The following is a 53,317-nucleotide window of genomic DNA, read 5'->3' as shown; positions in this document are numbered from 1 at the left end:
ACTTACCTAGGGACATCTTTCACACGACCAATTTTCATGATGATTCATGCAGCTAGCATGTGGATTACGAGAGGCCAGGGAGGTTTGGATCAACTAGAGCAACAATGCTTTCAAGCACATTTCACATTTGGGGAGTCATCTCTCAAGACCAAGTGGATGAGATTTGAGAGGCTATAGGTGATTATGGGATCTTGGAAGATTTGGAGTAAGTAGTCCTTAGTCCCTCATCACATAGTATGGGTAGAGTTTGCCACGATACCACTACATATCAATGGCATTTTTCAGACGGTGACATGCCTTCATTGAATTCGGGCCTTGCCTAGTTGGATACTATTGAGATTCGCACTAGAGTCATTTAGATGATAATAGTAGATAGAGGGTTAGCATGACTTAGCATGACAATATATTCAAATGGTTTGCTAATCAAGGTATTCAAATGGATTTGTCTCCTACCTTTTGGGAATAGAAAAATCACAATTTTATTTTGGCTTTCTATTCATGGAGGAATTGCAATAAACTATTGGAGGTCCAAATTTAGAGCTTCCACCTCATGCTCAGGATGCTTCTTAGATGTGGAATCCATTCAGTGTTTCCTTTAGGAATGCAGATAGGCTAGGGTTTTTTGGAAAGGAATTGTGGGACTTCTAGGTATCTTTGTTCTCTTCCCTTTTTCATCACTTGGGGTTCAATGGTTTGTATTTCTTTGATAGGACCTCAAGTAATTTTTGAGAGGCATATCTACTTTGAAATTTCTCAACTTGATGACATTTAGTTGAGGTACGCTCTTTGAATAATGTTTAATCTACACACATGCACATACATCGGTGGATAGTTATTGGAAGACCATAGTGAGCATATAAGTCTAGCAAATCTAGCATCTAGATGTACATAGTCACTTGATGGACTCTAGCAATCTCATACCAAGGGTAGTATATGGATGGATAGATTTTCCAAGGTGGGCAGTTTTCTGCTCTATTGAAATATCAATACCCAGTTGGAAGCCAAGGTATCTCACTATCTAACCTCGTAGAATCCACCCTCAATCATGAACCTCCTAGACCTCCTTTTTGCCCATTAAGAAGCTAATAGATTTGGGCTAGGTGATATGAGGCCTCCCCGCCTGTCTCAAGGCTCGTTGTTGATCCCTCCAACATACAAGGCCATATCATCTACAAACTCTACGTACATTAGCTCCTATCGAATTGAGAGCCACATCCTTATGAAGGCTATTACTTGAGCGCACATAAAATAGCCTAGCATCTTAGCTATGAAAGGAAGAGGAAGGGGGCATCGAACAAAGAGAGAGAGAGAGAGAGAGAGAGAGAGAGAGAGAGAGGGAGAGAGAGAAACACAGAGAGAGAGAGAGAGAGGGATGTGTTAACATCCACAGGGCCTCATGGCCTATGGGACAAAGTACCCAAAGGAGAAACTCATACAAGCCTTAATGGGCTGCAACAAAGGGAGCACTAAGGCCCGCATTGAGTATTAATCTATACTGATCTAATGAGCTCAACAAAAGCAAATAGAGAGTTGGGACTCAGAAGCTAAAGCCCAGCACCATGGCGGCTCTCTAATAAGCTGTGAAACTAGCTCAAAACAACATCTGTTGGGCTATCTCCCTCCATTGGGCAGGGGGCACCGTCTCCTCGATCTCTGAACCCACTCAAGTATGTCTAGAGTGACTCCTCTTCTTAGGCAATCCCAACCGAGAAAAGTTGTGATAGGATGGACCTCAATAGAGTGTGCTTTAGCTACTCTCGGTGTTGCAAGTGGTCTCTGCAACCCTTTTTTGACGGCATTGTGACAATTTCCTCTGTTGATCTAGATTGATGTCATATCAACTAAATCCTCCTTCTCTATCCTAATGTGCCCTAGAGCTCACTCAAATGCATAGAATTCTGTGATGTATCACTATGCTTGGTCAGCCTCTATGCTCTATGGCTACTGCTCTCTGATATGCTGTAGTAGTGTCTCCCTATGTTGGTGCATCTCCACGTTCCCCTCTAGATAGAGACTATGGTATCATCCTCAAATCTCATCATGGGTTGGGCAAACACAAACCAAATGCTCCTCAATCTCAACTGCCCCCAGAGTGCATAAGATATAGATCCACTGCCCTCTAGGTATACCTACAACTCTCTTGGCCTCAATCCTTAGCTGATGGGACAAACTCGCATATGTTCAATGGTGGTCCTTAATGCATGTGAGACTACTCTATCCTTGAGATATTGGGGTTTGATGATGAAACCCTTCTCTAATACTCTTAAGAAGTGGTCGGCGATAAATTTGGACCTTGGTAGGGCACTCATGTTGCCCCCTCCAAGTTTGAGATGTATGGAGCTGGAAGAAATCTAATCGTATGATACAGTTAACCTCATCTTGTGGGGTGGTGCATCCATGTTGTATTGGAATGGGGGAAGCCTATCCATCTGAATATTCTACTTGGCAAACCATGTGGATATACGTGCATCCCATGTAGCTGCTATACTCTCTATTGGTCGTCTGGATGGCTCTAAGGCTAGCCTCAATAGTATCCAATGAGGTAAGTTCCAAACTCTATGGATGAATGTCACTATCTGAAAGAGGGCATCAACCTGGAGAGGTGTCACTTTGCTTATACTATCTCATGTGGGATTAAGGGCTTACTCCAAATCATCCTAGACACCATAGTCACATGTAGTCACTCAAAACTCTTCTACTCTGCTAACGGGAGATCACTCCCCCAAAAGGGTGTTGCATACATGATTGTCAACTGCACACTAGTGTCAAAAAGCCAGCCCTTCATTGGTGGATGTTGAAAGTGCACCTGGAAGCATTGTTTCTCTAGTCAAGCCAGAGCACACTTCCCATGTTCACCCCTATCGTGTTCTTGATTTAATCTGATAAACCTCCCTAGGCATGAACTCTCCCTATGATGAACTCATATAGGCTCATCATGCCCCAAATCAGTGTCTCTAGGATTTGTATCTCTTGTAATCTCTTGATCATGCGAGACCGTTGGATAGTGTTAAAGGCCTTTCGAAAGTCTCCAAAGCAGGCATAGACTTTTTGGTGTCTAGAACTTGCCTCCTCAATAATAGCCCTCAAAGTGAAGATGTAATCTAGAGTGGAACATTGCCTTTAGAATCTTGCCTGTCCTAGTGTCTGCTGCCCCTGAGCATCTATATGACTGTTGAGCTCCCTCTCTCTAATAGATCTTGGCCAATGTGTGGCCAATCATGAGGGTTCAGTAGTTGTGGGGGTTAAAGGCCATTATGCCTTAACCCCGGTTATGTACAATACTCAAACCGCTAAGTGGGTAGACTCTTCATTAAACCTTGACAAGTTCTATGCGCTTGTCCTCAAGTACCTCCCTGATGAAATGGTACCTAACCTCAATGTGACTGGTCTTTCCATGAAAGATCAGATTTTGTGCTACCTAAATAGCACACTCATATAATCACTATGCAATGTCAGTACTCCTGTATGAATCCCCAAATCTCCCACTAGCTGATCAAGCCATATAGCCTCCTTGCAACCCTGAGTGGCTACAACATACTTGGCCTTTGTGTGTGGTAGACAATGCAACACACTTTTGTGTGCCAGTAGACATCCACAACACTACACCACCTGCAAAGGTGAACACATAACCAGATGTGGGTTTCTTGCTATCCACATGCCCTGCAAAGTCTGAATCTATGTACCCATGCATCTCTCCTCTACCAAAGTAGATGCGCATCTTCTTGGTGCCCTTCATGTACCTCATGATGCACTTAACTTCCTCCCAATGCCTCTTTCTTGGATTAGCCATATACCGGCTAACAAATCCCACTGTAAATGCAATGTCCGATCTAGCAGGCTATCATAGCATAGATAAGACTCCCAATCTTGATACATAAGGAACCTTGGTCATCATGGCCCTCTCCTCATCTGATTTGGGACTATCTACCTGACTCAATTTCACATATGATGGCAATGGATTACTTACTACCTTCCCCCCCTCCATATTGAAATGTTGCAACACTTTTGTAACATACTCCTTCTGTGAAAGCCAAGGGAGTTTCCTACTCCGATCACGTGTGATGCGCATACCAAGAATATGACATGCAGGTCCCAAATCCTTCATGTCAAAGGTCTCATGCAACTTGGCCTTCAATGCATCCAGCTCATAAGTGTTCTTGCTAGCCAATAGCATATCATCCATGTAAAGTGCCAGGAGTATCAAGCTATTATCCTTAGCCCTTTTAATGTAGAGGCAGTGATCAATCTCAATTCTTCTGAAACCGTGGGATCAAATGAAAGTATCAAACTTATAATACCATTCTCTAGGCACTTGCTTAAGGCCATTGAGACTCTTTTTCAGCTTGCAAACCAAATGCTCTTTGCCCTTTTCTTCAAAGCCTTCTGGCTATACCATGTAAATTTCCTCATGTAGATCCCCATGCAAGACATTTGTCTTGACATCCATCTACATACGCTCCATATCCTCTGTTGCCACAAGTCTAAGTACGCATCTAAATGTGGTCATCTTCACAACCGGAGAGAAGATCTCACCAAAGTCCACATCCTTCTCTTGCTTGAACCCTTTAGCAACCAAATGTGCCTTATACTTGGGCACATTATCACCTGTGACCTTCATCTTGTAGACCCATCTACATGGCAATGCTTTCTTTCCATGTGGTAAAGAAACCAAGTCCCAAGTCTTATTCTTCATGAGTGAACTCATCTCTAATTGCACAACATACTCCCACTTGCACTGATCCTCGCGCATCATAGCCTCTCTATAGCAAGAAGTCTCCCCGCAATCAATAAGCATCACATAGTTTGTCCCCAGAACAAATCTCTCAGGTAGTCTAGACACTCTAGCTAATCTTCTTAAGGGATTTCAGCTTGTTGTCCCACCTGCATATCAACCTCATTTAGCTCATTATTCCCACCAATAAATGATCCATCATCTACCCTTGATTGTGTACCTATAAGAGTACCTAATGGCACCATTTCCTGCACATTTGGTGCATGGACAGCTTGCTGTCTATCAACATATGCATGTGGATTAACATCCTGGAAAGTGATTCTCCTCATTTCCACATCCCTCCTGGGTGTCTTATGCATCTTCTTTTCATTGAAGACCACATCATGGCTTTATATGATATTCTTTACTTCTGGATCCCACAGACAATAGCCCATCTCTCCACTTTCACCATAACCCAAAAAGAAGCATTGCCTAGACGTAGCATCTAGCTTCTTCGAAAGCTCTTTTGGCACATGTGCATATGCCTGACACCCAAATATACACAAATGAGAGTAAGAGGGCTTCTTGCCACTCCATGTCTCTTCAGGAATACCACCATCCAAACTCTTAGTAGGTGATCTATTGATCACATGCACTGTAGTCTTCATTGCCTCAACCCAAAAACCACAAGAAAGACTTACGTAGGAAGGCATACATTGCAACCTTTTTTGAATGCTGTGGCTAATTTGTTCAGCAATTGGATTTTGCTTTGAAGTACGAGGGGACATGAGCTCCCTCTTAATACCACGTGTATCACAAAAATGTTGAAAGTCATGAGAGGGATACTCTCCACCATTGTCACTCCATAAGCATTTAAACGTTCTACCTGACTGATTTTCAACCAAAGCTAGTCATTTCTGAAATACCTAGAACACAGTGCTCTTCCGATCTATAGCATAATCCCACACTTTCCTAGTTGCATCATCAATGAATGTCACATAGTATTCAGTTCTGCCTAATAACCGTCTAGTCATGGGACCACATACGTTTGAATGCACCAAATCAAGCCTTTCAAGCTCTTTCTTTCCCCTTCTTTTATGGGCTGATTGAGGCTGCTTCCCATAGAAACAATGCTCACAAAATTCAAAATCGAAAAAACTCAAATGCGGTACATAAGCCCACAAAAATCCAATGCAATCCACGAATGAGTGCACATGGCTCAAACTGCAACTAGAGTGATCTGCATAAGGTATGCTCAAAATCACGGCCTCAAGGCAATGGCTGATATTGCAAAGCAAATCTGAGATGCCTCATAAACATGAAGGTTATTGCATTTTCGGACTCAGTGATGCAATCTGCACATTTTTCCTTTCTGTCGCAACTCCAAAATATTATCAAGTGAGAGAGTAAAAGCCAGTCAACCCTTGCAGTTGACTTGAAATTGAACCTTTGAATGATTTTCTAACACAGAGAAAAAAAGGAGACAATTCGACATCTCAGAGAGACAAAGCTTCTCCAAATCTCCATGGGATCGCACAAGTCCCAGTATCCATGGGGTCACTTGCTTTGTGTGTCGGTACAATAGTGGTAGTGTTCTAGGCAGGTGGAAGGCTGTGTCATACAGCATGGTTGAACATATGTACTAGGACTAGAGCTAATAGCTCGTACCCATGCTCAGTCCATAGGCCCTCATAATCCTACACTTTTTGATCGTGAAGCCGACGAAGGGCAACCCATATGTTCAGTGCTGTGAACAAGTGACAGCAGGTATTGGGCCTAGGCATAGAGGACATATTTAGTGGTGCTTGCTTTAGGACATCATAGAGAGAGCATTCATAAGCATGCCATACATTTGGCGATGGGAATAGGTAACTTCCCCTCTAATAGAAGAACCCATCCAATAATTGGATCTCCTCCTGAGGAATGATCTGATGATCTCATCCATCCTATGCGAGAAAGTCGTGCCTCTTATGGCGTGTCAATCGTGTCAGAAGATCCATTGTGACTCAAGTGATATCAAATGGCCCAAGGAGGAGCTCCCCCTATGGTAGCTAGCATAATAGCAGAGATACGGAAGGCCAGGTATGAGTGGTCAGCTTTGAGTGGGGAGGGTATCTCTACGAGGCAAATGCTAAAGGGCCCAAAAGGGAGTCCATTGTACTTGTCCCACTACCATGTGGGAAGCAAGCGAGTCCCCGAGATGATGGCCATCTCCGGAGACCATTATAGATGATCAAGTCATGGACTGCCCCCAACTCAAGTAGAAGTCGCTTGTGTCCTATTACACATAAGGCATTTGTGGAGTGTCTCAATATCTCAAGCTTTGCTGAATCTAGCTCTGGGACTATGTAGGGATCTCTCTCATATGCAAATTCTAGGGGGCCCACCTATCTATCCCATGTTCGTGCATTGAAGTCCCCTAAAAGGAGGGTGTCTACCTGCCTAGAAAACTCAACGATGTCATCATTTACCGTCTCATATGGGCTGTGTCCCTATATAGTGACCTTATATGCATAAGATGACGTGTTTGGGGGGAAGTAGCACACTGCAATGAAGATCAATCAGGCATCTAGTAGCTAGACTGGTATCCTAATATTTCATGCATGCTCCTCTCTATACATGTTGGACTTGTATCCCCATAAGTCATGCATGTCCTCTCTCTGTATCACATATATGAGTGGTCTCAAAGTGTGATTTGAAGAGGACAACCACTCCCCTAGAGCCTTGTACCCCACTGTCTCTCCTCACTTCCCTACTATGAGCTAACTCCCATGTGTATCTTGTTGTTGTGGGCAGGCCTCTCTCTGGGCTCTCATGTGTCTCTATGTAGATCATGTCTCTGTCAGCGTATGTTTGCAGGAGCCCTCTTGAATTGGACGAGAGAGTGCCATCACAATTCCACACTACCATTTTCAATCCACTATGTGCACTCATCCTGTGGGCGCGACACCATCATAGCTCCCCTTCTTCCTTCTCCTCCTTGTCCTCGCTCTTTCGAATGATCATTATCCCATCCCTGTATGCAACCCATTTCCCTGGACACGCGCGAGAGAGAGACAGACAGACAGACAAACACAAAGAGAGAGAGAGAGAGAGAGAGAGAGAGAGAGAGAGAGAGAGAGAGAGAGAGAGAGAGAGAGAGAGAGAGAGAGAGAGAGAGAGAGAGGGGGGGGAGGGGGAGGGAGGGCCTCACCCATGTGTCCACCAATGATCACATGAATGAAGCTTCCTGCATAAAGAGTTGACACCCCTTTGATTCACCTCTCCAAGAAGCCCAATCTCTACATAGTGCCCTCTAAGAAGGACCACTCCACCCTATCATGAGGCTTCTCAAAATCCAAGAGAAGGATAGCAAGAGGCTGCAACTCCTCTCTGGCCCAATCTATTGCCTCCCAAAAGGTGAAGATGTTGTCTAGGGTGTTGTGTTTCTGAATAAAACCTATCTGCATGTCATGAATGATTCATGAAGGTTGGGCCTCAACTGCAAGCTTAAGATCCTATAAAGCAATATCTAGTCAAGTGATCGGTTTCCATTGGCAAATGTTTGATCTATTCCCCCCCTTTGGGGTCAAGCAAATTTAACCTTAACTCAAAGATCGAGGAATTGAGTTTATCTGATGGCAAGCCAACCTAAGTGAGGTGAGAATATGCTTCCAAAAACACCAAAAAACTTGAGGCTAGACCATCCTCCCCGCACTTTTGAGGAGGGGGAGCCTTGAGGGCCTCCCATAGCTCCTCGTCCGTGAATGGGGCCTCTAGCCACCTGCTCAAGCTTTGCAAGACTACTGATGGAACCTGCTCCCAAGCTACCTCATGGGCTACTACAAGAGTCAAGGCTGACTTCTCCTTGGATTGAAACAATTACTAATGTAAGTCCATAGTCAACTCATGAGAGTCATGTGCATTAGCCTCTGTGCATCCTGCATTGCTACAGTTGAGCCCTGGTTGATTGTGGCCTGGTGGTTTGGAAGAATAGTCTAGTCATCTTGTCCCCTTGCTACACCCATTTGGCCCGTGAGGAGTGGTATGAGAACTCTGCTTGACAAACCTTTGTGGCCTACAATTCAAAGCCTTGCATTCTCATAGCAGTCCTTGAGCAATCGAAAGCTTGGATCTTGTTGTGTAAGTCTCTCTATGGATGTTAAGGCCCATCCCAATGCTCTCTCCCACTCCTAAAGAGCATGCCTTTGTCTAAGGGCCTGTGATTGTAGCTCATGGCTGCTCTATTGGATCACACCTGCTACCCAAGATGCCCAACCAACTATGGGCCCTCCCTTTGGCTACCGCTAGATCTCAGCTACTACCTGTTGCACCTCTGCCTCCTGGAGTAGATTATCTAGGATTTGGGCCCCCTTTTTGGAAAAGTTTGAGGCGGGCTGCTCTAGGTGGAGTATGCTAGGGGACTGATTTGACATCGTAGTGCCTACAAAAATGCCAGTGGAGCCACCCCTATGTAGTGCCCAAGGATCCCCCACGTAAAATCTATTGAGGCACTACATCAATCCATCAGAGGACAAAGGAGAAGTGAAGGCTATCGGAGAGCCGCATGAACTTTTCCTCCCTCCAGGGGTCTCCGCCACTAACCACAAAAACGTACTGCTCCCAAATGTTCCTCCTCGACTGTCAGCATCACATAGAAAGAAGCACCTCCCCGCTTGCAGTCATCTTAGAGAAATAAGCACCTCCCTGCTTAGCCTCGCCAAAATCTAGGTTCTTGAAGTTGCCTCCAACAATCCAAGAGTCAATGTCTAGAAGGCACTCCATTAGCCACCTCCAAAATGCCAGGCGGTGCTATCTACAAGTGAGTGCATACATGGTTAGGATCCCAATCCTAGACTTACCCACTCGAGGACCCATCCAAACTACTTGACCTATGATGAGCTCACCCTAATCAAAGACCTCCAGGGCCACTACCTAGGAGATTGAGATGCAAACCCTCCACTCCGTCTTGCTAGGGACCAAACCTCCCGGCCCCTTCCTAGAGGAAAGTGGTGATGACGTCCAATGTTCGCTACTGAAAACATGTGCTCCTGAATCAAAAAAAAATTTACTCTCTATCTCAAAACTACTCTCTGCAACTCTTGTTAAAGTAGTAGATCCTGTGGCTTCAATGTGTGCACAAGCGGGTAGTCCATGCAGGTTCCAACTCATGGGGAGGTGGAGAGAGGAAAAAAGACTCACCTATGAGTGGAAGCCTATGCTAAAAACTATGACTTTTGTGAATTTGAAGTGGATTTGGAAGGAGAGTAGCCTACATCTATGCGATGGCGAGGCAGGGTCACAATAGGCTTAATGCCTAGCCTCCCTACCCATTGCGACATCTACCCCAAACACATGTGTAGTGCGGGTGAGTGTGATCTTCATCTCCTGCAGCAAGACGGATCACCCCAATTGCCGAACCTACGCTTGATCTAAAACCAAGCTAGAAGTGAGTTGAGGCACCATAGGTAAAACATAAATCCAACCCCCTGTGGGCCCATCCGCTCATCCATCAGGCAATACACCTGATCGCCCATCATGGCATCAAACATAGAAGGTGTCCACTGCTCCTCATTTATGAAGGCAAACTAGAAACCCCCAGAAAGAGAAGGAGCAGGCGCCAACCACACTAATTGAACCCCCTTTTCAGGCGCAATATCAAAACTATTACCTTTAGAGCCATAGAACTTGAGTCTCGGATCTTGAGGTAGTTCGGTAGTCCTAGCCTCTAGGACTCCCTTGGCAAGGGATGCCCAGGGCAGAGCCTCGAAGCTGGAATCTTGGGGGCCTTTCGCCTCCCCTTGGTGCCCGCCACGAGACAAGGCAAATTCCTACTGAAGGGAGGCTAGACTACTGAAGCAAAGAAGAGGCAAAAGCTTGAGGGCGGGGGGAGGAACGGCCTTACCTTGCTCGAAGGCTAGGGGTCAAGACCATAGACCCAAGGGAAGCCCGAGAGGTAGAAGAAGCAGACAAGCCTGCTGAGGTGGGGGAAGGAGGCAAAAGGGGCAGAGGATGGGTGGTGAGGGTTATGGCAGTCAGGGGACGAGCGGAGGGGGGGGAAGAATAAGAGAGCTAGGGCGGGGGGGGGAGGGGAGTAGGCATACGAACGGAAGGGGTGTCGACCATTAGTGAGGTAAGAGCTCGGTGTTGAGCGTACACCGACGAAGAGCTATGAGCCCCTTTCTTTGCAACCATAACAAGGCGAATGGGAGGGGCATCACCCACTGAATCAATGGGAGCTACTATGTCTTGTTGCTATTGCAAGGGTGCCTAGGCACTCTAGACCCCTACCTCGTGTGGTGATCTACAAGGAGGTCAAAGAAGGTCTCGTCCTTTGGTAGAGTTTGTGGACGTCTTGAAAGCGGGTCCATTGACTGATCTCCTTGGGTATGGAATGTTGTCTTACGTACTGTGCTTACCCTCTCTCTAAGTCTAGCATGACACCTTTGGTTCTTTATGGCCCACTTTGGTCAACTTTCCTTTGGAGGGGTCCAACCAAGGGCTTTGGGACTCCTACTCTACAACTATCTACAAGGAGCCCTATCCACCTAAGGCTCCTTCTGCTATCTCTAATGGATTTGTGGTGGGGAGAGGAGGGGACCCAACTCTGACTTGTGGAGCAATTTTGAGCTAAATGGCCCGACTGCCTACAATGGAGGCACTCACCTAGTAATGGAAAAAGTTGCGCAATGACACAAGTACATCGTGTGAAGCAATGCAATGTGATCCTTTGACAGAGCTCCCCTCCATTGAGGGTCCCTTGGAGGATCATCTTTAGAAGGGCATTTGGGCTCTCAACAACCAACATAAGGCAAGGCACTTCATCATCCACCACAAGTGAGGCTACCGAATCCAAGAGAGGCTCTAACATTCTGTAAAATGCTCGTCTAATGGCGGAAAAAATGGCCAAATACTCCCTCGGGAGCCTCGAGAAGCAGTGCGTCACCTTGATGTGATGTACCGGATTCATGTCCTCCACTGTGAAACCACGGTACTAGGGAAAAAGGTAGACCAAGTGTGGGCCCAAAAAAATGGGACTTTGCTCCCCCAGAGTGAGGGTGGTGTCTGAGGAGCATAGCAAGACCCCCTTCCAATAGATGGTGACCTCCTAAATGTGCTCACCTTCCAATGCTAGGCTTGCCTAGACCCTGCCTAGACCTAGTCATGCACCTTGGCATCTCGTGGCAGTGAGATCAACCATCCTGCCTATCACTGCCTTGTCTTGAAGAGATTGGACTACTTTCTTAACCTAATAGCTTGTCTGCAGAAGAGAGAAGGAACTTGTTAATTTTGGGAGTTGAGGGTGGTGCCATGAGAGCCCCTTTGGCCAGATCAAGGTTCACCATAAAGAAGCTTTCTCTTTGAGTTAATGCAAAAACCACTACTACCAAGAGGGAACATGGCGACGAAGAGGGAAAGGAGGATTGATAGCCTTTCTTAGAGCATTTGTGGTGAGCTTCGTACCTCAAAAAGGATTTAATAACCCTAGAGAGTATATATATATATTGATTCTTTGAAAAGCCAAATGGGCATTCCCTTCAATATGAAGAAACATTTTGTGAACCCCATTTGGTTCACATCAAGTTCCGATTTGGATCTCGCTTTCTTGGTACTTATATAGTAGGCTATTCCACAATCTTATATAGATTTTTGGGTACCTATATAGCATGCTGTTCATGATCTTGCTGTGTATTGTATAATGGGGTTGCTCTTGCCTCTTGACATTTGTATAGTGGGTTGCTTTTGCTCTTTTATAATTTTATGGTGAGACACATTTGCACTTGATATTTGTACAAGACACCCTTGCTATTGATATTTATATAGTGAGACACTCCTACTCTTGATTTTTATATATTAGGCCACTCCCCACTCTTCGATGTGTGTATGGTAGGTTGCTCTTGCCATTTGATATCTTCATCCAAGTGGCTCTCTTCCTTCTTTAGGAGTTCACTTAGTAAATCATCTAGCTTCTTTTCTTGGTCATGCTAGTTCCATCAAGAAGCAACGTTACTTGGATGAGTATACTATGCTCAACAGTACTAGAGACATCCCTTGCAATAATAGCTGAGATCTATGGCTTGGTGTTTGCCAGTTTGTACAAAATCAATGCATTAATATAAATATCGTGTTAAGTAATTCTTACTTATACTAGAGTTTTTAAATCAAAGCACAAATCAAGTGCATGATGATGAGCCTTGTGCCATCAATAGCTAGGAATCCAAATACCATCTTCACTAGTATTTAGCTATAGTTCTTGGCTTGCTTTTCTATTCTGGCGGTGTCTACCTATATGAGCCAAAGCACCAATGTATCCTCTTGGTTTTTTGAGGAGATAGCTTCTCAAAATGCCCATATAGATCTCAAATATAATCAGCTAAGAGTAGCCATGATCTCTTGAATCTGACAGGTCATCCCCTTCTAGCATATGGATAGGCATAAGGCAAAGACGTGTTGGTCTTGCCTTTTCTAACTATTGAACTAGGCTATGGCGATAATGGGATCCCTAGAAGGTTAGCATTTTGTTAGTCATCAGCCTGTCTTGCATTAACCAATGTCCATTCTAGCATTCTTAATGGTCACGATCTTAAGCATTGGCTAGATTCTTAGGACTTTTATAGTGTCTCTTGGTTACACATTCCCTTTGGCATTCTTGTGCTAGGCTTTGTCTTGCTCCTTAGGAACTCAATCAATGTCTCTCGATCATTTATGCCTTGCACTTGTACCATGGCACGACTATAAGACATAGCATCATTGGGATGCTTTACTCAACCATGGCTTTACTTCTAGAATCTCGAGTAGGATTTTTATTTCTTGCAACTCCCCATCACAATTTTTTAGGTTTCCATTTTAAGCATCTCCTCAACCTACTATTTAAGAATCTCTCAAACTACTTAGCACTACTTTCCAAATGAAAGTTTGCATAGACATTGAAGTAATTGGACTTAGCGAGAAATTAGTGCCCTATCGATTGGTGTTTGCATGCATTACCAAGTCCATGTGAGATAGTGGAGCTCCCATAGAAGCTTCGACAATTGTAGGAGTCATGAGAGCACAAACCTAAACCCATTTGGGATCCCTAAATCTATTTCTCTAACTTTGCAAGACAAACACAACATTTTGGACACTTCTTAGGGGATTGTAGCATGCATTATTGCTTGGCATGTTTGGAGATCTAGATGCACAAGGCTATTGATGGCAGCCAGATCCTTGGCTTCGGGATGTATCACCTCGTTGGTATACTCGAATGTCTTTGTGGCTTTCCTCCTCATATCGAAAGAGAGTCCTATCCTCTTTGCCCTCTCTGAGATCTCACCTTGCTCATACCTTGGCCAACATTTGGACACATACTATACACACTTTGATGGCCATTTCATCTAGGATGCAAGGATCTTCTACGTCTGCCTCAGTTAGGGGAGAGGGACCATTACAAGCATGACATGGCATTCTCAACCACATTTTTGGCTTTTTTGTAGATTTTCATACATAAAAGTCTGAGGTCGGCGGAGGATAAATCTCCACTGTTTGATCGATAGAAGTAACTACCATCTGCCGGACCTAACTCAACTACTATTTGCCATGGTCAAAAAGTCCAACCCATCCCTTAGATAGGATTGTGGGGCTCACCTTGTCCAAGTATCAGGCGTGCAGCTAGATGCAGGTGAGTTTGGCAGTAGAAGGAGATCACATTCAGGATGTCTTCTGTCTCTAGTTGAGAACCAGGAGAATGTCGGAAAGTGCTCCTCGAGGCTACCTATTCACCTATGCGTAAGGAGTGTGGATTTTTCGCTTGGTAAGAGGTTGGTAGAAGTCTAATTGGGGGGGGGGAGGGGGGCACAAAATGAAGGGGGGAATGGAAGCTTGAGCCCTAAATCTGAGGACGACGGACTTTATTTTACAGATACTCTGTTTGAGGAGCACAGCGCAGGACCATCTTTCAGCTCATAGCTCATCTTTTACCTCCCCACACCCTCCCCTCCCCTCCCCTCCCCTCCATAGCTCCTGCCTCGCACTTCCACCCGATCCCCTCCTCCTTCCGCCCTCCTGGCGCTTCCGATTTCTGATCCTGCTTCTCCCACCGGTTTCTGACTCCACGTCGATCGCTGCGACTTCCTTTTCTCTGCGCATTCCGCCGCCTCCAGCTCGTAAGCATGGAGGACGATTGGGGTACTATCCACTCTCCACCGACCTTTTGTCGCTGTGTCATCTGTCTGTATTCCGTTTGGGTTGTGCCGTGTCAAGTCGCTCATATCACCTGAAGCCTTCTACTTCACAGCATCTCTCTCAATCTAAATCCTTTATTGCATGTGTCCCGAAAGTAATGAACCTTGCATTTTATGCATTCTTTTGTTTTCACGTAGCCGTCCTTTAGCCCGATCATGCTTTTGTCATACGGGCTAGAAACAATGGGCAAGTGTGGTGCTTAAACTGTCATTTCAAAGTTTTTGGTTGCTTGTATGGACGATAAAGTTTCAATGAGAAGCAAAGACAGGTATTGACCTATTTATTCAATACATTCGAATTGGAAAAGTACCTTTTTCGCTGCCAAGCTTAGTGTCATATACTATGTCCTTTCCCATAGTTTCTAAACGATTCTCTCCTTCATTTTGCAGAGGCCGAAGACTTTGTGCCAGCCCCTCCTAGTATCGCCAGGGAGCAACCAAAGAGTCAATGGGACGATGAAGATGCAGCTGAAGAAGATGACGTCAAGGAATCTTGGGAAGACGAAGAGAAACCAAAACCTGTATGTTTGTTGATTTCTGAATGCAAATTTTAGTTTTGCAACCAGCTTTTATACTTCTGTTTCGGTCAGATCTGTTGAGAAGCCTTCTATATATTCGAACCTTCCTATTATCGGTTTAAACCGACTTATGAATTACTTGAATACTATATATATACAGAGCAGAAGGCCTCCACTGTTCTGCGAAAGTGACTCGTATACCCCATCATTATCACACTTCAGAATCGATTTTATTTTCTGAATGTCTTTTAGGTTCCTATTTTCAAAACTTAGTACAAGCGATCGGTAATACATATGTTGAGATTTTCAGACGTTCGTTTAATTTCTTCTACTAGTTTTAATTGAGCGGATTCACTTGATTCGCATACACTATTGTTCAAAAACATTGGGCTGATAAAGACGTTGTTAATTCATCAATGTCTACCTCAGTTCTAGTTCTAGCACTTGTAGCTCCTCACTTTGTATGGTGTCGAAGAAAGTAGGCTGCATCGAACTAAGCAGCAGCTTTACTCCCTCCAAGGCCCGACAAGAATAGGCACATAACTTGGCCTTTGAGAGAGGAAGTGGAAATAGGTTCTAGCATGTGTGCACTCATTGGGCTCAAATTTAATCAAAAAATTCAAAGGAGTATCATAATCATGTGGCATGAGAGTGGATGCATCTCTCTCTCTCTCTCCTCCCCCCCCCCCCGTTCCCCCTCTCCCTCACTCCCTTCCTGCAAGACAACTTCTTGATGCACGATGTAGTAGTGCGATTCCAACATTTGATTGCCTTGTCATTAAGCTTCAACTTATGCATTTATAAAACCATGGTTGCCTTTCCTCTTATTGTTAGGGCCGTTTGTGGACACCCCCTTCAGTAAAGGCTTTGCAAACAAAATAAAAAATGTTTCGCTATGATTAGGATAGACATTGTTGTCTTTGAAAAGGGGGATGGGATCTCATTTACATTTTGCTTAGCAGGTAATCATGCCTTTATTTGTTTCAAAGGGCACACCACCCCAAAACAAAAGAACATTGAATAATATTAAGATCTTATATCACTATCTTATATGTGACAATTGGATCAATGCTCCTTGTGAGCAATCCTTAGGTTCAGTCTTGAGGCTTCCAAGCTCCTATTTGTACTCTCCAATTGTGGTTCTCTCATCTTCAAAAGGAGTTGTTGATAGAGACTGCTTTGTATCTCCAAGTTTGTGCAATTGAAATGTCTTGGAAAGCTTTATTTGACAACCAAGCTTGTGTTAGCTCCGTGGCCTCCAAGTCGTCCATGTCACCAACTCTCAGTCATCATGCATAAGGTGTTGCATGCCTATGCTCTGACAATGCCCCTTTTGGCTATTTGGCTGGTCTTTCCGTGTTGAAGAGGATACGTACCTTGGATGAATAGCCTAATGATGCTACTTGTAACTTGCTTTTGTAGCAAGTCTAGCACACGTTATGAGTGCCATCCTCGAGTGTTTTTGGAGCCATGCAACAATCTTAGATATTTTGCTTATAGTTTGCATTCAATATCTACACTTTATGTGGCCTCATCCTCGGTTTTGAATCTGGGCGATTGTTGTTGTCCTCCACACGAGAATCTGAATTGGTGTACAAATGTCAAACACATACGGTCTTGGAGACGCTTGGGGCAACCATGTAAAACAGCTCCTCTTTCACCAAACGAATATGTAATATTTTGCTATGTGTCTAGGCTTGTCACACTAGAAGCGTTTTCTTCGTTCTTCTTGCTCCTACCCTTGAAGGCCCCTTGTTTCGTTTGAAGAGTCACCACTAGTATTTGGGGTTACCTTTCTCCACCTTTGTTGTTGTTCACCTTTCCTTTACTTGACAAAAGAAAGGCTATGTCTTGCGCTGCTGTCCTCACGCTTCTCCCTATGTTCCTCTTGCATGAGCATCACCCTACTTCTCAAAAGCGAGTTGTTTAAATTGCTATCATGGCCAAACCTCTGAGGCTCTTGTGAAGCATATTCACCACTAACAACGTTGCTTTGTGTTGACCGTTTGACAATTGACAACTTCAACTTTATACGTACTAGATCTCCTTTCATTGGATCTTGAAAGAGAAACTTGAGAGTAAGTTGATAGAAAGCACACTTAGCTCACCTTTTCCTTTCTTCAAACATCCCCTCAAAGTTGACCTTCTTATCCACTCCTGTGCTGATTTGTGGGTCCTTGGGGCTCGATCACCTTTTTTGCTTGTAAACCTCTAAATTGTGAATTGGCTTTGATATCATGTTGAAAAATATCTGAGCATCTATGAAACTTGCCGCTAGATAACTAAAGGGCAATGATCCACAACTAATCTGTTATCCACATTTATTAGAACCATAGTGCATCCTATTTGGCCACTTTCTTTTGGTTAAAACCATTGAGAAATAAACTCTAAAACTTTGGAAGGGAGGCTAGAATGCCCTTGCTCAAGATACCTTGGACCAAGGACACAGATTAGCCCCAAATGCCTTGGCGTCCTTTTCGGTATTTCTTTATTACTTTTGTTAATGGAATGTGCTCTTTACAACAAGGGCTCTCCCTCGTACTTTGCTTCACCAACACTTCCACTGTTCTAGCCAATTCTCAGCTTCAACAAGCATCCAAATCAAAGTACAAACTAGTACCCAAATGCTAAGGCAAGGCTAAGGCATTCCAAAGCTTCTGTGACCAAATGAAAGCTGTCTAATGCATTCCACAGGGCATCCAGCTTACAAAAGAGTGTTTGGCAGTCCCGAAACCAAGTGTTCAGCCTCTCAGGGCAACAGAACAGCAGCACAAATTTAAAAAATGCACAAGCAGCCTTAAGGCAAGAGGAAAATCACAGAACTAACCCTCTGGCACCAACTTCGACACACCCTTTATGTGTGGGTATCGATTTGCAGCTTGAATTTGCCAGGGGAGAAATTCGAATATCAAAGAAGAATTTAATAGCTTCAAACATGATCAAAAGCAGTCAAAGGGAGGTCACGCTGTCCATGAGAGAGGGGCGACCTCTGACCTCGCACCTATCCTTTGTCTAGGCCCTCATTGAAGCACAGTTGACCTTCAGCCACAAGGGAGTCAAGAAGCAGCAGCAAATGAATTTGAACCAGCTTAGCTCCTTGGAATTCGATTCCTGGCTGGAGCACCCCAACACGGTAGCAGATCCACATAGCAAGAAGGCAGCAGAAGAAATTGACAACTTGGAAGAGAGAGGAGCAGAAATGGGCGTGGAAAATGATCGAGGGGCAGGTGAAAGATGCCGCTCAGCCAAGCGAGACCTTGAAATGCGTGCTAGAGAGAGAAAATTATGCATGCAAGAACATGCACAGCCTGGATGCCATGTGACAAATTACCTTGCCACTTCGGTAATGCCTCTAACCCACTCTTTTTGGTCACACTTATTCCTTGCCTTGGGCCTAACATTTGGTCACATTTATTCCTTGCCTTGGCCTTAGTAAATTATGCATGCAAGAACATGCACAGCCTGGATGCCATGTGACAAATTACCTTGCCACTTCGGTAATGCCTCTAACCCACTCTTTTTGGTCACACTTATTCCTTGCCTTGGGCCTAACATTTGGTCACATTTATTCCTTGCCTTGGCCTTAGTAAATGTACCTAGAACGAGACCCTACTTTTATATTGATTCCTAGGGACTTCTAGGAGTTTTCAATTTCCCTAGGCTAGTCCCCCAAAGCCAAAGTAGTCACGGTTTGTTTGCCTTACAAAATCACGTCCCCGTGAAAATGTAAGTCTACCATGTTAGAATACGCAATGGAAACTGATCATCCACGAGATCACACTTGAGAACTTTATAGATTCTATTCAGGATGTGCACACATATATGTAAAATGTTAAACTGCTCTCAGATTTGGAATTCACAGCAAGATTTGGCAACCGAAAATTGAATTATATTGTCCAAGAGATGAGACCAAAACAACTACAAAAGGCACAATCACAAACCACTCTTCATGGACAGCGGGGTGCGGCCCACAAGTGCTGGAACTGAGGCCACAAACTGTTGCCGTATCAGAATACATGGTTCTGTAGGAGTGGTGACAGTACTCGAGAGTCAGGGGTCGAGAACGAAGAACAAGGCATATAACGAGATACGAGATCCACACAATGCTTGCAAATCTTCTCATAACTTCATTTGCATCAAATGGTTACAGATGTAGGCCTCAGCCTTATTCTCAAGCCACCAGATATTGACAGTTGGAGGACATGCATACTGCCACAGAACTTGACCATAGCGACACACGTATTGACCATTGCACTCACCAAGAGGCATGACCCTTCTACTCACCAAGGCTAATTACCCTCCACCCACACACACGCACGCACGGACACATGCCCAGAGCTTAAGGTAGTGTGACCCAACAAGCAAGAAAGATGCTATCCCGTAGCTTATCAGACATAGGAGTGACGCAGCCATGAGCACCTCTTGTGCCATGGTAGCCCTCCAACCAGACAAGTAATCAAAGCACCAAGGTTAACACACACCCCCTGGCGACAGACAGGGTTTGTCATGGGACCCCTTATATGATCAAGGCCCTTTTTAGAAAGATGAAATACTCATATGGGAAAGCACAGAATAGATTATTTAACTGAGATTTTGAGGAGGGCAGAGAATCCATGACACACATGGGATTTTAGAGAACCTTCTTGCTGTTTCCACCTTCTCTAGTGCTCTGATGTACTTCTGGAGACTGGAACAGATGCTGGATCCACTGCCGCTTTCACTTCCACGGACTCTTGAGTGCCCTCGGTGCACTTCTGAGGGCCATGGGCTCTTTTGAATGCTCCTTCTGTCCCCCAATGGGGCTTTATATAGAGGCAGGAAGCTCCATGTTCAAGCCTACTGGCTCTGAACCAGGCGGACTCAATCAGGGTCTGCCGACATCGTCTATAGAACTGGCCGACCATGCAACAAGACTGCTCCTAACTATCAGTAAACACTACTAAGTTTAGTAGAATTTGCAGGAGAGTTAAGTAGTGTAGTACCTTATGTTTAGGAAAAGGGTAGGAGAGGAAGATCATGGGCTGGATCTTCAACAGAGACTTGTGAGGGGCTGCACAAGGACAGGAGGAAGTCAATCCTTTTTAGAATTCAGCTGAGTATTGAACTCTTGCTGTACATTCTATTTCAGTAATGAAGTACAAGTCATGAATGTATTGCCAAGTACAACTAGAGTCCTTATATAGGTATGGCCCAAGGTAGTACAAAGCAGTATTGCTTATGGGATTACCTCCTAGGATGCCACGTGGCAACTTAAGGTATCCCCTAAAAAGAGAAGAAAATACTTACAAGCCAATAAAGGCCTTTCTACTAACTTTTAGCCTAAGTAAAAAGTAACCCTATGTTACAATCCTCCCTCCTCAAATAGAAATTTGTCCTCAAATTTGAAAAGGCTGTAACCTGGACATACAATGCTCCTTGTAAACCTGAACAGCTCAATTCTGGTCATATCAGCTGAACAATGAAGTTTCTCAGTCAAATACCTCCCTGTAGGCCTGCTGATCTGTAAATGGATCATATAATATTCCCAAGAAATCAAGCAATCGGGTGGAAGAGCTATGCTGTCCAATATAACAGATCTGATCATATAATCCAGTGAGAGACATGCTGATCTGAGAAAGGATAGTGAATGCTGGCTGCAGCATGTCCATATATGCTATATAGCAAGAGAATCAAATCTGCTCCTAAAGACTTAATTTTGGCCATAGAATTCAGCTAAGCAATTGAGGGTACTGCTCCACAATTGTAGATGGCTGCCAAGAAGACTCTTCATCAGGTAGACCTCTCCATTTGATAAGATATTGCATGTAGGACTTGTTCCTCAACACATGATCTCTAGATCCAAGGATCTTCTCAGGTATATACTCAATTTGGCCCTCTTCATCCATAGGAGGTAGCTCTTCCATAACTTGCTCCTTAGGCCCCAAATACTTCTTGAGCAGTGATACATGGAATACTTTGTGTATTCTAGAGGATGGTGGGAGCTCCAACTCATAAGCCACTTCCCCAACTTTCCTCAAAACCTTGTAAGGTCCATAATACCTATGAGCAAGTTTAACATTGGTATTACCTTTCAAAGAAGCATGCCTAGACTTATGTAATCTGAGAAATACATAATCCCCTTCTTCAAAATGAAGATCTCTCCTATGCTCATCAGCATAATCCTTCATCCTTGCTTGGGCCCTTACCATATTATCTTTACATTGCTGTAATAGAGCAGTCATGTGAGCCAAATCATCCTTGGCTTGCTGGCTTGTCAATGCTTGATCAATAATGATTGATGGGACATGAGCTTTACAGCCAAACATGGCTTCAAAAGGGCTCATACCCGTTGAAGTATGCTTGGTGGTATTATAACAAAATTCAGCTAGATGCAACCATTGATCCCACGATGCTTGGGTCTCAAAGCAAAAATGCCTTAGATACTCTTCCAACCAGCGGTTAACCCTCTCTGTTTGCCCATCAGTTTGAGGGTGATCTGCTGTACTTGGGGTAAGAAGTGTTCCCATGGAACTGAAAAGCTCTTGCCAAAAATGCCCCATGAACTTAGCATCACGATCACTCACAATCTCCTGAGGAAGTCCATGTAATTTAAACACATTCTCCATGAATTGCTTAGCCAGCCACCTTGGAAGCTGTAAATTGGGTCTTAGTAGGAATGAAGTGGGCAGCTTTAGTAAGTCTATCAACAACCACAAAGATATTGTTCCAACCCTTAGAGGTCACTGGTAGACTTGTAATAAAGTCCATGCTGATATGTGTCCATTTACCTTGAGGTATAGGTAGAGGTTGTTGTAGACCAGCTGGCCTCAAATTCAACTCCCTGTTTTGTTGACACGGCTTACAGCTTTGAACATAGGCAAGAACATCCTTCCAAAGCCCCTTCCAGTAAAAACTCTGTTTTACCTTATCATACGTCTTGTCGAGGTCTATATGCCCAGCCATAGGAGATGAGTGAAATTCCTGCAAGATTAGCAGCTTATAGGAGGAATTTTCAGTAAGAAATATTCTATCATTATACCACAAGAGCCCATTGTGCAACTTGAAATTGGGATATTGCTGACAGTCAGGATCTTGCAAGTCTTGGAACATAGCAGCTGCTTGAGGATCATTGAGATACTCTTCTTGAATGCCATGGATCCAATCTTTATAAACCTCGGTAATAGATGATAAATTACAAGCCCATATCCTGGAAAGAGAATCTGCCACAATATTTTCTTTGCCCATCTTGTAATCTATGTCAAAGTCATAGTTTTGCACAATGGATAGCCATCTCCTTTGCTTGGGTGATAGAGAAGACTGAGATAGAAAATATCTGAGAGTCTTATGATCAGTCTTGACCTTGAAATGGCTGCCATAAATGTAGTGGTGCCTCTTTTTGATTGCATGAAGTATTGCCAACATCTTTTGGTCATAAATGTGGAAACTTGACTCCTTGTCATCCAATTTCCGACTTTCAAAGGCAATAACTCCATGACTCTGCTTTAGGACAGCTCCAATGCCCCTTCCACTAGCATCAGCCTCAATTATAAAAGGTTGAGAGAAATCAGGACATACCAAGATAGGCGCTGAAGTTAATGCCTCCTTTAATGCTTCAAAGCTCTTATTGGCACTGTCAGACCATTGGAAAGCATTCTTTTTGAGAAGATCAGTGAGAGGAGCTGCCAATTTGGCAAAATGCCTTATAAACCTTCTATAAAATGATGCTAGACCAAGGAACCCTCTCAGTTGGGTGATATTCTGAGGTATAGGCCAATCCTTTACACACTTTACCTTGCTGGGATCCACCTTAATGCCACTACTGCTGACAATATGGCCCAAATATTCCACTTCTTCAGCCATGAAAGTGCATTTACTTGATTTGGCATACAACTGGTGTGTCCTCAATACTTTCAATACTTGCTGGACATGCAATAAATACTCTTTTTTCGTTTTGCTGTAGATCAATATATCATCAAAGAATACCAACACAAATTTATAGAGGAAAGGCTGCAATACCTTGTTCATTAGGGCCTGGAAAGTTGCAGGTGCATTGGTTAGGCCAAATGCCATCACTTTGAATTGATAAAGCCCACGTTCTGTCCTGAAGGCAGTTTTATGTTCATCTCCCTCCTTCATTCTTATTTGATGATAGCCTGACCTTAAGTCAATCTTTGTGAAGTCTTTGCCCCTCTAAGCTCATCCAGTAGATCATCAATTCTAGGGATAGGAAACCTATTCTTAACTGTCATTTTGTTCAAATCCCTGTAATCAATACACATTCTAAATGAGCCATCGTTCTTCTTAACCAATAACACAGGAGAGGCAAAGGGTGATTGACTGTGTGTAATAAATTCCTTGTCAAGGAGTTCCTTTATTTGCCTTGCCACCTCTTCCCTTTCAGCTCTAGAAAGTTTGTATGGAGCTTTGTTGATTGGCTTAGATCTTGGCTCCAACACAATTGCATGATCCACATCTCTCATGGGAGGGAGATGGTTGGGAAGATCAGCACATACATCAGAGTATTGCTGTAATAGGGACTGCATGTCTTTATCCTCCACCAACAACCCATTACCCTCTTGAGACTTGGTCAAGTGAATAGCATAGACTCCACAAACACTTTTGAGGTCTCTGGCCATTCTTCTTGCAGAAATTAAGGATAATTTAGGAGATTGGTGACCCATCAAAGTGATTTGCTTACCTTCATGCATAAACTTCATATACAGCCTGTTAAGGTCCACCGTCCATAGAGAATTCTCCCAAGGTTCTCAACCATTCACAACCAAGGACAATGTCAATAGGTCCCATTTCCAAGACAAATAGTTTTCCATGAAAAATATAGTCTTGAGAAAGTTGCACTTGAGCAGCTTGACAATATTGCTTACTGTGGGAATGCTGACCATTAGCCACCTCAACTTTGATCCCATGATCCAAAGTGGATGGGCATAACCTCACTGTTTGAAGTGTCTTAGCATTAATGAAGTTATGAGTGCTCCCACTGTCAACCAAAATGTGGATTGGTCTGCTATTGATTGTTCCTTTTAACCTAAGGGTTTGAGAGCCCTTGCAGCCCATAAAAACATGAGGAGATATGCTGTACACAACTGATTGTGTATCCCAATACACTTCATCATCATCAACAGCATCATTTCCATCAAAATTTCTGATCTCATCCTCATAACCTTCAACAACTTCAATGTTCCATTGTCTAGATCTATTTGAGCACCTTGGTAAACTATCATCCATAAGCATGGTGTCAAACGTGGATAACCCACTTGGATCAAAGGGAAAGGTGGTCCCCTTTTTGGAACTATGATCCTCCTAATCATCAAGGCCTTCATTCACACAGTCCTGATATTTATGAAATTCAGATTCTGTTGCAGAAGTATTAGGAGATAAATCCTCATCAATCTCTAGAATCAAGCTCAACTTTGCTCTTGTTTTTGCTTTGCACACATTCCTATGTTCAGGGGTCCACTTCTCACCACAAAGGTAGCACAAATTCTTCTTCTTCCTGTTATTAATAATTGTTTGAGATAACTGCTTAACCAACTTGTTTCTTTTATCACTTAGATCATCCTTTGGAGTGGGTTTAAAGCATGACTTTACATCTGTAGCCTTGTAAGCCTTAGGTTGTCCCATGCCACTGCCATACACTGTGGGGAACCTAGAAATAGAAGAAGTTGTAGCAGGGGTGGGAAGTTTGCTTTCATCATTGGAAACCCCTTTGACCATAGGTTTACTTCCAAAGTGACCAATACCCAAAGTCTTCTCCTTCCCATTGTCTTTGGGTTCATAAAGCTCTGCCAATTGCATGGCCTCTTTAAGAGAATTGGGCTTTTGAGCTGCAACATCTGAAGCAATACTAGGGTTCAGACCATGGATGAACTTGAGCATTCTAACTCTTTCATCAATACCATGAACAAACAGAGCCAATTTTCAAAACTGTTTGATATAAATTTTCACTGATCCTTGCTGAGTAAGATCATACCACTTACAAATATATTGATCCCTAGTAAAAGGAGATATAAAAGTTTTAAGCATTTCAGCCTTGAATTCATCCCAAGCATTAAAAGTTAACCCTTCGTTAACCCTTCTTGCTGTAGATGCCTCCACCAAGAGTGGGCATAATCTTCCAGATGAAGAACAACAAATCTGATTTTACCTTGATCACCCTTGGGATATAGAAGGAAGTAGTCATCCATCTTGTTGAGCCATTCCTCCAATTCCTCAGGAGAGGTAGAATCACCTTTGAATCTAGGAAGTATAATCTTGTCTTTCATATCTGTCTTGATGAACAGGTCCTTTTGGTTCAATAGATTTAACTGTTTGTATATATTGCTGGAATGTCATTGTTGCCCTAAGGTCTGCTGGTAGCAACTTATATTCATGGAATTTTTGACACAATTCTTCAGCTGCTGAACTATTATTAGGAGTCTTACCATTTGCTGAATCCTTATCCATATGAGCTGTAACTCCACTAGAGTGATAGGTCCTTCGGGCAGAAGCCATAAAACCAACTGGTTCAGTTACATGTATAGGATGGTCATCATCATCATCTGAACTTGAGTCTCCATCAATTTGGGGATCCACAGGTCTCTTCCCATCATAAATTTGGCTTCTCTTGAACTGGTCCAACCTTTTATTAAAAGTGGCAGACATGTTCTGCATCCTTTGGTCAATCCTCTGATTATTGGTCTTAATCTCATTAGTTAGCTCCTTGAATATCTGTAGCATTGGGTCCATACAACTCTTTATGATCTGCTCTTGGTTAAGGGATGTTTGTACTTGAGGAGTTGCTGCCAAATCCCCTTGAACATTGTCAACATGAGGATCATTGGGTTCAGAAACTATAGTCTGATCATCAATTGCTTCCTTCTCTGAGATCGAATCAAGGATACCCATTGTCTGCTTACTAGCTTGACCCGTAGACCTCTTTACAGGCATCTTTAATGACTCGAATCAAGAGTAAATGCACTGTCTTAAGCCCTAATCAAGAATAGCTCAATTTTCAAGGAGTAGCAGACTGCTGCAATCCTTTTGCACACTGTGTAAACCAATCTGTATAGAGACCTATGTAGGACTAAGCTATGGACAGAAGTGCCGTTCGACAATATACTACTGTACCAAGCTGCGAGTGAACAGTCAGGTCACTGTCCACGTTGCTGAACTCCAGTGTAATCCTTCTTCATTTGACACGAAGCTTTGTGGAGTGGTTCCAGCATTTAGAACGACACCTTAGCAACATACACGAATAATTTTGAAGAGATATGTAGACAGATCGTTTACTAGGCAGCGTATGCGTCAATTCCAAACAAGAAAATCGGGGAAGATCCCATGCAACAGACCTGTATCTTGCTGGGACTAGGTGTGGGAGTTCCAAAAGCAGAGGCGACTCCTTGGAGGAAGGCAAATCAGAAACCGGGATTGTCAGCTCCTAGATCGTCGCAGATCTTCTTAGCCAGCAGTCGAATTCCTTCATAACTCCTCCATCGAAGCTTGGATCTCCACCAAACTTTGAGGGCAGACATTGGAGCTTAGTGCGATCAGTTCAAGCCATATCTGACTTAATTGGTGCAGCGAAGCATCAGATCGTTAATTTCTTCACATTCTTGCGCTAGAGAGAAAAAACCCTCAATGTTGAATCAATCCTCCATCCTTTTAGGAATCTCACACATAGAAATGATCAGGGAAGCAAGGGATTTCCAACGATGTAAGAAGCCCCAATTCTGAGCACTTCGAAAATCAGGGTTTCTCAAAGCCTGCCATGTGGCAGCTCACAACAGAGCACTTCTGGTGCTGAATTTTTGCAAAGAGGTAGGCTCAAGAGTAGATGCTCCAAATTTCAAAGTGATTGGACAAAGAATTTCCCACAAATTCCCACAAAAAGTGCTCTGATACCAATGCAACAAGACTGCTCCTAACTAACAGTAAACACTACTAAGTTTAGTAGAATTTGCAGGAGAGTTAAAAAGTGTAGTACCTTATGTTTAGGAAAAGGGTAGGAGAGGAAGATCATGGGCTGGATCTTCAACAGAGACTTGTGAGGGGCTGCACAAGGACAGGAGGAAGTCAATCCTTTTTAGAATTCAGCTGAGTATTGAACTCTTGCTGTATATTCTATTTCGGTAATGAAGTACAAGTCATGAATGTATTGCCAAGTACAACTAGAGCCCTTATATAGGTATGGCCCAGGGTAGTACAAAGCAGTATTGCTTATGGGATTACCTCCTAGGATGCCACGTGGCAACTTATGGTTTCCCCCTAAAAAAAGAAGAAAATACTTACAAGCCAATAAAGGCCTTTCTACTAACTTTTAGCCTAAGTAAAAAGTAACCCTCTGTTACAGACCAGCCCTGCTGTACTGCCGAACAGGCCAGGTTCTGTAGGCCTATAAATTCCCTTTGTGCCTGTACCTGTTTGCTGGTCTGAGCCCAGCTCTGCTGCCTTAACAAGGCCTAGGGCTGGGCAATGCCCTGCTGCAGCCTGACTCCTCTCTCCAGGTGCATGGCAGCCCCATTGAGGGGATACAAGAAGCATGTTTGTATGCTGCCTATGTGGCAGCCTGTGTGCTCATGGAAGCCTCTCTGTGACATGCTGTTCTCATTTGGGGGCTTACTTGAGGGGGTTGACCCTTTGGTGTACAATAGTGACACTGGGCAATACAAGTAAAATTCTTCCATGCTAGGATCATCACTTAGTAGTGCTACCCCAATTGTGCCTATTTAGCATACCTATAGACTCACCTTTCTCATGCTGTATGGATCACCATGGGCCAGCTCTGACCTCATTTACAGGTTTCAGGCATGAGATGCAGCTACTCAACACCGTACTTGAGGCTCTGTTCTCTTTGTGTTTGGCTTATGAATGTTCGTGTTTTATTGATCAAAAGATTTGAGTTGGTTCATGTCAGGTTCATGGTGTCGTACATGTCCGAAGTTAATGTGACAGTTTGAACTTGTGTCGGGTTGTGTGTGTACAAGTTCACCAATTAACAAGACCATCAGCCTCATTCATTACATTTTTTCAGGATACTGATTATGGTTGCGTAGCAAGTAGTTCAATCGTTTGAAAACTTGAGATGCTAGTCCTGCATTATTATACAGTTTTTTTATGGGGATGTATGCTCATGCCTCACATGGATGCCGAGAAGTCCTAGAATGATGGGTGGCATTGAGGGAGTATTTTGATGCTACTGTTTTAGTCCTACTAGTTATTTTATGTAATTTGAAGTGTAGCTAGAAAATCTCAACCCTTACAATGTCACTTGTCTTTATGCGAAGTAATCTTGAGGTCCTAGGTCCTTAACTCCCAGATACTAAGGTGGTGAGCAGTTCTTTCAAGCACAGGGGCTGCCAAAGGCAGGTCCCAAACTTGGAAGCTAAGAGTTTACAGATCTGATTTGTCCTTTAATAAGGAACAACAGACAATAAATTGAGTCTAACAAAGAAAGTTTTCTTAGATTGTACTTGATTGGTTTTCCTTTACATGGATTCTCTCTGCGAAAAGGGAGTGTGTTAGAAATGAACCGAACAGAGGGTGGAAGACTTAAAGTAATGCTGAGGAGCTCACACAGTGTGGCGTGGGGTGTGGAATCACAAACTTCTTAACTTATGTGCATAAAATAGGTGTGCAGACTCATCAATAGACAATGAACCAGCCAGATAGAGAAACCACCAAAATATATATTTCCGTCCAAAACTATGGACACAATACAAAATAGATAGATCCAGAGTCCCACCAATGGTGTGGTCCTCTGATCTAACCACAAGGTCCTTCTCCAATCTGCTGGCTATCTCTAGACTCGAGCCCACGTGCTCCACCTCGAGCGTCTGTAGACTTTCCGTCCAGTGTGTGCTTCTCCACCTTACTGCCTGTGAATCAGCCTAGGTGGGCAGCCTCTGCCAAGCTTTGTCTGCAGCACACAGTTCCCCTTGGTCCTCCTGAATGTAGGCCCCAAGATAGCTGTTCCACTGCTCCAACCTGCTTGTGAATGGCTGCTCTAGAAGGTGTGATGATCTCAGCACCTTGCTGCCCTAGAAGACAGCCAAGGTCCAGCCCTTCCTGGCTAAGTCTGCAGCCCTCGTTGCACTCTCTCACCTCCTGTAGATAGGCCCAGAGGGTAGGTTCCTGCTGCTCCTTTCTGCCCTGAAACTGCTGGCTATGCTGGATATGAAATGAGGCAAGTGCCTCTCCTTTTATAGGCCTCAAGGCCCTTTCAAATGGACCGACCAGCCAGCCCTAAATGGGCCGACTGGACCGACCTGGTTGGCTGGCCCAACCGACCTGGTTGGCTCAGCCCAACCAGCCCTATATAAGGGCCCTAGCCAGGCCCTTTTTGGGCTGCTGCACCCCTTTGCTGCTGCTGGAGACCCTGCTGCAGGCTGTATACCTGCCCATAGACCCCCACTATGCTGTGCTATTTCTTGGCTCCCTGATCTGCCCACACGTGTGCGCCTCAGCTCCGTACTGTTCCGTACTGTTGCTGACGTCATCCGTGAGCTCATGACCTCTTCTCTTGGGTCGCTACTGCTGCCCTCTGCTCTGCCTTATGCTCCTGCAGATCAGCCAGGTACCCTCCTTCCTTGGGATACCCCACCAACCATGAATGCTCCAGATCTGTCTCAGATCCACACATCCAGGTATTCTCTCTTTGGGCACATCCTGCCCTAGGTCTCCCTCCCCCACGCTCCTCATTTGGGGGCTTACAGATGGGGAGGTGACCTTTCCAACAGAGTGGGTATCTAGAGGGAGATGGTTTGTTCAGTATTTTAATTAAAATTGTACTTCTTTGCTTCTTTATCAAGCCAATAGAAGGTTTCTCTTGTGGCAAGTGTCTTGTGCTATGGATAGTATAATCCTTTCTAGAAGGTGGAATTCCCCAATAAAATTCTTGAGCTCACATGTGCATGTTCATAGGAGTGCAACATCGTAGATCTCAATATCACTCAATATACCCATGTTCATAGGAGTGCAACATCGTAGACCTCAATAGCTTACTAGGTTGTTTTTGTTTGTGCTTTGTTTTTCTATCCTTATTGCATCTGCAGTTTCCCCCCCCTTCTAGCTTTTCCTTTAAAAATATTTTAGTTTGAATGCTTTTTACTTTGGCCTCTTGTCGTTCAGGCCTCCAACACAAATTTGGAACTAATCTGTTACAGAGATGCATGTCTGTCTGAGTGAGTACATATGGATTACTTGAGAAAGGAGGTACCCTTACCAGGAGAGAGAGATTATTTAAGCTATTTTCCCCATTTTCTGCCATCAGGCGAAGGCAGCTGACCCTTCAGTTTAGCACCACAATTAATGCCAGTAAATCGACGTTTCAAATTCTATTTTTAATATCTTGCTGGCCGTGGAATTGATTTGGTGTCACTCCAGGTTAAAGCACCAGCTCCCCAGAAAGCAAAAATAGAGAAGAAAAAGGCCACAGAAACAAAAGAAACCAAAAGAACTCCTGAAGAAGAGGCATCATGGCAACTTGAAGAGAAGCTAAGACAGCAAAGGTAATCTGTTAGAATGCAGGCCTCTTCTCTTTTGTTGCATATTGTTCGGGATACTAATGTGGTGCTCTCTGCTGCAGGCTAGTAGAGGAGGCAGATTATCAATCCACTACTGAGCTTTTTGGTCGACAAAGTGGGGAGCATAACTTGGATAATTTTATTCCAAAATCAGAGGATGATTTTCATGAATACGCCGAGCTTTTAGCACATAAAATAAGACCATTTGAGGTACATCACATTGAACCATTCCTCCATGTTGGACTGGTGCTAATGAGTTTGGCCCTTTCTTTTCCTGAACCATCGATGTTTTTTATTTGCCTTTTGTAAGTGATTGGTATGTGGTGGCACTCAAACTCTATAATTGTCTTTTGAATGTGTGGGATGCAGAAAAGCTTTCACTATCTCTATTTGCTCAAAAGTATAATGCGGCACGCTATGATATCCTTGAAGGCTGCAGACGCAAAAGAAGTTGCTTCAAGTGTAACAGTTATAGCAAATGAGAAATTGAAAGCTGAAAAGGATGCTGCTGGGAAGAAAAAGACAGGTATGCAGTCTGTAATTTTTAATTTCTGGTACCTAGTACAAATTTGCAGTTTATCTTTATTGCCCAAGAGAATCCGCGGGTCTTTAGAAACCCAGTATAGCTGCTTATGCTTGGGCACTGATGACGACATAAGTGTTGCTTTGCTTGCTAAGTATGTCTTCCTTTTGCTTTTCATAAAAGTTTTTGTTTACCTCTTTTTTCTTCTTTTTCATTTTCTCTTTTATTTTCTTTGTAGATTTTTGATCTTTAGAACAACAAAAATTCTAAATTTGTATGATTGGACTTATTCTAGTCTTACAAAGGTATATTATCTTTATTCGGCAATCTACCTTTTGTCCAGCCATGTTTCGTTGTCTGTTTTGCTATATTGCGATAGTCTTGATCATGGTGAACTACCTTTTCATATGTTCATTCGGATGCAAATTTAATTCGCTTTACTATGTTATTCTTAACTGTGGTGAACTAATGTTTCAGATGTCCATTTCGATGGAATTTCAACTAATGTTAATCTCTCTCTCTCTCTCTCTCTCTCTCTCTCAGTTTGCTTCAGCTTGTATTGGATTTGATTTGGTTTTGATTTTGCTTGAGCTCTTGAGCTCTTTAGCCTAGCATAGCTTAGTACTTAGCAAGGGCCCTAGAGTGCCCTTTGCTCCAGCCCATTGAGTCTTGTATGAGTTTCTTTCTGGTGTGCCTTGTCCCATAGCCTTGCGAGGCCTCTTGAGGACATTAATATATCTTTTTTTTTCTTTCTCTCTCTCTCTCTCTCTCTCTGGGGCTCAAAAAGGGCTCCTCTCACCCATGTTCATCTATTTTAAGGGGATGAGGACTCTAGTGGGTTGTTACGCTGTGGTTTGGGTAACCGCCCATAGACTTGCATGCATGTCAAGCAGCATGTGAGGATTGATGGCCCCTTCTAGACTTAATAGGGAGTATCAGAACCTTAATGCTGTTTGCTTGAAGGAGATTTGGGTAATTGCTTGCAGCCTCAAATGCATGCCAGGTGGCATTTGAGAATCGATGGCCTCCTCTAGACTTGATAGGGAGTATTAGAACCTTAATGCTGTTTGCTTGAAGGAGAAGTAGGATGGGCAGGTGAGTTAATGGAACAGAACATAGCTAGGCATGTCCAACCGTTTAAGGATGTTGACATTGTTGAGGACTGCGGTTTGGGTAATTGCTTGCAGCCTCAAATGCATGCCAGGTGACATTTGAGAATCGATGGCCACTTCGAGAGCTGCAGTTTCGGGTAATTGCTCGCAGCCCCACATGATTGCCAAGTGGTGTTTGGGGATTGGTGATTAGGCTGCAATTTGGCTAGCTAGTTGCAGCTCCACATGCATGTGTGAATATTGGCAACTAGGTTACGGTTTGGCTAGCTTCTTGTAGCTCCACATGCAGAGGTGGGTTAGCGCACAATCTAACCTAGGGTTTGTAATAACCTAAGGTTGGGACTTGATGAGGTTGAGATCCAATGGACGAGAGTTGATCCATGAAAGGCAAAGCTAAAGGAAGCTATTTTGGGGAAAACTTCGCTTCAAGGAAAAGCAAAGGCCTGTGTGAGAAGTAGTTAGTGCTTACCATTGAAGATAGCAAAACTAGGCTTATAAATACAAGCCTAAGACATTGTTGTTGGATGTCTCATGTGGATATAACCTCTTGGCTAGGAAGGGAGTTGCGGCTAGGGGAGCTATATCCTATCAAGGTTAAAAGTGACTTGGCTTGGTTGGGAGTGTTTCGTCCCCTCTCTTTCTCTCCAATCACATACTCTTCCTTGAAGCCTCCAAAAATAACATGGGAGCCTCAGCTATGAGAGGCCTCACTATCAGTGTGACATAGAATAGGTACCAAATATGGCAACAATACTATCGATTTCTATCAGTGAAATAGCCAAGGTCATTCCAAGGATGTAACTGTTATTTTCGATGTGCAAACTGATGGAAGTGTCATCGATTTTTCTTTAAATGGAAACGATAAACTTTCTTTTTTATTCTTTATACCCAATCCTTTCGGGTGCGCATGGTGCCTTCAAAGCCAAATCGGTGGACGCTCGATGCGAGCTTTGAGAGATGGCAAGTCATTATCCAAGACCACAAGCCTGTTCTCACTCATTCTAGAACTATAATCCTTAACAAGCAACTTTACTAAGACCCTCGAAAGAAAAACATAGTTGTCTACATGGAGACACACCAAAGCCGACAAAAGAGTCCATACTACATGGGTACCCATACCTTTCCACAAAAAAACACAGCAAGGTAGAGTACATGGGTCAAGAGTTATGGTGTATTAGTCACATCTATACATCAACACAATAGACATAAAATATAGTATAGCTGCTTATGCTTGGGCATTGATGGTGACGTAAATGTTGCTTTGCTTGCTAATTATGTCTTCCTTTTGTTTTTTAAAAAAAAATTGTTACCTCTTTGTTCTTCTCTTTCTCTTTCTCTTTTATTTTCTTTGTGGAATTTTGGAATTTAGAACACAAAATCTAAATTCGTACGATTGGATATATTCTAATCTCACAAAGGTATATAAAGTATGCACTATGTTGTGTTTTTAGAGGATGAGTTTGGGAATGTTCTTGGATGATAGCCAGCAGATAGGAGAAGTACCTTGTGGTAAGATCAAAGGACCACACCATTGGTGGGACTCTGGATCTATCTCTTTTGTATTGTGTCCATAGTTTTGGACGGAAATATATCTATCTGGCTGGTTCATTGTCTATTGATGAGTCTGCACATCTATTTTATGCACATAAGTTAAGAAGTTTGTGATTCCACACCCCACATGCACATTGTGTGAGCTCCTGGGCATTACTATCAGTCTTCCGCTGTGTGTACCCTCTGTTGGGTAATTTCTAACAAGGGGGAGGCGGAGGGAGGATGGGGGAGAGAGGAGACGGAGGGGGTGGGGGGGCAGGTGGTGAGGATGACCATAGTAGGAGGGGCGAGGGGGGGAGGAGGGAGGGGGGTTGCGGAGGGAGAGGGATCGGGGGGGGGGGGGAGGGTGTGGGGAGGAATAGGGACGAGCTCACCCTTCTGATCAAGCGCGCCGCAGTTCTGGATCCCCTCCTCCTCACCCGCTGCTCAGCTAACCTCCGCAACTTCCGCCATCGTAACGTCAGAGACTCATGAGGCTCGTTGTTGATGCCTAGGTAATTGCAAACTCTGGACCTCCACTAAGGGAGGATCACTTGGATGGATAGTGGCCCCTACCGCTGGGGGAAAGAGATATCCAACCAAGGGCTCCTGCAACTGCTCCTCCGTGTGTTGTGTCCATGTCCTCCACTGTAAAGCCATGGTACCAAGGGAAAAGGTACACCAAATGCGAGCCAAGGAGGATGGGGCTTTGCTCCACAAGTGTCCAAGTGGTGGCAGGGAAGCTCAACTAGATGAGAAAGACACCTCTTCCATAGATGGTGACCTCCTGGATGTGGTCGCCTTTTAGTGCCCTTTTAGTGCCAAGCTTGCTTGGATCCACTCTCACATGTCTCCTTGTGGGTGTGAGGCCCACAATTCTGCCCACGACGACTACCATGTGCTGAAGTGATTGAACTGCATGCTGCACCTGTTGCTTGTCAATTGGAGAAAGAATGACCTTAATGGCTGTGGGATTCGAGGGTGCTGCCAGAGCCCCTCTGGCTAGACCAAGGGTCACCACCAAGGTTCTTAAAGCTGCGGGGAAGGAAGGAAAGAGGAAAAGGCAAAACCAGCCAAGGGGGGAGAAGGGAGATGCTACCGACGGAGGAAAGGGAGGCAGAATGAGGTGGAGAAAAGGGAGGCGGAATGAGGCGGGGGGTTGCGGCAGGAGCAAGCAGGGGGGAGGAGAAGAGGAGGCGGGATGGAGCGGAAGCAAGGAGGAGGGGGGGCGGAAAGCGGCAGGGGGGTTGGGCGGGAGAGGCGAGGAGGAGGGGGCAATGGCGCAGCCAGGAGGTGCTAGCAAAAGGAGCGCTCAGCTTTAGTGACTTGGCTGCATATAGTTCGTTAAATACCTTTGTAGAATTTGAATACGAGGAAAAATGTCCTAACAAAGGAGACAACTAGTTTCAACTACATAACAACACTATGAGGCAGCAGTTCAGCCTATATGCAATCCCAATGCGTACATTTACTGTTTTCTCACAAGTACAGCTACAGCATGACAGTCTCTCTCCCTCCCTCCCACATGACTCTCCCTCCCAGGCCCTTGCTCGTTGAAAGAACTATCCAAAGTTTCTCAATTGCCTCCCTCCCTCTATCTCTCTCTGTCTACCCCCCTCTCCCCTTGTGACCCTCCCCCCCTAGCCCGCTCGACGACCACCCCACAACTACTTCTCTCACCACTTTTGATCAGGCTGGTGCTAGAAGTTAATGCTTAAGTAGCATACTATCTTGTCATTTTTATTCGCACCAGGGGTTGTTTTTAAATTTGACATCGGTTAAGCTCAAATAGGGCAGCTTACCATTACAATCGGCTAGTTCTAGTAAAGTTGTCACTATTGGTTTGTTTAACTCTCTATTAAGAGAGGTACAAGAGCATAGTAATCGGTTTCTAAATTTTGCCAAGTGCATTTATCGATTGGTATTTCTCTTATATCTACGTGTATTTGTATGGATTCTAAGGGTTTTTGAACAGATACTACCCTAAAGATGCTACAATTAATCCAGATTTGAAGAGTAGAACTTACTGCATGACATTGAGATTACAACATTGATATTGCTTAGATGAATACAGAATCAAGATACTCAACAAGAGTTTGAATATTACCTACTCAACCCTTAGATGAGGATTGAGTAAGCGAGCCATAATCAATTTATAAGTTTACCTACAGAATTCTGGACGAATACTTCTCAATTTACCTTGTATGGTAATTGTCTAGATTCCAAGTTCTTCACAAATACTACTGGGAATAGTTAATTAGTTTTCCCTCCCTGACTTATGCCAACATAAATCTATTTTAAAGAGGGAGAATGGTATGTCCATAACCGGACTAACTAGGACTTTTAACCAAGATTGAACTGTCTAAGGTCAAGGTTGAGGTATGTGCTGGCCGGTACATATAAAAATATTAGTGCAATCTCGTGTTTTCGGATGAGACACGGTGACCCCTTTTCCAAGTGTATCATCCATGGTTGTTTGAGAGTACTACGATAGCTGAATAGTTCTCATCTTACAAGAAGCTGATGTTCCTTGCATTGCATTAAGCACGATACCCTATGGTCTACCCCTTGTGTAAGTTTCCTTGTTAGTCTTGGAAGAAAAGCTGCCGCAAGCATCATCTAAGTGCTTTCCCCTCTTCAATTTGTGATAAGCTGGCCTTAGGCTTCTAGGGTATGTTGGTTGTCTATCTCCTCCAAGAGTAAGTATAGATATGCTACCAAATATGACATCCAATGAGTGGCCATACTGTGAGATAATGCATCGGTCTTGTAACTTGGTCAATGTCAAAAAAACTCAATTACCCCGATGTTTTTCAAAGTTAGCATGTTAGGATTGTCTCGAGATATAGCTTTTGCTTTGCGCGTCAGTCATCTTGGCGTTAGTCAACCAATAATAGAACATCTCCTTGCAAGGAATACCTTTGTATATTCTTTTATAGTGGCATGAAGGGTGATATCCCCCTCGTGTAGAGGCTTTAGCATATATCTAGATGAATCTAGGAACATGCCCAAACTCATCCTCTAAAAACACAACATGGTGCAGTTTCAATCTCATGATAGTCACTCATAAGGTTGAAAACCATGAACTCCATCACGCATAGCAGGGAGTAGCTACTCGAGCCCGCGTGCTCCACCCCGAGCGTCTGTAGACTTTCCGTCTAGTGTGTTTTCTCCACCTTACTGCCTGTGAATCAGCCTAGGTGGGCAGCCCCTGCCAAGCTTTGTCTGCAGCACACAGGTCCCCTTGGTCCTCTTGAATGTAGGCCCCAAGATAGCTGTTCCACTGCTCCAACCTGCTTGTGAATGGCTGCTCCAGAAGATGATGATCTCAGCAACCTTCTGCCCTAGAAGACAGTCTAGGCTCAGCCTCTCCCTGGAGCTAAGTCTGCAGCAACACCTCTCTCCTTCACTTCCTGTGTAGAGGCCCAAGGATGGTGGATATGCTGCTCCTTTCTGCTCCTCCCAAAGCTGCTTGGCTGGATGTGAAATGAGGCCCAGAGCCTCTCCTTTTATAGGGCTCAAGGCCCCCTTGAACCAACCGACCAGCCAGCCCTAAATGGGCCGACTGGCTGGCCACGCGGCACTGCGCCACTGGCCCAGGCCATATGTGCCCTATTGCGGGCCTTCCTGCAGGCTCCAGCCTGCCCTGTTTGCAGCGCCTCGGTTGCGCCTCTCTGCTGCAGCATCCTTGCCTCCTGCCAGGTCTATACCAGCCCCGTACAGCCACGTATGCATTCCGTACCTTCTCCGTACTGAAGCGTCGTCTGTCCTTGCTGGAAATCCCTGCACAATCAGGCTGCTGCAGGTCCCTGATGTCCACGTGTCTGCCCCGTACATCAGGAGCTCCACGACTTGCCACGTACCCTCCTTTCTTTGTGAGGTGCTGCCCATGTGGCAGCCCCCTCCCTCTTTCTTCTTTGGGCATATTCTACCCTAGGTCTCCCTCCCCCACGCTCTCCTCCTATGGGGGCTTACAGATGGGGAGGTGACCATTCCAACACCCCTCTCGCTCCGTAGCAGCTTCTTCAGCCACCCCCCCTCCCATGAGAGACCTGTCTCGGCTCCCCTCTCGATAGGCATGGGCACGTCCGCGTCCCCCTCTGTCTCCTTGTCTCAGCATCATGTCCCCTTACCTTCTCAGCCCCCCCACCCGGCGCATGATACAGAGGAAAGGGGCTCGTTTTCTCGATCAACAACTCTCAAACTTTGGCCTAGGCGCCCTCTTTCGAGGGACTTTGGAGATGGGGCCCTGGAATTACCTAGAGATCCCCGACTATTACCCTCTGCCGCTGGAGGTGACGCTTATGACCTTGCAGCCTCAGACACATCCAGTTTGGCGATTCCAGTTTGCTTCCATAGAGTGGGAGAAGTGGACCCCAACTGTATTTGATGCATTATTGACGAGTGGATGGGTCCACAAGGACTAGATCTTTGGCATACCCATGGTGTTGAAGTGAATTTTCAGCTGCGCTTAATGTGGATTTATCGATTGACACTCGGGGTTATCAGATTGCTTAACGTGGATTTATGGATTGACACTCGGGGTTATCAGATTGCCACTATTGATCAGGCACACTACTGTCCACTCCTGAAGTGTGTTGAGCTGTTCGGAATGGACGTCTCCTTCATGTTGTAGTGGGCACGAAAGATTGGCATAGAGCCGATGTCCGCCCTAGTACGTCGACGTACGGATATGGACTACTCATCCTCCAAACCCCCTTCAAAGTCCCGAAAGGCAATTTTTTTGAAACTGGCACCCAGTCACAAGAGAGCATGGCTCTCTACTTCTCTGTCCTTATGAGTTGGACCATAGTGATCCACGACCATGCTCGTAGTCAGTTGCTTTGGATGGGAGTCAGGATGGGAGAGTCCAGGATTGGGATCTTGAATGTCTATGCCCCAACGTGCAGACAGTACCACCCGGCCTTTTCGAGGAGGTTGATAGCGTGTCTTCCCTTGGATTGTTGGAGGAGATTTCAACAACTTGGAGTTCGGGAAGGACAAGTAGGTGGTGCCTCCTTCTTTGAGATGCCAGCAGCAGAGTGGAGCACATGGGAACAGTTCTTGTTCACGATCAATGGCAGAGACCCGTGGAGCGAGCCAGAGTTCAGCGGGAGCCGTGGAGCCTCCTCTTCTCATTTGCCTCTTCTCATTTGAGATGTGATGGTTTGCTTGAGAGGTTGGATCGCTTGTACGTTGGGGGTTGGGCACTCCAACAAAGGCGGCTCTATAGGGATTCTAGCAAGCACTATGATGTCAAACCACTCTCCAGTAGTACTCTACCTAGAGTAGTCCCACCGTGGTCTTTTCCAAAAAGGGGTCGGCATTCTAGCGGACCTCTTGCAAGATGAGGAGATTCAATAGGTTATTGTTGTGATTTGGTAACAGCGAGAGCTAGCACCTGGCGAGGGAGGTGCGATTCGGAGGAGTTGTAGGCTCGTAACCTTAGATGGATGACGGCTCTTCAGGAGCGCGAGCATGCACTGCGGCTTCTATAGAGAGGCTCTGGGCGCAAGACCCAGGATCCCAGTGGCTCAATGATAGATATGAGTGCGCGTCTTGAGCTCCAAGACACGGAGGTTTGGCGGGATGAGTTTTCCTACCCCTCCACCCGGGTCCGTTGGGTACAGCTGGGGGATAGGATGATGAAGCAGTTTTTAAGACCATTGGAGCTCTATCGGTAGGCATGCAATTACAGCGATTTACGGCATCCGCATGGCATTATGCACACCGATCCATAGGAGATTCTAGAGCTGACCACGGATTTCTACAGCCAGCTCTTTTAGGCAAGAGAGGGTGACTCTAGCTTGCCTTGTGGCCCATGAGTTAGTTTGGGACCATGTTTCGATAGTATTCACGGGAGAGTTTTGCAGAAGACTAGAAGAGCCTTTCACGGATGAGGAGCTCTGGGAAGCCTTAAGGCCCCTCTTGACCTAGAAATGTCTTGGTGAAGATGGCTTGGCTCCAGTCTTCGAGAACTTCTGGGAGATCATTTTCTCTCCTTTTCGCTTAGCTTGCCAGGTTATCTTCCACATGGGATCCCCTCCTCAGTCCTCGAGCAGGGGGTGGATTTATTTGATTACGAAAGGGAAAGATAGGTCACACATCCGGAAGTGGAGACCGATCACCTTGCTTGACATCGCATACAAGATCCTCGCTAAGGCCTTGAGTTTGTGGTTGCGGCCTCATCTCACCAATATCATCCATGACAAACAGGATTGGCTTTTGTATAGGAGCAAAGCATCTTGGATAACATTTTCACGTTTTGGGAGGTAATGGATTGGGCAAGCGAGGAGTCACAACCTTTGGCCATCCTTCTCTTTGATTTTGAGAAGGCTTACGATAGGGTGGAGTGGTCTTTCTTGGAGAGCACCATGCAGAGGTTGGTTTTCTCAGACAAATGGATTAGAGGAGACTCTACGCTTTATGCAGGGAGCATCTAGTTAGATGCTTATCGATGGACACACGGGCGAGGCCTTTCCGCCATCTCGCTCAATCTGCATGGGATGTCTCCTAGCTCCCTTTCTTTTGCTATTTGTGGCGGAGGCATTGGGCTACTACTTGAGATCGCAAGTGGTGGGCCTCACAAGGCTCCCAATCAGACAGGAGGACCTGTTGGACTCAGAGTTTGCAAATGACATAGCCTTGTACGTAGAGGGTATCAAAGTGAGCTTTGGAGAGAGTCAGCCCTGACTATTTATTGTGAGGTCTCGGGTGCACGGATCAATTGGACAAAATCCATCGATTTTTTCACAAGCTCTGAGGAGGCATAGGGTATTCGAGAATGGGGGAGTGCTTTTGGTTCTGCTAGATACCGCGGCCCAGACAGCGAGATACCTAGGATGCTAGGTGGGTATTGATATTATAGCAGAGCAGCAGATCGCCCATGTCCTCTAGAGTGCTCGGCACAAGCCTCTCAATTGGAGCTCGCCCAAACTCTCTCTAGCGGGAGGTGCCTTATTGGCAAACCAGGTCCTTATTGCCACAGTCTGGTACATTGCCTTTTGCGGGTGCTTTCAGTGAGGGTGCATTGGACAGCTCCGATGATTGGTTCGGAATTTCCTTTGGGCAGGATCAATCTGTATGAGGAATACCAGGGCTCAGGTTGCTTCGCAGACGGTGATCATGCCAGGTTGGGCATCATTGATTTGGAGATGCAGAGCAGAGCCCTCTTGGGCAAGTTGGTTGTGCGTGGCCTCACCCTTGATATAGAGCCCTTGAAGCTTCTCTTACGGCGAGGGGTTCTTAGGAACATCCCACGCACGAGAGGGTAGTGGCAGCAATACACAGATGGATCTTCTCCGAGGTCCCTCTCACGGGGAAGGGTTTCCCCCTGATGAGAAGTCTACGTAGGGTCTAGTAGAGATTAGCAGGTGGCCTCCTCCGTGCTTAGCGCCGATGCAGGGAGGAGTTCGAGTGGCAGCCCCTCATTGGGCACCCAGAGATAAAAGATCAAGATGGACTTATGCTGGGATAGCGGACTCACATTGGATGAGCACAGTGGGACAGCAGCCTGGTTGCTCCTTTGGCAAATGGAGTAGATTACCCATAGAGGCAGAGGTGAGGTTTGAAGCCATAGCGCATATGCGAGGGACAAGGCAGCGGATGAGGGAGATTGACCTCGCCATCCCTGAGTTTTGGTGGGAGGGACTCCTGTCACGGGGACGTGAAGTTATGAATCGTGACCAACTTTGTCTTAGGGGACTAGGCCAAGGGAAGCGACACTTCCCAGAAGTCCCTAGGTGCACACACTAGGCCTACTTGCTAGGGGCAAGGCAAGGCAAGGTTTAGAGGGATCTAAATGTTGGGCCCAAGGAGAAACAAATGTTTCATTGGTAAGGGGTTAGGACTTTAATGTGAAGGGCAAACCAATGTTCCATTGGTTTGGGAGGGTTAGAGCATTAATGAGGGGCCATGTGGCAATCCCCCATGCATGCATCTCCCCCCTTCATTCCTCTCTCATGAATCTTGAGGTGCCATTAATGCTTGTACGGGCTTTTTGATGTTGCTGGTTTTGTCTCTCATTTTCACGCATCCCAAGGCTGTTGTATGGATGATTGCACGCGCCTGGAGGGAGCTTGGACCTTGGAACTTTGCTGCTCCACCTTTCCTAAGGTAATTGGAGCTGCAAACTCTGTTCTTTTGCACAGATTTCGAGGCTGGAACAGCCCCAAGGCTGGCACACACCTCGAAGAGATCCCTTGCAAGCTGTATGGCCTGTTTCTGCTGCTATTCTCTGCATTTTGGATCTGGCATGCACCCCGAAGCAGCATCTAGAAGCTGTACAATGGACTTTCTTCCATTTCGAGCTGTCTTCTTCGATGGTGTTTGTGATTTGCACACATCTCGAGGCCTTGGAGCTTTTAATATCTGAGCTTGACAGAATTGGAAGCATGCGTGTGGTTTGTCCAGCAGGGGTGAACTAGTCTTTCCCTCTCCTCTTTTGGCCTCTTCACCAGTGAGCTTTGTCTTCTCACATTTCTCAGCTCCCAGTTTTCCTTTCTCTTTTCCTTCCCCTGCCAGTTCCTCCTGCTAGCCTCCACATTGGATCTGTTGCTCATGGAGGTGTTTCGGAGCTGGATTGAAGTCAGTTGAAGCTGGTTTGATTTCTCTTGTCGCTATCCCTTTCATGTTGATTGCATTTGATGATTTTTGAAGCTTGTTATTGCTCCATTTGTTGTTGGAAGCCCCTCCTGGCCATTCGGGCAGTGATTGGGCACCCAGTCACAGAGGGTGTAATCAAAGGGGCAGTGTGTGGATTATCTTCCTGTATTGTGGTCACTTGTTCAGTTTGAGATCTGTTTGAAGCTTGATCACCCTGAGAGGCTGGTCAGTGGGTTGTGGGATTGCCAGTCCTGGTTGAGTAAGTTGGATGCTTCGTGGAAAGCTTGGACACCTTTACAGTTGGTCATGGACAATGGTGAATGCCTTAGCCTTGCGTTGGCACTTGGGTACTAGTGTGTGCAGGTTGTAGCCAAAGTTTGGCTTGGAATGTCTCAGCTGATCGAGAATGCTACTACAGCCTATGCTCTCATGCAAGGGATGACTCCAAGGCTCAAAGGTAAGTAGTAGGATGACTCTTTCACGAAAATGAAATTTGATGTGGACCCGCGACCTGATAGTAAGCCCCTTACCAAGGAGAGATTGTCTCTTGAGGAACGGCAAGCCCTATTTGAAGCTCGAAAGTGTTTCCTTTGCAAAGAAGAGGGCCATCAGGCCAAAGAATGTCCCAATCGAAACGGAAACAACCTATGGGAGCACAAGAAGCGAAAAAAGACAGCCACACGCGCTAGGAGATTTGTTTTTCTTTGGTAAGAAGCAGTAATTTTGGTATGAATAATTGTACAGCCAGATTTTGGAGAGTCTCCTCTTTCTAGGCTGCATTGCTATTTGCAGGATGTTTATTCCCTGCTAGTTTTGCATTGTAATTTTCTTCCCTGCAAGTTTTGTTACTTTTTGTATCAGTCAGAAGATGGAGAGTCTCCTCTTTCTAGGCCGAATGGTAAATTGCAGAATAAGTATTCCTTGCCAGTGTTGGATTGCTCTTGTTGCCTGGCATGGCTAGAGCAGCACATCCTTGTATCACATGCCTGTTTTGGATGCTCTTGTTGCGTGGCATGTCTCGAGTAGTAAATCCATTTAGTACATGCAAGTTGGTATTTGATTTGAACCATGAGGCAAGGATCCAAGTCTAGCATAGATTGGCTGAACTGATTCAGCTTGCGGTGATGCAAGTCTGAAAGGACACCGAGTATCGGGATCTATGTTCTTAGAATCCATTTATTGCCATGTGTGTGGTTCAAGGTATTGGAGGTGAGTGAACTAGCAGGTTTCACTTAGAGTGGTGTAGTCCATTCAATTGTTGTGATTTGACTTGACTTTGGTTGTAGCTCCTTTAGGCTCCGTAGAGCGTGTAGGTCTGGAGCATTGTCTGATGCTCAAGAGGGGGGTAGTTCCTCCACCCCCTTGTCAACAGATAGGCTCACGGTATCTAGAAGTTGCTTGGTGACATTGTATGTCTCACCCGAGGTATTGTTTGCTGACAATACATCTGTTATGGGACTTCTATGATGAGTGTGCTAGTAACTCCACACCGATGATGCATTGATATATGGATGGACTCACGCGCTCTCCTAGACCATATCATCATTGCTGGTTGTTTATGTTTATAGCAACAAACTCAATAGTTTGCTGTTTCAAGAGGAGGGTATGTCACGGGGACGTGAAGTTATGAACCGTGACTAACTTTGGCTTAGGGGACTAGCCCAGGGGAAGCGACACGTCCCAGAAGTCCCTAGGTGCACACACTAGGCCTACTTGCCAAGGGCAAGGCAAGGTTTAGAGGGGTCTGAATGTTGGGCCCAAGGAGAAACCAATGTTTCATTGGCTAGAAGGTGTTAGGACTTTAATGTGAAGGGCAAACCAATGTTCCATTCGTTTGGGAGGGTTAGAGCATTAATGAGGGGCCATGTGGCAATCCCCCATGCATGCATCTTCCCCCTTCATTCCTCTCTCACGTTTCTTGACGTGCCATTAATGCTTGTACAGGCTTTTTGATGTTGCTGGTTTTCTCTCATTTTCACGCATCACAAGGCTGTTGTATGGATGATTGCACGCACCCCGAGGGAGCTTGGACCTTGGAACTTTGCTGCTCCACCTTTCCTAAGGTGATTGGAGCTGCAAATTCTGTTCTTTTGCACGGATTTTGAGGCTGGAACAGCCCCAAGGCTGGCACACACCTCGAGGAGATCCCCTACAAGCTATACGGCCTGTATTTGCTGCTGTTCTTTGCATTTTGGGGCTGGCATGCACCCCGAAGCAGCGTCTAGAAGCTGTACGGTGGACTTTCTTCCATTTCGAGCTGTCTTCTTTGCTGGTGTTTGTGAATTGCACATATCTCGAGGCCTTGGAGCTGGTGGACTAGCCTTTCCCTCTCCTCTTTTGGCCTCTTCACCAGTGAACCTTGCTCTTCTCACATTTCTCAGCTCCCAGTTTTCCTTTCTCTCTTCCTTCCCCTCTCTTGCTGCCAGTTCCTCTTGCTAGCCTCCACATTGGATTTGTTGCTCCTGGAGGTGTTTCGGAGCTGGATTGAAGTTAGTTGAAGCTGGTTTGATTTCTCTTGTCGCTATCCCTTTCATGTTGATTGCATTTGGTGATTTTGGAAGCTTGTTATTGCTCCATTTGTTGTTGGAAGCCCCTCCTAGCCATTCGGGTAGTGATTGGGCACCCAGTCATAGAGGGTGTAATCAAAGGGGCAGTGCGTGGATTATCTTCATGTATTGTGTTCACTTGTTCAGTGTTAGATCTCTTTGAAGCTTGATTACCTTAAGAGGTTGGTCAGTGGGTTGTGGATTGCCAGTCCTGGTTGAGTAAGTTGGATGCTTTGTGGAATGCTTGGACACCTTTACAGTTGGTCATGGACAATGGTGAATGCCTTAGCCTTGCCTTGGCACTTGGGTACTAGTGTGCACCAAAGTTTGGCTTGGACAGTGGAATTGCCTGTGGGGAAGAGCACAAGGGTGAGCCCTTGTTGTATGTACCAATAGAAAGAAAGAAATACCAGAAGGGGCGCCAAGTGTTTGGGGCCAGTGTGGTGTCTTGTACTTGGTTTCATTGAGCAGGGGCACTCTAGCCTCCATCTAGTGATTTCTCAAATTGTTTTCTAAGTGGTGTTGTTTAAAGTTAAGTGGTTGGAAATGATGCAGTGTGGTGTGAATAATGAATATGCAATGCAAGCTATGGTCTACTGCCCTTTAGGAAACCGAAGGCCGGTTACAACTCCGCACATGGATGGTTAGTAGATGGTTGGGTCAGTTTTCTCGGATAGGGGTCCCCTTGAGGATGCTAATCCAGCAGGACAGCAATCAGACCACTTTCTTTTGTGTAGTGCCAGGAGGCTTACTTCAAGCACTCATTGAGAGAGACCTAGAGATGGATTGGAGTCTAGATGGGATTCATTGACAGATCAAAGTTGTAGGCCGATTGGGGAAGGAGTGCAGGCCCTTCAGGGAGGTCCAGAGGGATTCGGGGGAGTGTTTTGGCTTTCCAAGGTCGGCCTCACGGAGTAGGTGGACGAGGTGCCCTTCTTTTCCTATACTGTTCGGATCGGCAGGAGGCTTGAGACGGATCCTTCGACATGGACCCCTTCAAGGGAGATGCATTGGGTGGCGCAGAGGGTGTCCCCAGGAGGTCCGTTCCAGGTTTTGGACACGCCTATGGTCTTGTTTACGGCCAAGGAAGGTCTCCTACTTGTTCTAGCTGGCCGTCCACGGGGGCTTGCCCATGCTCTAGGGCGACCATTGCGAGGCGCGCTCGTTTCTGCAAGGATTGGCCTGCAGGAGTTTTCTACATATTCACTCGGCGAGGGATTTGCTGGTTGTATAGTCCCCCCACTTGGCTGTTAGCCCCTGTTCCAGAGATTCCCTAGGCAGTGAGCTGGGTTTCTCTGGAATAGGCTGGTTTTCTTCGTTCAGCCTTTATTTATCGGGTTTTCCATGGGCTGCTGTTTTTTGTATGAAAGTTGTTTCAAGCATTAATAGAAGCATTAATAGAAGGTTCCTTTTTTTGCAAAAAGAAAGACAGAAAGGTATTTAACAAATGGACTTTCAAGGGGGGTAGCCTCAGTGAGTGCATTGTAGCCTTGATTGGTCCACTGGTCCAGTTATGAGTCCTAAGGAGTTAATTAACGAATCGTTGCCCTCTGCTATGGAGCTGTTTGGTCCAGATGGGCTGCAGTGGATGACTGTTGGTGGCACTTAGTATGATTTAGTTCAAACATTTGTACAGAGCTTGTACAGTCTCTATTGGGAGCTGCACTTTTAATATGATCATATGGGTTAACTGTGAATTTTTTAGTTCCTGTGAGCAACATATGTATTGTCTTTTGTAATAAGTAATCTCTGTTTTTGTCTTTGCTGTACACCAGGGCCCAAGAAGAAGCAACTGATCGTGGACAGGCCAGATGAGGAGAGTGTCGTAAATGCATACGATGAAGTGGATGATTATGATTTCATGTAGATTCGTATTTTGCTTTGGAGTCATGATTTAATCGGAAAATGGAGTACCCAGATGTTAGCAAATTGCTTGCAGCCTGCTATAGAGTCTACTTCTTCAGTGTGATGGCTGAGAAGGGTTTCACCTTGGTATCTTCTTGCCTTGTATCTGTTAATACATTTTTGATAGTGAATAGGTTTGCATGATAATATTAGCATGTTAGTGTACTATACCAGAAACGTGCTGGTTGTTGTTTGAGGATGGCTTTGTATAAGGAGTCCATTTAAGTTGTCTCATGATTCATCAATGTTCGGTGGCCTCTGTAATACATGTGATGTGTTGATGATGATAACCCCTCTTTTGTAGGACTCATCTGAGACGATCACAGGTCCTATAAATAATCCGACTAGTGGGTAAAAACACTGGTGTCTATTACTTTCAGATAAAACGGTTTTTGGCCTACTGGTCTGGGATGATCGCAGTGAGTAAAAAACGTGGCGTTAGGACTATCCGGATAATTACCGTGTACGCGTGCTTCACAGGATATGCGACAGTAGGATGTAGATCTCTAAGACAGCTGAGGGAAGAGTAGCAAGGGAAGAGACTGTCCTGTTGCCCTTGTGGTGCCAGTAGTGGCATTTGAGCCTTCTCTGCTCTGCTGCTGCTCCTTGTTTACTCGCTTGCCCCCCTGGCCCTGATCCAGCCCGCCTCAATGCTACTCACGTGGATGTCACGACTCACGGGTTGTGTAGGCTTGCAGCAGTTGTGCTTCACATTGCTGCTAAGCTGACCAGTCCATTGTTGACATGGCTCCAGCACGAGTCTTCAGCAGGATCAACCATGTTGTTGCCACTGGGGTTCAGTCAATCTAGCTGTCCTGAGAGCTACAGCTTGTAATTGCTCCACAAACAGCTTGTAATTGCTCCACAGCACCAGCAGACCAACTTATTACTTCCTTTGTGACTCATCTACCAAGCTCTTCGGTGTGGAAGTGGGTGCTGGATCGTAGTCCCATTGTGGCAATGACCAAGCAGACGGTGATTAAGTGGGAGGCACTATGATTGGCCTGTGATTTCGTGCTTCAATCATTGTGACTTTTTGGAATTAAGGGCATTCAAAGAAGAGGGGTTTGTCTTGCCGTAGGTGGACTATGACAGTGACCCAACTACAAGAGAATGGATAAAGCAAATGCCAAAGGTATTTGAGTGCAGAATCACAACAACAAAGTGTATCGTATGGCTAATGAAAAGAAAGACGCGGTCCAGCTAGATAAGCGGGTTTCGTCTGTTGTCAAAATTATTCTCCTCCCAAGACAAATTACAAGTGGAGCATATTGTATAGAACTTCACACAAGGCTGTTGTAGGGCCTGTTATTAGCCTTAAGCCCAACCAAGCATTGGCAAGTGAGACTAATTTCAGATGAGCCTTGCATTTGAGGAGATCCACACACATGACATTACCATTTGTGGGCATCTAGCTTTTCTACTCTAGCTCACCTTGTAAACGATTGCACATTTGCTTTAGTAGAGTGCAAAATACTTGGGCGTTACACTTCATTTTTACCAAATTTTGGTAACATGTGCCATAATTTCAAGTGAGTATGAGGGTTTTAAGGTTACTCTCTTTTCGAAGATTATCTCGTAAACCTTTGGCTCAAGATAGGCCCCTTTTGGTGAGACTGTTAGGGCAATGTCTTATGTATGCACCCCTTTGATAGCTGATCCATGAAACCTGACTTATCAGGCATATTCTATTCTGAGACCCCTAGTGTAGCTTGATTTTGAGGATGGTCTTTGATCCTTCTCTCACTAGTGACTTGGGGGTAGCTTGACTAGTCTTCTTTGGGCTTGAAATTCCAATCTATTATCTTGTGTAATTGATATTTAATATATTTTAAGGGTAGTGGTTATCCATGAAGACAACATTTAAAACGATATTCCTTCATTCCCTATGTTTAGAATTGGATGTCAATGTGGTGCTCGCCTTCTTAAAGACTCTCATTGGAAAAGAGTACCATAATTGCACTTTTTTGGGTTGAGAAGTTTTAAAGAATGTTGCTTGCAGTATGTTGATTGCGAATTGAACTCCTAGCAGTCTCGAGTCTTGAAAGAGACTAAATTTCCATAGAGCACATAATTGGAAGAAATTGTATATTAATACTACGGGTTCATCTAGCGGGGTGTTGGATTGTGGATAAGTTATGACTCGTTGCTTAGAATTCTCCACATTGCACTTTCTCTTGGAAGAGAGAATGAAGGGGGGGGGGGGGGGGGTAGGAAAGGGGCATGAGGATGGTTTTTTTCTTGAGAAAGAGAGATCAATAAAAAAATAGTCGAGCGTATCTTTTTCCTCAAGCTAATGGCAAGTGGTGGCAATCGCATGGGGAAGGTTGGGTCTCATGTCAGTATTCCTAATGTCAAGTACTAGGACTTGAGGAAAGCCCAAGTTGAAAATGACTAGGAAGGCTACATTAAGGGGGGGGAGTGAAGGAGAGAGTAAGGGTTGAGGAGGTAAAATGCGGCGAGAATGGAGGTGGAGGTGTGGGTGTATGAGAGGAAGCGACAGAGGTGGCCAATAGGGAGAGATTAGGGGTAGAGAAGGTGAAGAAATAAAAGCAATTTATAGAGGAAGGACTTGTATCACTTTTAAAAGTAAGCTATTTTTCATTTGTAATTGCTCTTGCAAGCATTGCCAATGACTTTGGCACCCACTTTACTTTTATGCTCGATCCTTGGCTTTCTTGAAATTTTTCTTGCCACCAATTTGCATCAACTCACAAAAGTTGAGGAACCAATTGCATAAGGACGTGGAAGTGCATGTGAGTTCTTAGGCAAAGGTGGCAAGAAATGAGTGCCTTCTTTCATACCTTTTTGGAGGATGCATGATGAAAGACAATCATGCATAAAAGACCATGATAGCCATTTAAACACCTTCAAACATTATAAAGCGTGGTCTTGAGGTACAATCACTCTAATGAAAGCATTTGGAGGACCTTCACTCTTCTTTGACGCTCCCATTATGTTTATTGTTAGGGTGTGGTAAAGTTTTAAAATATTGTGAATATGTATGGCTAGAGAAATAAAGAAAGATCTCTCAATGTTTGGAAATGACCTCACAGGGTTGCGAGACAAAGTACAACACCAAAAAGTGGCTTACTATATTCGGATAATGAGAGTTGAGGCGCTTAACTCCTCTCGAGTTATTATAGGGCTTAACCACATTGTAGTACTATCATTAGTGTCCTTTATAACGTCAACCTAAGATTGAGAGTCATTGGGTTTGGATGTGAGACCCTAAGCAATGCTTGCCCATTTCAATAAACTATCTATTTGCTTACTTTGCGTACTTCCTTTACTTTGGTCAGTGCACAGGTTCTTTGTTTGAGTTGTATTGGAGTGAGCTCTTGAGATAACCTTATCTTTGTACCCTTCAGCTTATGTGTTTGTCTGAAGTTTCTTAACTGGTGACGCCTCCCTTTGAAGTGGAACTATGCTTATGTGTCATTTTGATTGATTTTGCTTATATCATTCTCCTTCCATTCAACTTATGCTACTCCCTTCTTAAGGCATATGATTATGTCATCTATTTCTTTTCGTCCCCTAGTGCATAAGAATGTTTCTTTATTCATTCTATCCATATAAAGATCAACTTTATTCACTTCGTTGTTTACAATCTCTTGCTTCATTGATTTCACATGAGTGGTGACCATTTCTTGCACTCTAGAAATTAATTGAGGTGTTGGTGTATAGATGAGTAGCTCGTGAATGACTTCTGGCTTTCCATTGCTTGCCCTCCATATCATGAACTCGTTGTAACATGAGGTCTTGAACTTCAAGATCTAGATATTAAATACGCTCCTTTCGATTTGAATTGGTCTTCATCCTTTGATATGTCTTTGCACTGGGGAAAAAATTGCAATGGTTAAGGAATCTTGCTAGTTAGGGTTGAGGTGACAAATGTCTTGACATTAAGAAACTCCATGGTGGCTTGCATACACTTGTACTTTGCTATTGCAACTAACCCCCCAAGTTGGGATGGGGGTTCAACCGAACTTGAAGTGATTAAGGATTGAATTGAATTGGAAGAAGAAACAAAGAGAGTTGGTTGTGAATTGCAAACTTGAAACTAGACCGAACGGTGCGTGAAACCTATGAATTGGCTAAAGCAACTTGTAGACTTGTGGTGACGGCTTGTTGACACCGTAGTTGTGGATGGTAGACTTTTGAGAGTTGGCTATGACTTGTTAATTTGTGGCATGGTGAATATGGAGCTGTGACAGCAACAAGCTTTGAAGAGGCAACCTTTGATGAACGATGACACGGAGAATTATGTCGAGGCTAGGTGGGAGGGAGAGATGGGGAAAGGCGGGGAGCAGGGAGAGAAGGTGAATCTAAGGGCCCATCTTTAAGAATTTGAGACGAGTGCTTATCTATTAAATTATCTACTTATGTGGTGTTGGTGTGTCCATACACTTTGTCATGTTCGAGCTCTTAGGAATCTTAGTGATGCTCTCTTAAGGTGAGAGAGCTTTTCTATGAAACTTTCCTTTTCTTCATTGCATTGCTTTTTGGGTTAAGTCCTGCAAATGTATGGTCAATTCCACCGATTGGGAAGTTTTAAACATTCCTCTCCTTATGCCACATGAGAATTATCACCTTGATCGTCTCCAAAGAGTCGAGTAGTCTTAATTTTTACGGGAACAAGCATGACCTCTTGCATGGCTACGGTTAAGGTATGTGTGAACGAGAAGGTATGTGTGACCTCGTTCAAACATTGCTCATTTGAAAAGAATTGTATAGTTGTAATTTTTAGGGCTCAAAAAGTGAACTCCTTTCATCTCCATGGTTACGGTATTTGTGTGTAGTTGTAATTGTTAAGGGAAAAAGTAGGACCTCTTTCATTGCTATGGTTAAGGTATTTGTGTGATCTCTTTGATGGGAATGAGGCTAGTCTCTTGGGGGGAAGGAGAAGGCCCTTCTCATGTCAGTTGAGAGATCGCAAAAACAATAGCCTAACTCTCACTATGGCTAGTACCTTGGTATGTAATTGAGGCACGATAAGTATTCTTACCACTCCTTTCAAGTTGCATAGACACATGAGGATAATAGGATGACTTGCTTAATTCCCCAAACTACTAAATTTGGCATGCATCTCCAGCAAATGATGAGGCGGTGTAGATGCATACTCACACCCTTAAGACATCTTTGTAGATTACCAACAGTGCGTTGGTTTGGACTAAGCATTTCACACACATATAGAGGTTGAACATGAGAAAATTTTATCCCAACTTTTGTACCTTGCTAAGCCATTGGGAAGCTTAATGCATATCCAATGAGAAGCTAGAGGCCTTAAAGGTGCTTCAGTGCAAAAATGCATACGAGAGCATGAACTCTCCCTATCCTTCTAACAATTTTGAGATTTGGCAAACATTTAGCGCTGCTATGCTTTTCAAAACACATTGATTTAGAAATGATGCCCCCCTCCGCACCCACTCGTCAAATCTCTCTCTCTCTCTTAGCTAAGCTCTTGAGTCTGTGTCTGCAATCCTTTCTTCCAAATATCATCCATAACAAAATGAGAGTCTTATCCTTGGTCATCATTACAAGTAACAACAATGCTCAACATAGGAAGCAAAAAGAGCCAACATAAGCGATAGATGTGCAATAGAAGCTTGAGGAGAAAAATCTCAAATACAAAGAATATGTAGATAAAAGATGGGACAAACAACTTAAAGAGGACAATCTTGTAATGGTGTAAATCAACAAGGAAAGGTAGCTTGAAGAGGAATTTTCACCTAGATTCTCATCCTTGTAGTTAATTTTAAAAATGAAAAAGGAGCTTGACTTTTAATTCCCACAACCCAATAGGTGTCAACACATTGCACTATTTTAGGATATAGTTGCATTCATTGGTCATTAAAAAATCATCATACAAGTCATGAATGTAGACTCTTTGAAATATTCTTGTCACATAAAAATATTTGAACTACATGGAACTATTATAATGAGTTGGAAAACATGTTCTTAGATTGAACTTGTTCTACCATTTCAAAAGTGATGTTTATCATATGTAGAGCATTTTCTTCTTTTGTGCAATACATGATCCATTTTTGACTTTCTTCGATTGAACTTGAGTGACAGGCTTTTCCTCTCATCATTGAAATATTATTAAAGAGAAGATTAGTAAAGAGAACAATGGAGGATGTCTCATGAGTCGGAAATAATGCACTTTACA

At 44.5% G+C, this 53,317-nt stretch overlaps 1 protein-coding gene across 1 annotated transcript; it reads left to right on the top strand.

Moving 5' to 3' along the window:
• The first annotated feature begins 14,507 nt into the window (after positions 1-14,507).
• Positions 14,508-47,390, top strand: LOC147886152 (uncharacterized). The gene is made up of 6 exons (XM_087395958.1): positions 14,508-14,854; positions 15,301-15,431; positions 30,786-30,910; positions 30,988-31,135; positions 31,295-31,451; positions 47,016-47,390. The coding sequence occupies exons 1-6, from the start codon at positions 14,839-14,841 to the stop codon at positions 47,105-47,107; spliced, it is 669 nt and encodes a 222-aa protein (XP_087252084.1). The 5' UTR covers positions 14,508-14,838; the 3' UTR covers positions 47,108-47,390.
• The last annotated feature ends 5,927 nt before the right edge of the window (positions 47,391-53,317 follow it).

Source organism: Dipteris shenzhenensis, chromosome 24 (genome assembly GCF_047967505.1).
Source record: "Dipteris shenzhenensis isolate YYH24624 ecotype China chromosome 24, Dip_SZ_1.0, whole genome shotgun sequence".
In the NCBI taxonomy this organism is placed as follows: domain Eukaryota; kingdom Viridiplantae; phylum Streptophyta; class Polypodiopsida; order Gleicheniales; family Dipteridaceae; genus Dipteris; species Dipteris shenzhenensis.
This window is presented reverse-complemented; position numbering and strand designations above follow the sequence as displayed.

Excerpts from the sequence above, each read along its gene's own strand:
- LOC147886152 (XM_087395958.1), top strand. Across the intron at positions 15,432-30,785 it reads ACGAAGAGAAACCAAAACCT|GTTAAAGCACCAGCTCCCCA; the intron begins GTATGTTTGTTG and ends GTGTCACTCCAG. Across the intron at positions 31,136-31,294 it reads ATAAAATAAGACCATTTGAG|AAAAGCTTTCACTATCTCTA; the intron begins GTACATCACATT and ends TGTGGGATGCAG.